The sequence below is a fragment of the Cornus florida genome, unplaced genomic scaffold, assembly GCF_030987335.1.
Source record: "Cornus florida cultivar Cherokee Brave unplaced genomic scaffold, ASM3098733v1 CherokeeBrave_3.0.0_Hap2_Chr01, whole genome shotgun sequence".
Classification (NCBI taxonomy): domain Eukaryota; kingdom Viridiplantae; phylum Streptophyta; class Magnoliopsida; order Cornales; family Cornaceae; genus Cornus; species Cornus florida.
In genome coordinates, this window is record NW_026775571.1 from 78,928,430 (window position 1) to 79,000,518 (window position 72,089).

General features: G+C 34.8%; 2 protein-coding genes across 3 annotated transcripts; one reads left to right on the plus strand and one right to left on the minus strand.

Annotated features, from left to right (window-relative positions):
• Positions 1 to 1,227: 1,227 nt before the first annotated feature.
• Positions 1,228 to 43,789, minus strand: LOC132302352 (BAG-associated GRAM protein 1). Of its 2 annotated transcripts, none has more exons than XM_059799193.1 (18): positions 43,450 to 43,789; positions 41,959 to 42,009; positions 41,663 to 41,760; positions 40,340 to 40,415; positions 38,543 to 38,671; positions 38,385 to 38,431; positions 36,558 to 36,681; positions 36,348 to 36,464; positions 33,113 to 33,142; positions 32,911 to 33,010; positions 21,926 to 22,032; positions 10,999 to 11,142; positions 10,772 to 10,876; positions 7,201 to 7,347; positions 6,991 to 7,044; positions 4,030 to 4,093; positions 1,856 to 1,917; positions 1,228 to 1,695 (listed from the first exon to the last, which is right to left on the minus strand). In XM_059799193.1, exons 1-18 carry the CDS (start codon positions 43,639 to 43,641, stop codon positions 1,567 to 1,569), a joined length of 1,776 nt encoding a protein of 591 aa, XP_059655176.1. In that variant the 5' UTR covers positions 43,642 to 43,789; the 3' UTR covers positions 1,228 to 1,566. The 2 variants fall into 2 exon arrangements, with proteins under 2 accessions (XP_059655176.1, XP_059655183.1); XM_059799200.1 differs by having other exon boundaries at positions 41,959 to 42,028; positions 43,450 to 43,574.
• Positions 43,790 to 62,660: 18,871 nt separating this feature from the next.
• LOC132302369 (uncharacterized) lies at positions 62,661 to 65,303 on the plus strand. Its single transcript, XM_059799208.1, has 2 exons — positions 62,661 to 62,874; positions 64,536 to 65,303. The coding sequence occupies exons 1-2, from the start codon at positions 62,675 to 62,677 to the stop codon at positions 65,092 to 65,094; spliced, it is 759 nt and encodes a 252-aa protein (XP_059655191.1). The 5' UTR covers positions 62,661 to 62,674; the 3' UTR covers positions 65,095 to 65,303.
• The last annotated feature ends 6,786 nt before the right edge of the window (positions 65,304 to 72,089 follow it).

Below are 72,089 nucleotides of genomic sequence, written 5' to 3' on the forward strand. Positions count from 1 at the left end.
TCTTTTTACTTGTTCCAATAATAATAATTTTTTTTACCTAAGCCAGTTTTACGGTAGGGAAGTTCCATTTTTATTTTTATTTTTTTTAGCGAAATTTTTTTTAGAGTGCCAATGATTTTTAAGTTAGAAGTGTAGTTTTTATTTGTAAAACTGTATTGGAATTTGGCAAATTTTGATATGACTCACTAATGGGACTCCAACATTAGATGAGTTAAGCGAGTATAAGTTGACCTTAAGTGAATTTAGATCGTAAACGACACGATTAACTTATTTAATTAATTAATCATATCGTATTTGAATTAAAGGGTGTAACTAATTAATCATATTGTATTTGGATTAAAGGGTGCAACCGTGTAACGTATATTTTTCTAGTTTTTCCTGTTTGATTGGGTAATATTAATAATTTAAATAATATAATATTTTGTTTAAATAGGTCATTAAACTGGTTGTAATCCATTTAATAAACCGGTCGGATTAGTGATAAGGGTGTTAATACGATTATTAAACGGATTGTGTTTAAACGGATTGTGTTTAAATTGAGCTGTTTAATAAAATACTTCTAAGTCGACACGATACTATTACGATCCATAAACACGAATTGCCACCCTACCAATAGGGGTCGCGGTTGTTTATGTAAATTTAAGCTGGATTTTTAAGCTTGATAGTATGAACGACACGGCCTATTAATTTGTAAACATATTTATTTACAAATAAAGTTCAATAACATGTTGATGAATAAGGTCATTGATGTGTTGAAAGAAAGCGAGCGAGCAAAGCTTGTTAAAACCCAATTACATGCACTATTCATACGAGATTAATGTGATAATGATGATTTACTTTATTGCCATTTGGTCAAATTCTTGATCTGATAGAGGTCCATAGTGAACAACACAGCAGAATTATCATCTCTTGATTCAGTCTTATTTTTTAGGGTTTGGGCAACCGCCATACGACACAAACAACTTACGGATAATATCTATCCTTATAAAGCCTCCAGAATTACTACAATAGATGCTTAAATGGTTGGAATATATATATATATATTGGAGTACACAAATTTCTCCAACTAAAATTCTCTTATCAGTGCAATCACATGAAAAAAAATCATTTAGTAGTTATGGAATTAAGGCAAAGATGATGTTGACGATGCTACGAAGAAAAAAAAAAAAAGTAGTAGTAGTAACTGACAATACACATAAGAGCATGCACACACCACACACACAATGGTCAGGTGCAGTAATAAATGAATTCAATAAACAAGTTTCAAATTTTCATATGGTCTCTTCGATGAGCACATTACAAGTTTACAACTAACATACACAAAGCATTATTGCTTTTCCAACGCTAACATTGACATTGCACAAGAGAACAATTACAAGGGCACACCGCTCGTTCTCTTCGGAGGAGACAGGGTGAGAATACATCAACGGCAATTTACTATTACAGTTACAACAGTTGCTTGTGGTATACATGGTATATAAATAAAAAGGACGAAAAAAAAAAGGAAAAGAAAAAGAAGAGATGGTTGGAGCAATAAATAGTCAAAAACCAATATATCAAGATTTCTCAAGGTGCTTGTGTATTCTCTTGAACTGTGGATGAAGTAGAGGCTATGTCGACAATCTCATTACCAGAAGTCCTTGACTTAATATATGAGCGGGCCACCTCTAACATCAACTCCACCTCTTTCTTGTACTGCAGAACATTTAGATGTATATTACTCTAATGTTCTTATTATATGATTAAAAAACTAATCTGAAAAATTCAACTTCGAAGGGAAAATGAGAAAATCAAGAATGTAATCAATCAATCAGAGTAAAAAAATAAATAATAATAAAAATAAAACTATACATACCTCGGCGATAGCACTTGTCTTAATCTTAGATTGCATCACACACCATTTTTTGAAATGTGCACCTGTATAAGCAAAATTTCGGTACTTTATTTGAATGACAAACTTCACTAAATAGGACACATTTACCGGGGAAGTGAGTTAAAATACCATACAGCCATATAGTACTATCTGATTCAAACATGATATTTTGTTGGTCGAGAGAAAAGAAGTGGTAAACACAAAGCAAAAGAAGTAGGTGAAAAAGAATGAAACCAAGAGCATGGATTGATGAAAAAAGAGCATTTTCGCAGGAGAACACGTTGAAGAGAAAAAATAATGAAGACTCGGGCAAAACAGAAATAAATGTGCATTGGCATCTTTGCATTTGCATAACCAACTCTGAATGTAACATTAAGCGGAAAATTGTTCTCTGTGGCCAATCCTTTATTTTACTGATCAGTATCTAGACGAGATTGGCTGACTGGAAAAAGAGCTGGTAATGGGGCTAAGCAAGCAAAGGTGAGACCACAAAAGCACTAGTATAAGCATGACTTGGCCTTAAATGGCGTTAGACCTCATCGCATTCTGATGCTCATGGTTTGGCATCATTCAAGCCGTCACTTCAGAACCTGATTAACCAGATCCACTTGCCTTAAAGTGTATCTGACAATACTTTCAACCCTAATATATTCCCAACTCAGAAGAAACAGTGTCAATCCTAAATACTTGAGCTGTTTCTTCTCCATCAACCCTATTTAAAGCCATATCTTCAATTAAACTCGTGATAATTGTGTCAGCTGCATATCGTGATATTTTCCTAAATCCTTTTTAGTCATGTTTCTTAATTACTCGTCACTCCATATTATGAGGAATACCATAGCAACCCAAAAGAACTTTTGTTCAACTTGGCAAGTACTCTACAATCACACAACTCGAGACACACTTTGCACTTCATTCATGCTATTCTATTTATATGCACATCCATCGCAATTCTCAATCCTTATGATGTTTAATGCAATCAGCTCTGAAAGAAAAGATATAAATCTGAAGGAGGGAAAATAGAGATCAAGATTACGCAATCTCAAAGAAAGGGAGAGATAAAAAGCTGCTAGCAAATATTTAATCCTAACCCTTCAAATAAATGTAATCTAAAGGCTAGTATTCTGTCCAGCAGAATAAAGAGCTAAAAAATAACAAAACAGCCCTTAAATAGTCACATGACTCACTTAAAAGGCACATGACTTGTAAAATAAAACCAAAATGACAATAATACCCTAACTAGAGCTTATGGCAAACATTAATTATAAAATTAAAACAGATTTACGACCCATAAACAATGCAGCCCCTATTAATGCAATTTCAATATAGTCTTCTTAGGATCTTCAACTGTTTGAAGAAAATTCTCTTGCATTTGCGCTGTATCAATGTTACTCATAAAACTAAAGCAAAATGGGTTAAGTGGAGGAGGAGTTCTTGCATACTGTGTGATCGATGTATATATTCAAAACTGAAAGGTATGTTCTATAAAGCAATTAGTGGACTAACCATGCTTAATAGAACCACAAAGAAAAAAAAAAAAAAAACGAAAAAGAAAAAAGAAAAAATGTTATGGCCTTAGAAAGAGCAGAGAAGCAATAGAGCAGCAATTTAGGATTCATGTAATCGACCCCAAATAGTTGGGACACGACTTTGAGAAGTTGTATCCTCCCAATATTTCCATACTAAGTTATGCCCCATCACACGTCCTTCATCAAATTAATACATCTAGTTAACAATTATTTTGGATTTAAAAAAACTCTCCACGTAATCTCCTCAGGGACCCAAGTATGTTCAGTTTTCAAGTCAAAGAATGCCACTAAATTTTTTTTTCCTCATCCTATAATAATTAGATTTTAAACATAAAGGAGCATGGGAGCCGAGAGGGAGGTAAGGGTCAAATATCACCATCCTATTTGTGTTTAGAAGCAGCATAGTTAAAAATGGTTAATGTATTTGATCAATGAATAAAGGTTATTAAAGTAGGAACTTTCGAAAATAAATAGAAAATATAGATTCTCATCCACACAGATGCACACAGAGAGAGATTACTCAGAAAAGGTATGAGCTTTAGCAGAACGGACATGTCAATTGTAGTACGAATGAAACTTTCATGTTGACCATGTAGCATAAAGAAGTTGCGATAACTAAGAACTTACCCACTTTAATATCAATAGTGCAAGAGGAGTCCGAGTTAGTCTCTACAGACCATCTACAGTGAACCTGATGCAACCAGAACCCAAAAAAAAATAAAAATAAATAAATAAACACTAATAGTAGAAAATGAAACACGGGTTTATCCGTGTAAGTGAATAATTGAATAGAGATGTGTCGCCAAAAAATAAAATAAATTATTAACAGGCACTTATTTCATCCTTAGCAGAGAATCATGCCAAATAATTATCTGAACAAGATATAAAAGTAAATCTAATATTCACTTTTCCCTCCTTTTTGGTAAGGTCCGTAATTTGTCCACAAGCAGAAAAGTATTATGGATGGAAAACAGCCAATATTGAAACAGTTGTACACAAACACAGTCTATATCAAATGCTTAGAAATTGGATTGTGACCTAATTTTGTGCCTGCAAACATAGTTGTCAAAGTTGTGCATCAATAATACTGTGAATTCATTTTAAGGCATAATGAGTCATAATCACTTTAATGGCAGATATAGTCTCATTTATTCACTCTTAATGCTAAGAGATAGACAGGATATATTTGAATTCATTCCATATCTTTCCTGATGCAATAAATGGTGCCCTAGAAAGTGTTTTGTTGTACTGTGAAAGTTTATTCTTTGTCCTATAAAGTAGTGTCTATGGTTTTATGTCACCAAATGACCATTATTACAGTATTGGGACTTTAAGAGTGTCATAGGAAAATCAAAGGGCATTATTGATGCTATGTGGATAGCTTAAAAGTCTACTGGAGAAGGCAAGTGTCACTTATAACTGTATAATATATCATAAAAGGGAGGGACCGCTATAACCAACTTTCATAAATATACTCTTATGTTTGTCACAGATTTTCCTTTGTAAATCAAGGTTCTTGAACAAGTAATACCAGTCTTGCTCATAGATTCAGAACTCAAACGACTTGGACAGAGTCGAATTCAAGTCGGGCTAGGATCACAGCCTGAATAAAAATCACTGCTGTCTCGACTGAGTCAAGGCCTGAATCGGTTGAGTCTCGGCCAAGAAGATTGTGATTTGGCTAGAATTGCTCGAGCGGCCTCAGCCGGTATGGCTGAGTCTTGACCTAACTAGGCAAAAATGGCCATAATTTCCGGCCTAGGTCTAAAAATAATATTTTTAGCTTCCTTGTCTCATTTTCTTTTCAAATCTAAAGACCAAAATAGAGAGAAAACCAAACTTCCACCCTATCAAAAAAAAAAATTTACAAATCAATTGTTCCAAAGATTAATCAGTAAATTTTGGGACTTTTTAGTTAGCTATTAATATATGTGTATAATATAAACATATTTCATAGTGTCCATAGATTAATATACATTTGTTTTGCATTAAAAATAAAATTTTAAATAAAATTCCTTAAAATTAATTTTTTTTGAAAAATTATATAAAAATTCAAATAAGCATATAAGTAATCTTTAATTTATATGGTTTTCATTTGCCAACTACACATATATTAATTTCCAACTTCTTAGGGCCTGTTTGGTATGCATTTTTTTTGGCCTTTTTGTTTTTGTAGAGAACTGTAGCAGTGAACACCGTAGCAACGGGTACTGTAGCAATAAATAGTAGCAAAAAAATTGAAAAACTCTGAAATGGCCTTTTTAAACAAGCCATTATATTTTTTAAACTTGCAACACTTTTTTACCAAACATGTTTTTATGTTTTTTCTTCCAAAAATTTTGCAACAAATACACATTACCAAATATGATTTCAATTACTATTCAACACACTATACAACAAAATACTTGTTTTGTTTCGGGTTAAAACAAAAACACAAAAACAAAGCGCGTACCAAATAGGCCCTTAGTTATTAGAGTATATACTTTTGTGAATATCAAATGTTTATTTTATTTTGCATTTGTGGACTTAAATTTAGTGCAAATACAAATTATTACACTGATTTTGCTGATAGCGTCTAATTTAATTTACAGGCGCACCTTTGAATATTCAATAAATTTGTTAAAAATTATTAAAAAACAGGTTTTTATTGAATTTAGATTTAAAACTTGTATATCAATTCGTTTTGATTATGTTTCTTATGCTATGCTTGGTTGGAGGGAAGGATTGAGGAGGGATGGATAAGAGGAGGGTAAAAGAAGTTGTGTACGTTTGGTTGAAGGGAAGGGAAAAGGAGGAGGAAGCATGGAGGGATGCTTCATCCCTCATTTCTTTGTATTTTGCTATTTGAGGGGAAGAGGAGAGAGAAAGCAGGATAATAACCAACAAATTTTTAATTTCCATATTGAACCTTTTCAAAATATGTTTTCTTAAACCCAATTGTGTGAATGAGGGTATATTGGTAAAAAACATAAAAAAACCATCTTTCCCTTCCTTCCAACCAAACACAAAAAAATTGTCATTACATCAATCCTTTCTTTAATCCATTCTATCAAACCAAACAAAAAGTGCGGGAGGAAACTTCCCTTCCCTAGGAATGCCGCGTCCATCCATCCGCTTCTCTCTTCCATCCATTTTTCCATCCCTCCAACCAAAGTACCAAACGGAGCATTATAGTTGAAAAAATATCATGATATCGACAGTCGACAGTCGACTGCCTGTTACGTAACCCAGATTGTGTTTTAAAACCTTAGGTCGTTCTTATAGCAACAGATAAGTTATTAAGATATGGCAGAACCAATAATGAGTCAATGAATAGGAAAACAGACTTGGACAGTCTTGTTCGATCTCCTTCAAGATTTATGCCTTTGGTATTATGCAGACACATTCTTTAGTTGGTTTACTAATATTTAAGGCTGCTGAAATGACTTGTGCTTCCCTTTTGTGCATAAAAATAAATACAGCCTGTATCATATTTAAATATGGAAAAAGATATTATCACACTAATGGCACAATTGAACCTCAAAATAAAATCAGACCAAAAGAAAAAAAAACAAATCCAAAAAGTAAGGAGTCCAAAGCACCGAATACCTCAAAGTAAGTACCAAATGGAACATCATGTGCCTGTTGTACAGTCTCAAACACCTAAAAAAGAAGAATATAGCATTTCAATTCCATCAAAACACACACACACGCGCACGAAGGAAAAAGAAGAAAAATAGAGATAAAAACTGAAGAAATCAATAAGAAGAAAGTTTTCACTGAAAACTAATATAAATAGGATATGAAAAATAGTCACACCAGCAATTTCTTATCGGGTGACAAAACAATGTGTTGCCACTCTGTCATTGCGGTGTCCGGAGGGCACATGGGACTGTTACAGAGAGATCTGAATGTTATTTCCCTGACTTGGCCATCATATTCATCGGCAGGATGCCACTGTCCCATCTGAAATAGCAACAAAAAAACAAAAAAAAAAGTGTATATGAAAAAAAGTTTAGATTACTTGGTAGGTAAATGTACAACATAAATGAGAATCTTTGCTAGTGATAAAGAAATTATGATATATCACATGGATAGTTTAAAAACTGGTTGAACATCACCCTAGCTGTGTGCATGCCTGCTAGGAACATATAACACACTAGCAGGACAGTTTGGAACAACCTAGATTCGCTAATCACACAAAATTCAATGCATATATATCTAGTTGAGTTATGCCTCCTAAGTCCTATAAGCTGATGTTAAAATATTTACCAGCAGCTAATGATTATCACATTTGGTTCATTTTGCAGCACAATAATGGTTTGCTGGATTTATGCTCAGTTCTGTATTCTAAGGTAGATCCTTTTTAATATTTAAAATTTAGGTATAAATGAACATAATCATATCCAACAGCTTAGCATCAATGCATCAGCGGTTTGCCAGCATCATTGTGTAAAAGGCGTGTAAGATGTGGTATCTATGGCACACCTTCTAAATGCAAGTCTTTTAAATGCCATATCCATGGCATGCCTCGAAGCAAGGTGCCCATTAAGCATCAAGGCACCCGAGGAGGAAAAAAAAAAAAAAAACTTTTTAATTGAAAATTCTTTTACGTTTTATCCAAATGTTGATGTTAGCCTCAATTTAATTTAAGATCTTTTTTTCGCATGTTATATATTATTGGATTTGAATTTCAGTTCTAAATTTTCTTTCTTCCTGTTAATTTTCTTTCTACTTCTCTCTATTATTTTGATGATACATTTATTGTGTGCTTGTTATTAAGATGTATTATTTTATAAATTTATACACATAATTATATTTTAGAATGAAATATGTTAATTTATATGCTTTTTTCTCTCTTTAGAATATAAATAGATCATGCTATTAAATTGATCATTCTTGAATTTTTATTTTTATTTTTATCTTTTTGTTGTTCAAGGACACCACCATCAAATATATTTCTGGCTTGTTATATACAGTGAAGCTCCACAGGTATTTATGAACTCAAAAAGACAAATATAGTATTTTTAGGGAGACAAGGGAATGAAAAAGAAAAGAACTAAACAAAACACTGACATGATCTGGATTTATAGAATGGAACAACAATAATTTAAAATATTGAAAAGAATAAGAGGCGTACATCAATCGTCTATGTTCAGTCTCTGTTTTCTACTGAAGCAAGGAGGGAAAATGTTTTTAACTAACATAGATCTTTCAGTTAATAAGACAAGCACTCTGAGAAACTTCATTGTCCGAAGGTTAAAAAGTAAAAACAAAAGAAGAGGAAAATACTCCTTAACAAGCAAAGATTCCCCAAAAAATTCCAAGGGGTTGGTTCAAGTGGGTAAGAACTTGGCCCTAGTGCCTCAAGAAGCATCAGGTCTAAGGTTCGAATCATCTTGGGTGCCAACAATTCCTTGAGAGGGGGAGGGGGGCGCATTACACTACCATAAATCATCAATGTGTTCTTTGCACATAAAATATTTCAAAAATGAGTGAAGCACTCATGTTAGACACTATGTTCTACACAACCAAGTCATGAAGCTCATGGTCTATAAGAATAACATAAGACGCTTCAACAATATAGTTATGACCCAAGTGCAAGTACAATTGTAGAATAGTGATCAACTTAACACTATATTTTATAAGAATAATATTAGGCAAGCTATACTTCATAAACAAAATGATAGGACAGGTTAAAAAAAAAAATTGTATTTTGTACAAAACATAAATTGAGAAAAACATGTTTTTTTCTAACTAATAAGTTTTCATGTTCCTTATAAAAAAAAATGCCACAAATTGATATCGGCTGATGATAAGCACGAATGAAAGTCCTTGAGAAAGAAAATGTGAAATACATGCATTTGCTAGAAGCTAAACTGGAAAGTGGCACCAAATGAGAACAAGGCCGATGAAAAATTAACATACATACTGTGGTAAAAGTACAACAAACACATTGACAAGGAGTGCTAATTCAAGTGAAATGTAATAATTGGACAAGAGGAAGACCAAAACTAAATAAAAAAAGAAGGAAGATTACGAAAATGCGAGAAAAGAGGATGTTTCTTTAACAAAGACAAGATATAGCTATATAGATTTGAATGGCAAAAATATTAGCATGGCAAACCCCACAAGCTGGGATTAGGCTTTCTCAGTTGAATTTACTTGACATGTTTAAGATAGTCTTTGACAAATTTAAAGCAAAAGAGAGAAAAGAAGCCACTAGTTTAAACACTGAACAACTCAAATGGAAATTGAAAATAAAATAAAATCCTCGTCAACAACAAGAAAAACCAATTTCTAGCTATTCTATCAACCATTTCTTCACATATTGAAGGGTTTATTTTGCTGTTTAGACAATTTCTTTTGTAGATAAAAATATAGTTCTATATACTGATTTTGATTTACATCAAACTAAAGACCTTTTTTATTCTCTTAGTTTATTCAACCGAGTCCTTGGGGAACTATGTTACTAAAGTGTCTTAAACATGTCTTTATTATTTATACTATTTTTTCCTTTTACAATTTGAACTCTTATACCATGTTAAAAACCAATTGCCTCAAAAGCTTCAATTGTTAGGGACTGACCAAATAGTGATCATCAAGATCTCGCGTTATATTCTATTGAGTGAAGCTTGAGCGCAACCAGAATTTAATAGAAATCTCATCTCACCTCGATCTGGCTCCTATTTTTACTTAGTTACTCGTATAGCTTCAATTGTTAGGGACTGACCAAATAGTGATCATCAAGATCTCGCGTAATATTCTATTGAGTGAAGCTTGAGCGCAACCAGAATTTAATAGAAATCTTATCTCACCTCGATCTGGCTCCTATTTTTACTTAGTTACTCGTATAGCCCAACAAGCACACAAAAAAGAACTTGCATGTCTAAAAATGACTTCAAGGGTCCTAACACCTGAGCCACAGATCAGTCTTAAAAGACTTTGATTTTTTAGATCTACAGTGTTATATAGAAGGAAACATGTCTATTCTGCCTCAAGCACTTCTACCAGAAGTTACATTGAAGAAAATGCATGACTTCTCAACCTACAAAAGTTTTGAAGAGAAGAACCTTACAGCATCTCCCACTTAAAAGCTGCAGACTATTTCACAATAGCATACATGACGTAGCAATTGCCGAAATTTCATAATAGCCTACATGACATAGCAATTGCATAACCAACGACATATACTGTCTTGAAAAATGAAATGAACATAGACTTCTTCAGTAGTAAGAACTCAAAAATATAATCACAAACTCAAGCTTAAAAAATTAGGGAACTTCCTTTTGAAGGTATCATTAAGTGAAACAATTCAATTGACAACTAAAATGCAATTTGAGAAGACTACAATATTCAAGTAAAATCATTGTAAAGTATTGGTACTTACAGTAAGATTAGCATCCTTTCGTACAGATCGATACTCATTTGTAAAGTTCGAATCATCATTTAACAACAGTTCAAAGAACTGCTCTGCTGTGCTTGGGAAAACGTCCTGAGAATTTTTATGACATAATGTATAACAAATATAAAAAAGACGAACATACTTCCAGGTTGAAGTATATATATATACTAAAATAAACACTCTTAAAGATTGAGTATAACATCAATACGTACATTGTATATACCATTAACAACTTCTTCTTTAATAAAAGGTTGAAACTTCCCAGTCTTGGGTGTAGTTTCTTCAGGAACCTTAACCTGCCTTTTACCCCCTCTGACGGAGCTGCTATGTGCCCGCAATGCCGATTGTTCATTTTCCTAGAGTCACCAAAATGAAAAAAATAATCAAAAGACCTCGTTCACTGTTAGCAGTGGCAGAGATAAAGGCAAACAAAAGGTCAAAAACAGAGGCAATATGGGCACAGAATTAACATTAAACAAGCTCAGGAAAATCAAAATTCGTTATCCTAGAAAGTGTATACTGTTTCATAAAGTTACAATCAATATTATTATTTATCATCTGAGATTATTAGTTAACGAACAAAAAGTAGAATAAAAAATGTATTTCTATATTTATTAAGACTGGAACTATATTTTGTAGTTATTAGAACAGTAACCATCTTAATCATGTTTCTTCCATTAGAACAGGGCTCCTTGTCCTTAATGACCTATGCTTGCATGATTATATTGTTGGTACCGCACCAGGCTATGGCAAGAGTTGTAACAATTAAACCATAAGTGGCAGAGGAGACCTTGCTAGCCATTCAGGAAACGAGTTAAATAACGCTACTGGGCGTGGTAATCACTGTTGCATACTGCTTACCTTACTCTATAGTTTCCTCCCTTTTTTCGCTTCATTTATTCTTATTTCATTGGGAATTTGATCTTAGTCAGTTTGTTATTTCATATTTATTAGGGAAAATACTAAAAACCCCATTTGACCTTCCAACTTTTTGCATATCCCCCTGGCTTTTAAAATATAAAAAACCCTAAACTATCAAATTGATTATGTGAAATTACTAAAATGACAATTTGATTGATGCTCACTGTTTTGTAAAAAATCCACTTTGGAAATTACTAAAATGATGATTTGATTGATGCTCACTGTTTTGTAAAAATTCCTCTTTTTTTTTTTTTTTTTTGATAAGTAAATTGAATTAAAAGCGTTCAAAAAGGGGAACGCGACCCAAACTATACAAAGACAAAACGGAGCCTATGAATTCAAAGAACTCATAAAGTCAACAATCTCCTCAAGAGAGGAGTAGTCTCTCCCCTGACCCCAACAAAACAAATTACAAATGATAGAAAATTTTAACACCCCAATGGAGGATTCCTTTCCTTCAAAAGATCTTCCATTACGCTCTCTCCAAAGGCTCCACCAAATACAAAAAGGGATCACCCTCCAAAAAACTCTGACCTGAGCCCCCACCCATTGGCCCCTCCACATATCTAACAACTCCCAAGACGTCCGAGGCATGACCCAATGAATACCAAACAGGCCAAACATCAAACTCCAACAATCATGAGCCACAGGACAGTGCAACAAAAGATGATCCACCGACTCCCCATTAATCTTGCAAAGACAACACCTATTAACAATGATATGTCTTCTCTTCCTCAAGTTGTCCAACGTCAAAATCTTACTCCAAGCTGCAGTCCACACAAAAAAGGCCACCCTAAGGGGCGCCTTAGACCTCCACACCGTCTTCCATGGGAATGAGGTACCATGAAAACCAGAAAGGCACACAAAAAAGGATCGGACCTGGAACATCCCCTGAGAAGAAGGCACCCAAATCAAAGAATCTGCCCCAGACCCCTCCACCTCCTGTCTGTAAAGAAGAGCCAAAAACCCAGTGACATCATCCAGCTCCCAATCCTGAAAAGCTCGCCGGAAACGCACATCCCAAGACAACCTTCCACTATCAAGGCGATAATAGTCAGCAACCATTGCATGTTTGTCAACAGCAATCCTAAAAAGCCTGGGAAACAAAAGGGCCAAAGGCCTATCATCACACCATGGATCCTCCCAAAACCGGATAGTTCTTCCATCCCGAACTCTGAATCTAATATGTTTGGAAAAGGCATCCCACCCCTTACCAATGGCCCTCCACACCCCCACTCCGCCAACAGACCTGACTGATCCAGCTGACCACCCTCCTCTCTCCTCCCCAAAGCGACATGAGATAACCTTTCTCCATAATCTATGTCTTTTCTTACCAAATCTCCAAAGCCACTTACCAAGAAGAGCACAATTGAAAGTGGCCAATCTCCTAATTCCAAGCCCTCCCAACCGAATAAGCCTGCAAACTTGTTCCCATTTGACAAGATGATACTTGAACTCTTCTCCGCGACCCCCCCAAAGGAAATTACGTTGGAATACGAAAAAGCGAAAGAAAGTACATTGGAAGGCTTGACAAAGTGCTCTTCACTAACGTAACTTTACCGCCCTTTGACAGATATTGTTTTTTCCAACCCGCTAATCTTCTCTCGACCCGCTCAATCACCGGGTTCCAACTTCCCACCCTCCTAGCCGAGTCCCCCAGCGGCAAACCCAAGTACGAGATGGGAAAGCGTTGCGTCCCACATCCTAGAACAGCAGCCAGAGTGTCCACCTCCTGAACTTCCCCCACAGGAACAATCACACTCTTTCCCACGTTAACTTTCAAACCAGAAACAGCCTGGAAGCAAACCAAGACACATCGCAGATACCTCAACTGGGAAATATCAGCCTCACAAAAAACAATAGTGTCATCCGCAAAAAGTAAATGAGAGATCTCCAACTGCTGAACTGATTCAGGGCCAATCTTGAAACCCCTAAGAAAACCCAAATCCACCGCCCTTCTCATCAGCCTGCTAAGGGCCTCCATAACAATAATAAAAAGAAAAGGGGAGAGAGGGTCCCCCTGTCTCAACCCACGAGAACTGCCAAAGAATCCCGAAGGAGAGCCATTCACCAACACCGAAAACCTGACAGTGGAAACACAAGAAACAATCCACTTCCTCCATCTCTCACCAAAACCCATCCTCTTTTGAAAATCATTTAAACAAAAATTCCAATTTAAACAAGAATAAAATAGATTTTGAGCCTTTAAAAGATCATACCTAGGTCATAATTGCTCACTAATCACTATGGCCTCAACTTGCCTTAACCCAGATATGTGATTAAGCCTTGAGAGCTTTTGGGCTGCGCTTCATCTCCATCATCTCTTGAGGTTGTAGACAAACAACTCATAAATTTTTTACACGCACCATAACCCAAGTTTTGACTAGAAAATTGCCAACACATGACTCATATAGTCATATACCTAACATTACTGTTTTGCCACATAGATATATAAACCAGTTTTTTGCCCCTCAAATTCTGCATTTCTCTACTCCAAACAAGTTTCTCAAACCTCCTAGCCCATCAAACAACTTAAATTTACAAATGCAAATGAGATTTTTTTTAAGCAAAAAAATCAGATTTTTTTTTTTTTTTTTTTTTTTTGATAAGTAAAGAAAAAAATCAGATTTAAAAATCTTCAATAAAAGCTGTCTGATATTGCAGATAATTCGTATGATTGCAATTTCTTTTTCCTGCTTTTCACCTAGATCTAACATAAAAATATTGTTCTATGTTAGTTCATAGACCTTAATATATCCATTTTTTTGAATATTTCTTCTTTTTTAAAGTTAGTAAGTGATTTGTATTCATCATCATCATTATCATCCTTGCCTTACTCCCATATGAATGGGGTCGGCCACATGAATTCTCTCTCTCCAACCTTCTATTAAATGCCATTTCACCTACTAAATTTAACATTTTAAATTCATTTTTAATAACCTCATCCCATGTTATTTTTGGTTGCCCTCTCCCTCACTTACCTTTTATTACACTAGTCTTCTTTGTTTGACTAGCGCGTCTCCGATCTCTGATGTATGTGTCCAAACCATCTAAGTCTACTCTCTCTAAGTTTCTCACCAATGGGTGCTACACCTAATTTTTCTCACTTTCATTAGCGACCCTCTCTTTTAGTCACTCCACTCATCTATCTTAAATTTCTCATTTCCGCTACATGAAGACATTGTTCTTGTTTATGTTTTTGGAGCCCAACATTCCGCTCCGTACAACATAGTTGGTCTATCAGCCTATGTGTTCCCACTAGCTTGTCTCCATTTTATCCAACCAGCTCCAATCCTACTAGTTATATCACTATTTATCTCTACATCCTTTTGTATTATCAATCCTAGATAACGAAAATGGTTGTTTTGACCAATTTTTTGGTTTGAAGTGTTGTCATCACAAAATCAATGTTCGAATATTTATTGTCCGAATATGTATTGATTTTACACTCCATATACTCGGTTATAGTTCGTCTAATTCTTAATCCTTTCAATTCTAAAGCATGTCTCCACATTTCTAATTTTATTGGTAAGTTCTCTTCAGAGATATCCAAGATCACGATATCATTGGCAAACATCATGCACCATGGGATCTAGTTTTGGAATTTTTTTTTTTTTTTTTTTTGTTATCTCATAAGATTATTGAAAATAAATATGGGCATAGCACCGATCCTTGGTATTGGTAATCCTACATTTATGGAAATTCACTAGTGTTACCACACATGGTACGAACTTTAATTTGTGTATTTAGAAATTGATGTTAGAGATTCTGTTTTTTTATTTGCATTCTGATTTCTGTTTGGTTTGTAATTTCCTTTTCTAGTTTGTCAATAGTGTTTTGCTTTAGGATTAGGTGGTTTTGGGTTGGAATACAGGTGTTTCTTTTTCCTTTTGTGGTTTCTATATATTTTATGGTACAGGGGTCGCGTCCCTTGGCGATTATAGTGAATTGCTTTTGTTACAATTAACCTCATTCACTTGACCTTAATTATTTGCATGGCTATATGACTCTTGTTTGTCATTCTGCTCTGACGTCACTATGTGCGATTTCACCACACTAGGGGCGATTTGTGAGGCGATTTGTGCTTTGTTTGATTGGGATGAAATCCTTTCTGGAAACTGCAAGACCACCAAGGATCTAGCTTGGTGGGGAAGTGAAGTCGACAGTTCCTCACCAAGGACCGTCGTTGTACATCGACGGGGAGTCCATCGGAGGAAGGAAGTCTGTTCTCTCCTCTTGTTTGGTCGGAAGATTTGATAAGTGGGGAGTTGTGATCGTGTGAAAGAATGGGCAGTGCGGGCTTGGAATACGACCTGTGGAGTGGGGGTATCACCATTGTCCGACTCACTGCTTCTTTTCCGGTTTCCTTCTCAGGCAGAGAGGCCAAACGTGTGCTGAAAGAAGGGCGACGACAGTGGGGTTATGCAACTTTGAGGATCGACGTGTGGTCCTTTCGTGTTGGATGTTGTGGTGTTCTCAGTGATCAAGGTCTCAAGCAGATCCGGTTGTTTAGCCTCCCATTGCATCTCTGGTGTCATGCTTTGTTTGTCAAAGTGGGAGAGCGTTGCGGTGGGTACGTCAGATCTGATGTGGATGAAACTAGGGATGCTGAAAGCGTTCGGATAACAGTGCGATCCGGTAGTGATTGCCTGAAGTTCGTGTTTATTAACGATGACAATTTCTGCTACAAGGTTGCGATTTGGGAAGAAATGTAGCCAGAGCTTGTTCCTTCAACAGAGAGCCTTGAAGGCAGTGATGGATCTCATCTTATGTCGGAAGAGAAATGGAACGAGATTCTTTGTAAAGGAAAAGAAGGGATTCTAGAAATACAGCAGTGGCTGAAGGATCGTGAAATTCAGCAAGCAGTGAAGATTATTGGAGGTAAAAGACGAAGTGAGTTACACGCGCCAGCCAAACGCGTCGTTAATGAGCAGCGCTGGTGTACGCGTGGTGACCGACGGGATGTCCCTTCAGATTCGGCTTTATCCTTATCTTTTGATGATAAGGCAGGGGAGGATTTGTTTCGGGCTGAGAAAGACGAAGTGTTGGTCCATAAGATGTCAAGACAGGCGAGGAGGACTGGGCCTGGTTTCAATCTTGGGCTCATTCAGCCTAAACCCAACAAAGCGAATTTGGGTTCTGGGCCTAATCGACGGGTACAGAAAGGGCCACTTAGATTTGGTCAAAGTGGGCAGCTTCAAGTTGGGCCTATTAGGTCTGGGCCTAATAGAAGGGTACGTAAAGGGCCTAATTCCTTATTTATCTCTTTTCCAAATTATAAACCTGGCCCTAAAGAATCGCAAGCCCATGCTAAGTCTTCAACTCATTTATTGAAACCCGAGAGGAGAACGATGAACATCGGTCGCCATGGATCTCGGTGGACTCGGACTGAAAAACAAAAATGGGTTGCATGATCTCACACTTCTTCTCCAGGTTTGTGTTCTGATCTTTCTCCAAACGCTTTCTCTACCTCTACCTCTACTTCTTCTTCTTCGGGTGGAGAGATAAGTAACAGGAATGCTGTGGAGGATGTATCGAATCAACAGAGAAGTATTATTGGGACTTCAAGTTCATGGCGTGATGGGTCAGAGTTGGATGTCTCAAAGGTCACATCTGGGAGTATGGGATTTTTCAATGGAGACAGTTTGCGTTGGGAAAGATCTGCATTTCAAATTGAATAATGACTCAGCTATGGCTTTGCTTAAAGAGCTTCGACTCTTTGCTGCGGTTGAAATTTTGAGCAGTTTATCATCTGAGCATGAGGAGACTTTGCCAACCCCATCCAAATAAGTTGATGCTTCGGAAACAGAGGGGAATTTGCAGTTAGGAGTGGTTGATGTTCCTTCTCGGCAGCACTGTTCTAATAATTCTTTTTCAGGGACAGACTTTGATCATGCTGAAGTGGATTTAATGGAACCTTTGGCAGTTGTGCGGCCTGATTGTTTGGAGACGACCAATGATCTGGGTATGGAATGGGTTATTGAGAATATTGGAGCAATAAGTGAAGCTTTGAGTGTATCTGCAAAAGGTTATGAGGAACAAACCTTGTCTATTCTTCACGAAATTGTTGTAGGAAATGGTAGTACTGAACCAAATCGTGACACAAAAGAAGTCAAAGCCAGAAATTCACATCAGAAAGGCGAACAGGAAGTGAAAAATCTGATTTCTTGTGTTAACTATGACGGGAAGAATGGGACGACCAAAGAAAGGGGAAGAACCAGAAGTGGTAAATGGATAGGAGGAGAATTGATTGTTTTTGGTTCTTAATGAAGCTACGACTTATAACATGGAATGTTTGTGGTCTTAATGATCCGAAAAGAAAAAGAGTAGCTAAGGTAACTTTGAGGAAGTGGAGTGCTCATGTTGTCTGTTTACAGGAAACTAAGATGACTGATATTAGAAATTGTCAGGAGTCTTTGGGGAGGTAGGTTTGTAGACTGGGAAGTGTTAAATGCAACAGGCACTTCAGGTGGTATTCTACTCATGTGGGATCGAAGATGGTTGTCAAGTCTGAATTGTTGGAAGGGTATTTTCTCTGTGTCTTGTATGTTTCAGATGGAGGAAGACAATTTCAGGTGGGTGTTTTCAGGTGTTTATGGGCCTGTTACTGATAGTGATAAACCAGTCCTGTGGGAAGAGCTTTGTTATGTGAAGGATTTATGGTCATTGCCTTGGTGCTTAGGTGGGGATTTTAATTTTATTAGGTCCCCATTTGAGAGGTCCACAGGGGCAGGTAGTCTTCAGAAATGACCATGTTTTCAAAATTTATTGACAGTAATTTCCTTATTGATATTCCATTGGAAGGAGCGACCTTTACTTAGTCTAATGGTAGGGAACCAGTTACTTTTTCCCGGTTGGATAGATTCCTGATTTCTGGGGCGTGGGAAGAGCATTTTCCGGATGTCTCTCAGGCTGTGTTGGTAGTTTGGTGGGATGTATCTACAAATTAATAGCTAAGGTCCTAGCCTTGAGAATGAGGAGTGTTATGGATGGAATCGTCTCAGAATCTCAGAACGCTTTTGTGGGGGGTTGTCATATCCTTGATTCGGTGCTTATTGCTAATGAGCATGCAGGCGCTAGAATGAGGAGCAGGATTCCTGGGGTTTTGTGTAAGCTTGATATTGAGAAATCTTACAATCACGTGGGCAGGTGTTTCTTACTGTGCATGTTGGAGAGGATAAGGTTCGGGGAGACTTGGAGGAAATGGATTGAGTTCTGCATTTCCATGGTGAGGTTCTCAGTCCTCGTGAATGGCTCTTCAACTGGTTTTTCAGGAGCTTGCGTGGTTTGAGATAGGGAGATCCACTCTCCCCTTTTCTGTTCCTTATTGTGATGGAGGCTCTCAGTGGGTTGATGAGGAGGGAAGTGGATCTGGGATTCATTAGAGGTTTCAGGGTGCGTTGAGACCCTCCTAATCAACTGGAGATATCCCATCTCTTGTTTGCGGATGACACTTTAGTGCTTTGTGATGCGGATGACGTTCAGATCAGATACTTGCATTGCGTTCTGGTTTGTTTCCAGGTTGTCTCAGGCCTGAAATTGAATGTTGGGAAAAGCATGCTGGTTCCAGTGGGAGAGGTTACGGACATTTCTATTTCGGCGGATACTTTGGGATGTGGTGTTGGCCACTTCCCCATATCATAGCTGGGACTGCCCTTGGGGACTTCTTCGAGGATTGTTGGTGCTAGGGACCCTATTGTAGAGAGGGTTAAGAGGAGGCTGACGCGTTGGAAGAAACGGCATCTCTCAAAGGGCAGGAAGATTACCTTTTTGAAAAGTACACTTTCGAGCCTTCCTACATATTTTCTCTCCCTCTTTCAAATTCCTTTCTCTATGGCTATAAGGATTAAGAGGCTTCAGCAGTTCAGCGGAACTTTCTTTGGGGTGGATTGGGGGTGGAGTTCAAATACCATCTCGTCCGTTGGGAGCACGTTTGCAGGCCGCTTCAGTTAGGTGGTTTGGGGATCACGAGATTGGAGCCTTTTAATAAGGCTCTATTGGGGAAGTGGCTTTGGAGGCTTGAAGTTGAGAAGGATAGGCTTTGGAGGAAAGTTATCGCTTAGATATTTGGAGAGGAGGGGCGGGTGCCGCTCCCTCGAGGTGAGGATTCCAGGTGGCGTGGGTGTTTGGAAATTCACAAGGAAAGTGTGGGATGAATCCTATAACCACATCAGGTTCAGGGCTCGAGGAGGCTCTTTTATCCAGTTCTGGGAGGACAAATGGTGTGGCGACCGTGAGTTGGCGTGTGTTTTCCCCAGACCCTTCAGGATTGCCATGGATAGGCATGCTTTGGTTGCCGATTGCTATTGCCTTGATGGTGGGAGGACGACTTGGGATGTGCGTTTTGCGAGGCATTTCAAGGATTGGGAGCTGGCTGATGTTTTTGAGTTTTTAGCGTTGTACCGCCAAGAGGTGATTGTGGGTTACACTGATTCCTTGGTTTGGACCCTTTCTTCTCAGGGGAGGTTCAATATTCGCTTCTTCTATGGGAGGCTTTCTAATGAGCCGAGGGCTGCATTCTTTTGCTGGACGGTGTGGCACACCAAGGCCCCCCTTAAGGTGGCATTCTTTTGCTGGACGGTTGTTTTGGGGAAGATTCCAACTCTTGACAATTTGAGGAGGAGACAGGTTGCGGTCAACTGGTGCGGTATGTGCAAGTCGGACGACGAGACAGTGATCATCTTTTGTTACATTGCCCGGTTGCTAGGGACAGTTGGGGTTTGCTCTTGTCTTTTTTGGGGGGAATGTCGCGCACCTCTTTTGGCTTGATTAAGGCTTGGAGTGGATGTATAGTGGGACCCCAAGCCCGTGACTCTTGGAGGGTGGCACCCTTGTGCCTTTGGTGGTGTCTTTGGAGAGAACGTAATAGGAGATATTTCGATGGCGAGGAGACTCCTATTGGGGGTGTTGAAATTCTCTTTCCTCAGTTCTCTTTTTTGTTGGGTTACTGGGAGGAATTGTAATCTTTGGGGGAGAGAGTTGATTTTTTGGACATCCTGAGAGCTTAGGGACCTTTTTAGGCTCTTCTATTTTTTGGGCTGCGTTCCCCTTTTGAAGGCTTCTAATACAATCTTACTTACAAAAAAGAGTTAAATCCTCTATGGGAACTAATGAAGCTGAAAGGGTGGATCAGCCAGTGGCATTTATTGGTTAGATAAACATCGAAAATGGGACTGTTGATCAAAATGGACAGACACGCCGTTAAGAACAAAGCAGAAAGACGAGCCCATTTCTATCAATATCAGAAATTTGAAAACTAGAGCACGCCGCCTGAAACAGCCGCAACGAGAACAGCCAATACTTCAGCTCTTTTTTCACTAATTAATGGAGAGAGATTCGGCTCAGACACGAATTGGTGAGCTATCTTTCTATTAACTGATTCAGGAGCCAGGCCAAAAGGAAAGGGGGAACCAGTATTGGGAGTTCCATTCCCATCTGACAGAAAAGGAAAGCTCTCCTAACTTGATCCTTAGAAAGATGATAGGATCCCACGAACAGTTAGGGGGATTGCACCCATTGTCTACTATTTTGTACTGCCTCTGGTGTAAGCTCTTGAAAGCATTGATCGCATGCTCTCTTTTTAAGCAGCTTTCTACTCTCCAATACTGTTATCCAAGTAAGCAATGGAGCTAGACCAGTGAGCTATAACCTTCAACCATGGAATTGAAAGTTGAGGGCTCAAATGGACTAAATCGACACGGGAGCATTAGGAAAGAAAGTTAGTAGATGTCACTTGGTACAAATATTGGAATTTTTTTTATTCCGATGGTGGGGGTACTTTCGTAGCCCCTTGACAGTTATCCCAAGGCAAGGGGCTAAGGAGGGCCACCGGTGGCGTTGATACTTTCCTTTTGCCTTCACAATTTCTCACCAAAATAAAAGGCAGCAACCAGTGCCTGAAAGTAATAATATTCTCTCACCTTTACAGTTTTACTTAGGCAACCAATTCAAATATCAAACCATTCAGTCCCGTTGGATATGTACTGGTCCATTGCATTTTCATATTTCCTAGGTTTGTGCTAAATACAACCAAGATCAACATCAATGTCCTTGTTCAAACTTAAACAAGAAAATGTTGAAAGTGCAAACCACTGGCATCGTACCACACAAAGATGAAAAGTTTACATAAGAAAGTTTTCATGATTAATAAATAATTAAGCTATGAAGGTATATATATAACAACATTTAAGGAGATGTAAGTAAAGCACAAGAATAAACCTTCTTCTCAGCATCTAACATTTCACGGAAGTTCTTTGCTGAACGCTGTAAACCTCTTAGTGCATGATTTCTGTTCCAAAATGAAGCAAATTTGTATCTGACTCTACCTGAAAGCGGAGAAAAGGAAAATGTAAGCCAAGTACAGGCACTCCAGCTCAATATTAAAATTTAAATGGTTCTGCAGAAATCTAGACAAAATCCAATATTCTTCTACTGATCTCTATTCCAATATATTACTTATTCATGTGATAGAAAAACAAAAGATAAATAGAAGTACATGTAAAACAAAATCAGAAGAAATATAAAAAGAAGAAAAAGGAGAGAAATGTGTAAAGGCTTGAATGAGATAAATCACTCATTCACAGCTCTAGTATTTATAGATAAAAAGAGCACTATGCTCTTATTACAAAAAAGGAAAATAAATCAAATCAAAGCATATTCTATAGCATAATCAAATCTCTACTAATACGGTAAGTCATTCCATAAATCGTGGCTATCATATCTGCTAACAAAATCCAATATAGATTCATTTATTCATAACATTCTAGTATAGCAGTGGCTATGATCATTCAGATATCAATATAGACGTGTAAGTTACAAAAACTTCTCCATATGTAAAATTAAGTACATGTATTTGCCTAATAAGTGGCCAGATACCTTTGCCTAATAACTCGCAAAGGATACCTTGTCGGGGACGGATCAGAGAACAATTCAATTTCCTGAAAGACAATCATCCTACTCCTCATCCACAGTTCTGACTATTCCCTAAATTCCCTGCGAACTTGGGACCTACATACTGTTTGATCCATCATTCAGAAGAAGAAGATAAAAGAAAACAGGAAGGAGAAAAGAAGAGAAAGGAAGAAAAAGCCTGTAAAATTACAATCATTTAAAGAAGTAGAGCAAAAAAGAGAAGTAATGGGGCTCACTTGCACCCCTTCTTTTCCTTTGTGCTTAAATCATTTACTTCTCTAGACCACCCCAAACCTCATTTCTGAGGAATATCAAGAAAAGCTTTTTTTTTTTTTTTTTTTTTCAATCGCTCCATTTCCTTTATTTTTCTCTCATTACTAAGTGAACCAAACTGCATAAAGGATATATTTTTAAAAAACAAATCCCTCCTCTCTTTTCCCTAACCAAAAGGCCTATACTTCTGAAATTAGAAGTCAGAAATTAATGGACTTCCTAGATATCTATAAACCGTCTCCAAGGAGAACATACAGAAGAGACAAAGGGAACCAAAGGACATAACAAGCCACAATTACACAAGAGACGATTCATTTTATCCAACTTAACCAGATTGTGATGTTGTGGCCCGAATTTTGTTTCACACCGGGTTGCATTGCGAACAAAAGGAGAGAAAGAGGGGGGGAAGGGATTGCTCCCAGGATTTATTTTATTTATTATGACCCATTTTTCTCTTGCGGGTCGTGGACCCTATTTATTTAGCATAGTATATAAGGGTGTTTAGGGTTTGGGGGGCTGAAACTTGTAATCTCTTGTTTTTCACATGGTGAAATCCTTCGCTGGATCTTCACCATGGACGAAGGTTTAGATATAAGCCAAACTACGTAAATCTTTGTGCGTGGCGCGTTTTACTTTCTGTAGTGATTCTTGTTTTGTTTTTGGTTCGTTGCGTTTGTCGTAACAAACTTGTATCAGAAATTTTGGTATGAAGTTGGGATGGCGAAAATGTTTCTGGAAATCAAGAAGTTTAACAACAGAAACAATTTCAACTTGTGGCAGGTTAGGATGCAGGCTCTGTTGATTAGGGCTATAAATGAACCGAGCCGAGCTGAGCCGAGCTTTGGCTTGCTCGGGCTCGGCTCATCAACTTCAAAGAGGTGCTCCGGCTCGGCTCGGGCGAGCTTCGCCTAGCCAAGCTCGAGCTCGGGCTCGGCAGAAATTCAACAAGCTTGGGCTCGGCTCGTTTACATATATCGTTACTACCGATTCAAGAAATTAGTATGATTTCTTCCATGAAATCCGATCGTCGTCGACAAGAAAGAAATTTATCGAAGCTCCATCTCCAATTAGAAAGAAAAAGAAAAAATACTTAACATATTTTCAAGATAAAATCAAAGCTTACAATGTTTTATCATCTCTTTACGCAAACTCAACTCGAGCTACACTACACATATGTTGTACTGCTGAACCTTAAGATCTGTTTGGGAGGGAGAGTTCTGTATCGCATTAGGAGGGCTGCTGCAGGCGATATCTTGCGACATAGCTGTCTGAAGAAGGAGTCCTGCCGCCGGAGACATCTAGTTTTAGGTTTATTTTATCTCTTAATAGAACCAACAGTAGAGATGTATTGAAGTCCAATGGCTAAGATTAAATCTGATTTAGATGTTGGGCTGATGAATTATATAATTTTTGGGCCTTATTAATGAATTGATGGGAGTTGGGCGAAACTTATATTGATTTGGGTTACACTTTTTTAGTATAAAATGATAAATACAATTGGGCCTTAACGAGCTTGTTCATGAGCCTAACGAGCCGAGCTCAATGATGTTCAAGCTCGGCTCGTTTACAAACGAGCCTAGAAATTGAGCTCGAGCTCGGCTCGTTTACTAAATGAACGAGCCCGAGCGAAGCTTTTAACGAGCCGAGCTGTTCATGAGCGGCTCGGTTCATTTGTAGCCTTACTGTTGATTCAACATAGGTTATCCAAAGCACTGAAGGGGAAGGATGCACTGCCAAAAAAGATTAAGGACAAAGATGGGTTATGGAGAAAGCACACCCGATTATGTTGTTGCTTGAGTAACAAAGTTTTGCGAGAAGTTTTTGGAGAGAATACACAAGATGGGCTGTGGAACAAGTTGGAGGCTCGGTATATGACAAAATCTCTTGCGAACTGCTTGTATCTAAAGAAGCAGTTCACTCTTCAGATGCACGAAGGTTTATCACTAAGACCATCTTGATGAGATAAACAATATAATCATGCACTAAAATAATATTGATGATAAAATATTGGATGAGGATCATGCTATTATTCTGTTGTGTTCTCTACCACCCTTGTATGAGAACTTTGTCGATATGATGATGTACAGCAGAACTGTGTTGTTTATGGAAAATGTGAAGGCAACTTTGAATTCTAAGGAGTTGTAGATAATGGCGTTAGAGGGCAATATAGAAAGTTCGGGAGAAAGGTTGGTTGTTAGAAGGAGAACAAATTAGAAGGGAAGGTCTGACAACAAAAGTCGTTCCAAGTCTAAGAATAAAATGTAGGTGCTGAAATGCCACGTGTCACAAGAAAGGGCACTTCAGGAAAGATTGTCTTGAACATAAGATAGGAAAGGGGAAATCCTCTAAAGCCAGTGAGGTGGCTATTGTAAAGGGTAATGATTCAGATGGTGATAACATTCTCACAATTTCTATCAAAAGCTTTGGCGATGAATGGATTCTTGTTCGGGTTTCTTGTATCACATTTGTCCAAACAGGGGCATGTTTACCTCCTATTGGTCCATGGATGGAGGCAAAGTTGTAGGTATCGGTACAAATCAAATCAAGAGGTATGACAGCATAGTGAGGACATTGACTGACGTCAGACATGTATCAAAGCTAAAGAAGAATTTGATTTCTCAGGGTACATTAGATTCCTTCGAGTGTAGTTACAAGGCTGCAGGTGAAGTCATTTGGGTTTCTAGGGCTCTTGTGGTGATGAAGGGACTAAAGAAGCATGGTTTATATGGGCTGCAGGGTAGCACGATCACAAATTCAGTTGCAGTATCGTCCATGGATCCAGATACTCTAAATTGTGGCATATGTGGCTTGGGCATATAAGTGAGAGGGATAAATCTTTTGAGTAAGCAGGGTTTGCTTGGAGGTCAGAAAATCGGGGAGCTAGATTTCTATAAGCATCATGTCTTCATGACACAATGCAGAGTGAGTTTAGAACAAGAATCCATTGGACCAAGGGTACATTAGATTATATCCATTCTAATCTTTGGGTGTCTCTCGGGTTGCTACACATGGTAGTGGTAGATACATCATGATACTGATTGATGATTTTCTAGTTTGGGTTTATACTTTAAAGCACAAAAACAAGGCTTTTGTCATGTTCAAGCAGTGAAAAACTTCAGTTGTGAAGCAGACTGGAAAGCAGAACAGACAACGCCTTGGAATTATGTGACAGTAAATTTAATGAGTTTTGCTAGGATCACGGGATTGTGAGACACCGCACAGTGAGAAAAACTCTGCAGTAGAATCGAATTACAAGACGGATGAACAAAACACTATTAGAAAGAGCACGGTGTGTGTCTCTCGGGTTGCTTCACATGGTGGTCGTAGATACATGATACTGATTGATGACTTTCTAGTTTGGGTTTATACTTTAAAGCACAAAAACAAGGCTTTCGTCATGTTCAAGCAGTGAAAGACTTCAGTTGAGAAGTAAACTGGAAAGCTGAATAGACAACGCCTTGGAATTATATGACAGTAAATTTAATATGTTTTGCTAGGATCATGGGATTGTGAGACACCGCACAGTGAGAAAAACTCCGCAGGAGAATCGAATTACAAGACTGATGAACAAAACACTATTAGAAAGAGCACGGTGTGTGTTGTCTAATGTTGGGTTAGGCAAAGTGTTATGGGCTGAAACTGTTAGCACAACATGTTACTTGGTGAACCGGTTTTCACCGACTGCAATCGAATGTAACATTCTTGAGGAGGTAATGAGGTATGGTCTGGTTCTCCTGCTAGTTAGAGAATATTTTGGTGTCCTGCATATGCTCATGTTAGTGAGGGAAATCTTGAACCGAGGGCAAAGAAATACATATTTCTTGGTTATGAGCCCGGGGTCAAGGGATACTGATTGTGGTGCCAGGATGCTGTGGGAAAGAAGTTGTTAGCATGGATGTGCCAGGATGTTTTCACCGACTGCTATCGAATGTAAGATGCTTACACCACAGAATGAGGTAGTTGATTCAGTGAGGTCTCAGGGAGTCGGTGAGTAGGTGGAGCATGCAGAGATTCAGTTGATCGGTCGAATAATGAGCAAGTGTAGTTTCGGACTAAGAAAGAAGATGCATAGTTGAAGTAGTACAGTGTGGCTAGAGATAGGCCGAGGAAGGAGTCTAGGCCAACTTAGAAGTATGGCAGAGAGTATTGATAAGCAGGTACCACGTACTTATCATGAGGCCATCACGGGTGGAGAATCGACATAGTGGTCTGTTGCTATGAGTGAGGAGATTTAGTCTCTTCATAAGAATCAAAATTGGGAACTAGTTGAGAAGCCTAAGGGCTAGAAGATTATGGGTTGTAAATGGGTCTTCAAGAAGAAGGAAGGAATCGCAAGAGTGGAAGATGCAAGGTAAGGCAAGGTTGGTGGCGAAGGCTATATAGAGAGGGAAGGGGTGCACTTCAATGAAGTTTTTCTCCTGTGGTGAAACATAGCTCTATCAAAGGTGTTACTAGTTGATGGTTGCTCTGTATGTCTTGGAGATTGAACAACTTGATGTGAAGAATGCATTCTTGCATGGTGAGTTGGAAAAGCAGATTTATATACATCAAACTGAGGGGTTTGAGATTCTAGGAAAGGAAGACCATGTTTGCCTACTGAAGAAGTCCCTGTATGGGCTTAAGCAGTCTCCAAGACAGTGGTACAAGTGATTCGACACCTTTATGATTAGGAGTGGCTTCAGTGAGAGTGAGTTTGACAGTTGTGTGTATCACAAAAGGCTCTCAGATGGTTCATATTTGTATTTTTTGTTGTATGTTGATGACATGTTGATAACTTGCATAAACACGTCGGAAATCAACATGTTGAAGACACAGCTTGGTGGTAAATTTGAGATTAAGGATCTTGGTGCCGCGAACAAGATTTTGGGTATAGAAATTCACAAGGACCGAGGATCGAGCAAATTATATTTGTTACAGAGGAAATTCATTGAGAGGGTGTTGAAACTCTTCGGTAAGCAAGGATCAAAGCATCTGAATACGCCATTGCCAGGATTGTCACCACAGACCGAGAAATAGGTGGAGCACATGTCTAGTATTCCTTTTGCTAGCGCAGTTGATAGCATCATGTATGCTATGGTGTGCGCTAGGCTAGACATTTCACATGCAGTTAGTGTAGTGAGCAAATACACGGATAGACTTGGGAAGGTCCATTGGTAGGATGTGAAATGGATATTGCAGTACCTACGAGGCACTGCAGATGTTGGTTTAGTCTATGACAGAGGCAGCGACTCGTGTGGAAGAGTTGTTGGGTTTTTTTATTCAGACTCTGCTGGACATCTTGATAAGAGGAAGTCCTTGACAGGGTATGTCTTCACTCTTTGTGGGAGTGTGATAAGTTAGAAGATGACTATGCAGTTGCATTGTCTACTACTAAGGCTGTGTACACGAAAGCCACAAAAGCAGTGAAGGAAGCTATATGGCTAAGAGGTTTGGTTGGTAATTTGGGCATGCAGCAGGATGATTTAATTGCGTTTTGCGATAGCCATTGTGCCAAACATCTGAATAAAAATCAGATGTTCCATGAGCGGAACAACCACATTGATGTCAGGTTGCACTTTATTAGACATGTGATTGCACAAGTGTTAATATTGGGACAACATAGAATTCGGAGGGTATGATGACTAAGGTCTAATCTGGATTTGATTGGTGTTAAGCCCTTAGGGGCATGTGGAGGAGGCGAAAGGAGTAGCCGTGGAGGGTGGAACTTGGCATAATTCGAATCAAGGTGGAGATTTGTGATCTTGTGACCCGAATTTTGATTTAGACAGGTTCGCATTGCAACTTGGTTCGCATTTGGAAAATATTTATGACCCGTTTTTCTCTTGTGGGTCGAGGATCCTGTTTAGAAGTCTCTTGTAGCCTTATATATCAGGGCGTTTACAGTTTAGAGTGCATAATGAGAGAGCACTAAAAATCGCAGGAAATAGAGAGAGTGAGAGCTAGAATTTAGGTGGCTAAAACTTGTAATCTCATGCTTTTCGCATAACGAAATTTTTCGTCAGATCTTCAACGTGGACGTAGGCTAAAACTTAAGCCGAACCATGTAAATCTTTGTGTTTTTTTTGTGTGGCGTGTTTACTTTTCTGTCGTAATTATTGTTTTGTTCTTGGTTTGCTGCATTTATCGTAAAACACATATGATAGTTTCTTAACACTTCAAAACAAAGCTCCAAAAATCACTATAGAATTTAGCTGAAGTACTCTGTATATGTAGGGGATAAAATGGAGTGGATCTTGAGAGCATGTGAATCCAAGTCCAAATCCATAATTTAAAGTCAGAATCCAATTTAGATCCGGATCCGAGTCAAATCATATAAACATTCCAAAAAGAATCCTAATAAAATAAAATATGCTTGATATGGGTCGGATCTCGAGTTAAACTCGATTCCTTTCATGACTACTCATATCTAGATCCAGCCTGAACCCGTAACGAATCTTCCAAGGAAGATCCATATCTGACCAATTTCAAGATCAGGATCTACAAATTATGGACACAGATAGATGATAAGGTTATGTCAACAAGACGAATTCTTAAAAAGTAGGATACAGGTACTGCAAAGACATGACAATATGCACACACACACACACACACACACACACATATATATATTATATTAACATAGATAAAATATATGTAATTTAATGTATATATAGTATTACTAATGTTTCTTTATAAAAATTATAACAAAAGCCAAGAGTTACACGTGTTGGACTACATTAGCCATCATACATTCTCATTATATCTCAATACTACTTTTTTTTTTAAAGAAAAAATAATAATAATTCTAAGCTTTTTCCGACAATTATAATATGATATTATAGTTGAAAAAGTTGCATTTTAATGTTCAAGGCTTGTTAAAAATAGTTATAAGGAAAAAGGCTTGTTACACACGCGTCACAAAAAGTATAAGAAATTATTTGAAAAATATTGGATACGCGTTCATAATAATAATAATAATAAAAGACCATTTTTACGTTATGCACAATTAAAAGGTATTCACGTGAATCTGAAGAATATCAATATCTAACACTGACACGATACAAATATGTCTCCCTTGTACAAGTATTTGTCTTTCATACATTTAGATTCAAAATATAGTATCCAAATCCATTAAAATGGACATGGGTCAAACCTGCTCAATTTCAAGCCCTATCTGTATAAAAGGCTGGATGAACTTCACTCGGCCACTATTTCTTTTGATAAAATATTTTACAATAACATACTTCTTCCAAACAAAAATTTGGCTCGTAAAACAAAAGGTTTCCTTCAAATTTTTTTTTTTTTTGATAAGTAAATGTAGATTGAAATGAAAAGAGCGTTCAAAATGGGAACGCATCCCTAATACAAAAACAAAACCGAAACCTACGGACCCAGTAAGTCCAAGAAGTCTATGAACTCCTCATTAGAAGAACAATAACTACCCTTCACCCAACTAAAGGTGGACGAAGAATAAAGAGTTTTAGAGTCGCCGTGGATGACTCCTTGCCTTTAAAAAGTCTGTTATTCCGCTCTTTCCAAATGCACCACCAAACACAATGCGGGACTATCCTCCAAGAATCACGAGCAAAACCCCTTACATAGCAACCCCTCCATGCATTAATCAAGCCCCTTGTAGGCCGAGGCATTACCCAAGAAATACCGAATAACCCAAAAATCAGGTTCCAACAGTCAAACACCGCACACCACAGGGCAGTGCATAAGGAGATGATCAACAAACTCACCATCCTTTTTGCATAAGCAACACCAATTAACCATAATATTGCCTCTCCTCCTCAAGTTGTCCAACGTCAAAATCTTGCCCCAGACGGTTGTCCATACAAAGAATGCCACTCTAAGGGGAGCCTTAGAGCGCCATACTGTCTTCCACGGGAAACCAGAACTAGCGAACACAAGAATATGGACCAGACATCGAAAATACCATGGGAAGAGGGAACCCACAGGAGAGCATCACCGCCTCTACCAACTGCGTCCTGTTGGTACAACAAGTCCAAAAGGCTGCAAACCTCCTCCATCTCCCAATCCTGAAAAGAGCGCCTAAAGCGCACATCCCACATAATCCCATTGCTATGAAGCTTATAGCAATCAGCAACATAGGCATGTCTATCGGCAGCCATTCCATAAAGTCTAGGAAAGGTACACATTCATATAAAGGTGTGCATGTGCAAATATACATTGGGGTATGCTATACAGTATCAATGTACATATGTAGGTGCAATGTATGTATAAAAGGGGCTAGCCCAGTGCACAAGTCTGCAGAGCAGCGTATTGGGAGGGTAAAATGTACAACCTTATCTCTGCATTCAAAGAGGCTATTTCCTGTTTTGCACCTATGACCTCTAGGTCACAATTGAGCAACCTTACCACCACGAAAAGCCCCATCCTCACAGGTGCAATTTATATATACATCCAAAAAGGTACATAAAATGAAAGGCTAGCACATGTATATAGGTGTACATACACATTCATGTCCACTAGATCCAAGTTTATACAAGGAAACATAACTTCCTGAAAATGTAAGTGTACTTATATATATGTTAGTTCAGGTTCTATTATTTCTTTTTCTACTATTATATTTTACAAGCAACGAGATGCCCAATACCAACCAGTGCTTCAAAAATGTTTTGTACAACACATGCATAATCAAACCCCCTAAGTTAACTAATTTGGTTTGTGTAGTGTGTGGCATGTAAGTCAACACACAATGGGCCTTCGTTAACACAATTTTCAAGCATGTGTATACCTTAAAACTCAAGCATTCTCTTAGTCCATTGACAAAATTTAGATGACCTAGTACACCAAACTTTTTTTTTTCCCTAAATGGTTTTGTGTATTAAGATAAAACGATGATATTAAAAACCATCTACTCCAAAAGTTTAAGCTATTAGAGAAGATGTAACTTAAATATATAAATCCTTGAACAAGCCCCCTCACGTGTGGCCTTCATTTGGTCCAACACGTGTTTTTAAAATTTTTTTAATTAGGGTGACGGTGAGGTTTGAGCTCGAGACCTTTGGCTCTGATACCATGTTAACAACCATCTACTCCAAAAGTTTAAGCTGTTATAGAGGGTGTAACTTAAATATATAAATCCTTCAATAGATTAAGTACAGGATTAAAGTGGAGGCATACCCCCACTGTACGTAACATTGAAAATGAAGTATGTCCATCTCCAATAAGAAGAGAAAATCAGAGACAACAACCTAGCCATTATGATCTATACAAAGCACACCAAACTTGCAAACTTGATTTAAGGTGGAGACTCCGAAACTGTATCACCAAGGCCCTGATTAAGCTATTATAAAACTGTACGCCATCCTTAATCCCATTAGATCCTCTTTTTCAACTCACCTTAGTAGGCACATAATTACTAGCCTTTTTCGATAAGCGCAAGTAAACACCTTTCTTACCCGCGTCAACCCCTAAGGGGATAAAAAAACTGGGCCCGACAGTAAGTAACACTGTCACATCATCTCATCTAGGTAAAAAATGAATTAAAAGTAACTTCTTAGAACCCACTTAGCTAAACAGATCAGTACACAAGAGATGCCATGTATAGTTCTGGTAACAAATCCCAGATAGCATGCTTCACTAATAATTCCCGGTAAAAAAAAATTAGTTACACTTCATTCAGCAAATTGCTGGACATTCAGGAAAACAAGAGTAAGCAAGACAATGCAGTAAAAGGTAAATTAATTACAAAGGGTATCCCAATTAAGCTATCAATAAATCCATTTGCAGAAATCCTAAAATTAAAGGTGATATCACAATCACAGATTTCTGCTTCTAGTGGCTCATCATGTTATGTACAATGTTTCAGTTAGATTAATGCACAACTCTAGCATTGAACTCTGAAATAAAAAAGATGCTAAAATATATTTGAATCCTCTACGTTATTACAACTTATTAAGATATGATCCAGGGATTCTTGTAGTCCAAGACATATTTCTATTGACAAAAATGCAATATATCAGATTAAGAACTGTTATAGGACACCTAAACTCATTAAGTTAATTACTAACCATCAGGACTCCCCAAAGGAGGTACACCATGCCCACCAGCACCCATGCGCAGAATTATAGTAATAGCAGGATTAATAAATGCATGTTGGCTCCTTCGTATCTATGTAAAAAAAATAAGGATCCTTAGAATATTGCTAAAAAAGCCATTCAGTTAAAACTTGAGAGGAAAAGATCACAAAGAAACATGGGATAAGCTTAATACCTCATCAATGTCTCCAAATGGTATAATTACCTGTCAAATGGAAACATAATCATGGAACACATAATGAACACATAAAAAATAAATAAAAAATCCCAATCATTAGTATACTGAACCAAAAGTAAGGCACCACATGAGCATTTTACAAAATCCTCATACAAAAGCACTATTTAATCCTAACCTACAGATTTAGGAAAATCTAAAAGTTCCTGATATAACAAATAAATGGCATGAATTTTCAACATACAAGATGAAGGTATCTAGAGTAAGTATATTCAGATGGATCAGTGGCAAGAGTAGATAAGGAAATAACTAGAAATGAATGGCTTCATAAGAATTTAGAGATAGGACCCCAATAGCATCCAACTAAGATGTTCTACTCATGTGCAATGGCATCCAACTAAGATGTTCTACTCATGTGCAATGTAATGAAGAAAATACAAGTATTCAAGAATAAGTCCACGACACAAGAGGACATGAATCAACATTTTGCAAACAGTTTGTGATACAAAAGAGGTTATAGCCATATGTAGAAATAAATGACAGAAAGGATATCGTTTGGGAACTCCAAGAGGTCAGTATTGGAGTTAATGTTATAATATTGGGAAATTTCAAAAAGAAAATTTAACGTGTTTTTCATTCAGATGCAGTTGCGTTGTATTACAACCATTATTTGGATTAGAGTTATTGTTGTATACCTCTAACTTAGAGAACTTCATAAAACAACTATAGGACCAGCTATGCTTTATGGCACCAACAAACCAGGATATTAAAACAAAAAAAAAAAAAAAAAGAAATCTAGGGATAACTGAAATTGAGGCGGATGAGTAGTAACTGGTAATGAAAGAATTGATTTCCCAAAAAACTAAAACTAAAAAATATAAAAAGGGCTGAAAATGGAAGAGCTGGATATATCAACAATACATACAGAAGACTGTCAAAAAGCTGTCTTGAAACATAAAGATTGCACCAGAAAAGGAACCAGGAAAGGGAAAAATAGCTGATGAATTAAAAAGGATACGCCTCTTGATAGGTGCAGACAATTGATGCAGGAAGATTGCTCATCCCCTTATATAATTTCTGTGATTTCGGTAGGATTTATTTCCAAGGTTAAGAATGCTAATATGATCAAGGATATTGGTCTGGTAAAGATCACATTTCGATGTCCAGCCTTAAGTTTGCTTTGCGAATGACATTATATTCTCGTGCAATGAAGAGTCTAAAACCTATAATATTTCTTTAAGCCCTTGGGTTTTTAGTAAGTTTTGCAGGATTGAAAACCAAAATACACAAAAAAATTCTCATTCCAACAGATGTTGAGGAGCATAGTGGCAAAAGTTAAAACAAATCTTTAGTTTGTTTTGCAAGCAAGTAGCCAATGAAAAACCTAGGCCTTCTATTTAGGAGAAAAATCAGAATCATTAATTTATTTTATTTTTCAATTCCCTTTGAAATGAGAGTTTCCTAGAACATTTGTTGAGGTCTAAAAGTGCTTAGATGGGCGGGGAAAAAGTTTTTGTTTCCTTAGAATAGGATCACATGAACTAACTATTATCTAGCAAATACTCCTACACATAATCGTTCTTTGTTCAAAATCCCCCCTATATAAATGGCGAACAAGTTGGAGAAAATCCAAAGAGATCTTTCCATAGTTTTGATATTGCTTAAAAAGTTAAAAATATTTTAAAAATAAGGCCAAAATGCAACCCCTCAACTATCTAAAACCTGTAAATACCCCCCTATTAAAGCAATCAACCATTCAACCCCCTAAACTATCAAAGAGTTGCAGTAAAGGACAGTCCAACATGTTAAGTACAATCTAAAACTTAAGCTATTAGAGAGGGTGTATATTTAATATTTAAATCCTTCAACATGCCCCCTCATGTGTGGTCTTCTTTTTGGTTCAACGCGTGTTTTTCATCTATAATTAGGGTGACAGTAAGGTTTGAACTCAAGACATTTGGTTCTGATACCTTGTTAACTACCATCTACTCTAAAAGCTTAAGCTATTAGAGCGGGTGTAACTTTAATATTTAATCATTCAACATAGCACATTATTAATGGCCATAGAAAATGACATTTATACCCCTGTAGGATTTAAAAATAAAAAAGAAATTATGAGACCACCTCCACTTCAGAGAATTCAAAGAACTCCTTGTAGAATGACAAGCAGGTTTGTAATGACTGATTCTATATCTGTTTACGATGAGTTGTTATACAGATCCAAAAAAATGTTCCAAAGGTATTTTGTCAACATAAATGGGTAAATTAATGATTTCACAAAAGAAACTGCTTTTCAGTTCTTATTTTTAAGGTTATCTAATGGTAGGGGGGTGATTTGCAGGGTTGTGGTAAAGATGAAGTGGGTTTGCTGCTTAAATGACATTTCAGGGGAGTTCTCTATGAATAAATATAATAGTTGAGGTCCTTCAAGAGGATTTTCTGCAATATGCCCGAAAAATACAGAGTTTGAGATTAGTATATCAACCTAAAGCAGAGGCTGGCTTGGTCTTAGGCAATGTGATTCTTAGAACTAAAACCCTCATTGGCAAGTGACAATGGAGACTTCCAAGAGAGCAAAACTCAATGTGGAATTTAAGTATGACCTTCAACTTAATAGTTGGGATGCCACCTCGGTTATGATAGGGACTCATCACCGTCCTTGATACCATTTCTGAGGGTTATTTTGGATTCATCTCTAGTACTAAATTCATTGATTGCTATCAATCTAAAATAAAAGTAGATTCTGGGAGGGCCTCTGGCATGATTTCCCATGTCCTTTCAGATTATTTAAGCTCTCTGCTCTCAGGACCTCCTACAGCAAATCTGTGTCAATAAACTAGCCTCTCTTACAACTTTTAACTTTTTTCGCAAAAATAAACAGTCAGCATACCAATGAGCTTGCTTCTTTTCTATCTTTTCCTTTATCACATTACATTAAGCGACTTCCTAAAATCTTCTGTATTTTGTATTGCATATAAATAATCTCTGAAGGTATATTTTCTTGGAAACCTTTTAGAGAACCTATAAGTTTTTTTGGTTCTTTTCTTTTCTTTTTTGCTTTTTTCCTGTAAAGAAGTGTTATTCATGAAAAAAAGAATGCCATCCATACCTCCATAGCATTTATCTGTCTAGCATTTATGCTGCTTTAGTGTTATGATTTCATCTTCCATAAAAAAGGATAAAAATCTAAATAAAAAATTAATTTAACTTTTGCACTAAATAATGACAAACGAACCTTCATCTGCTTTGAAAATACATTAGAGTGGAAGCATATGTGCCATGCGGAGACATACATACGACCATGATACAAAAATGACCTCTCAAGTGCACAGGAATAGCTATGTTCAACGACCTGATAGATACACACTATATTAGGTGAGCCGGATATTGCAACACAAAATCTATGAACAGACATATCCAGAAAATAATAGTTTAAGAATCTTGCCTCATCTGGAAGAAGATTAAATATTGTTTGTAGAGGTCCAGGTTTTTGATGAACAACTGTGGGTACTTGTTTATCCATAGAAACCCTTCTTCGAGCATTTGCTCCAGCATAACCATTCAAAGCCCTAACATAAATTAGTTTTATAATAATTCAGCTATGTGAAAAACACTACAATCAACAAGAAACTCAAAAATTAAATAATCTAGGTGACCATAAGCATGTCAAATCTCAACCAAAATGAACGGCTCCAGTTTAATGCAGTAAAACAAACGCACGAAGAACCATCAATACCAAAATCCCAGAGCAAACACAAACAGAATTAGAAGTAAAAACATTTATCTAATTCCAATAATGATCAAAAAGACACTCGGATATTGACAGGCATATATTTGCTGTAAAATATATGACTTAAAGAAGTTAAAATGGAGGTTCAGTTTATGAGAGAAGTTTGGATTAAAAAAAAAAAGTAACAAAAAAAGAAATGGTGAAACTAACTGTATTCAAACAAATTATGTGCTTATATGAGATAAGGGACATGTATAGACGTACAAAACACATAGGACCTATCAATTGAAACTTATTAAAGTTTCCATTATTTTCTTCACCAACTAGAGAGTAGAGAGTAATAAATGGGGCAACTGAAATTCTTCCTGACCCATTGATTGAAAATTTTACACTTCATTTAGTCTTCTTCTCCATAAAAACAATCTTATTAATAGATAAAAGAAGAGGATTGAGGTATCACTCTCTTAATCAGTAAAAAGCAAAAAGATAATGAGGAAAACAAAATAAAAATGGCTATATATTTTAATATCCCAGTTTTTCTACAAAATCATTATCTAAATCTCTTAAAATTTTGGAAAGCAAAGACCCGTTCAAAATTCACAAAAATAGAAATAAAAGGAATGAAGGATGACAAATCTTTCAGAACCAAAAAAATAAAAAATAAAAAAACCACCCCCAACGATAGAATACATTGCAACAACTCAAAGCCCTTACGAAAAATCTGGGATCTAGAGACCCAACTCTCCTAATCTGTCTGTATTGATTAGTCCAAAGCAAGATGCCATTCATCATGGTTATCTGAAGCAAAAGTTTGGAATTGCATGAAACCCGTCACAGCATCAGGACCACCCTAAGTAGTTGATAATTCAGTGGTACAGACAATAAAAATGCATCTCAATGGCCATTCAAGAGAGCTAGGCCCTCTGCTTTTAGATAAATTACTTTTTCAAAAAGACAAGCAAACATTGTTATTACATCATATCACCTTAACATTATCCCCTAATCCGATCGCTGGAAACACCTAATCATTCAAACCTTTTTGGAAGCTTCTCCATGGCACTTTCTGATGTACAAAACAGACAAACAAGAAATGATCTGATGCACTTTCCAAAGTGCTAAGATTCATTATAAAAACATTTAAATACAGCTCAAACCAATTGTTGACATGCATACATTATACCACAGAAACTTCTGCCAAAGTGAGGGGAGGGGGATAAACACTACTATACTAATAATTGGCATCCCATACATTGTTGACACATAAGAATTACGCAATCCTTCAACCTTTAGTATCTTTCAATCAGTCTAATACAAACATACGTATATTAAGAATGCTAGCTGCACCTAGCAAAGGATAAAAATACTACTCATGACTTTCAGCCTGAATGGCTAGTGGTGAAACATAGGAGTACCAAACATGTTTATGCTATTCAATATGTAGAGGACAGATAAATAAATAGACATATAAATGCATATATGTGTGTGATCAACAGTATAGAAAAGGAGCAGAAATAAGAGAAAAGGAAACAAAACCAAGGCTACCTGGAAGAATCTACAGGCAGTTTTATTGTTTTAATATGCAGACAGACCTGACAAACAAATCAGATACATTTCGATCTCTATAAGAAATAATATAAAGAAAAAGAAGAGCAACAAATATATAATAAAATACCAATATAAAGAAAAATGCAAATACTCACTTGTCCTGATGTGCTATCCAAAGTATACCATACAGCACCAGTTTGACCTTCATTTTCAACAGGAACAGCCACTGAACCAAGAACTGTACTTTTCCATATTATATCCCAATCATATATTGTCACGTTAATCTGCCCAAACAATTCAAAAAAGAAATTAGTTCAAAAGACCTGAACTATATGAAACAAACACGCAAGCATAATAACTTAGGCATTGGCACACATAAATAAGCATATAAGATACCCCGAGGGGTTGGCTAAAGTGGGTAAGTCACTTGGCCTTGGTGCTTCATGAAGCATCAAGTGCAAACAATTCCTTGGAGGGGTGTGTGTGAGTATCAACTAGGGAAAAAAGGCATATAAGATATAGGAGCGATGTTATTTACTCCCTCCGTCCCAAAAATCTTGGGCTTCTTTGGGAATCCAACTTTTTATGGTAGTGATTTTTATTACTTTTTTAATTATAATGATGATGAGTGAATTTTCAAATTTATCCTTGTTAAAAGATACTCCGTAATTAGTGCACTTGTTAAATCAAATAAATGTGAAAAGGGTAGCTTGGGAATATTATTAAAATAGTACATCTATTTTTGAAGTGGGACATGTATTTTGGGACATCCCAAAATAGAAAGATGGCCAAGAATTTTGAGATGGAAGGAGTACTTTTCTTGCTTTCATAGTCGTAAAAAGCACATGTCCTGTAGGCTTTCATACATAAGTGAAGGTTCAATCCAGTAACTAAAAATCTAGAAAATTTTTGACTCTTCCTATTTGACTATAATGTATAAACTACAAACCTACTAATGTTGCATACTGTCACAAAAAAAGAAGTTAATGAGTTCATATCTAAACCTTCTCAAGTTCATTTAAAATATAGATTTTCCCATCAGAAATACGACCATATAAAATTTAAATAAATAAAAAAAAAGTCATTACCCAGTGTGGCTCCTGGCTCCTACTGACAGAGTGAGTATAGACCAAACCTTCAGCATTATTCGCACGACTTTAGACTCAAACCCACATTCACTTACTTGACAGCCTTAACATTTACCACTAAACCACCAATAGCCCCAAAGGTGTTTATTAAACAACTATAAGACTAAACAACCAGTGTTTAAATCATGTTACAGAAATACTTTCTCCAGCCAAATAAGTTAATCAAAAAACTAGAAAATTACCTGTATTAAAACTAAGTATTAAGTTATAAATTAATAGCTAATTCCTTTTCACATATAGTACATTAACATTTAAATCTCAAAGGTAATATATGATTTCTACCCGGCTACAACTTTTGCTAAGCATTAAGCAAAAGAAGGCGAATTCGATTCTGAGAGCATTCACACACTCTAACCCTCCCAACTTCATTGATAATCGGAACCAAACTGTACAGTGGCATTTAACAACTTATCTTCAACACAAATAATATACCCTCATGCCAAATTGATTGTTTTTTTCCTAGTTCATGCCAAATTGATTTCAACTAAACTTGTCCAATGATAAGTGAAAGTCAAGATCCTCTAGCTGAATATTCTGATCTTTTAAAAAATATTATCTTTTAGGTGGTGACTAATTGTGCATTGATTTCTACCCAGTTATAATTATCATATATCAGCACTTGATAGAGTTGTTAAACTACTCCTAAGGCATGGATAAATAATCTAAAGCATTTCCAAAAAAAAAAAAAAACTGCAAACTATCAGTTCCCACCATCATCACATACTCATAGGCTTGCAAATGACGATTTATATAAATAAAATAAAATAAAAGGAAATAAAAGGAAAAAAACATCAAACTTATTACCTCTACAGGAAGCTCATCAACTGAAAAATTGAACTCCTCTCCCCACATGGGATTTCTTGAACCAGGAACCATTGAACTGTGGCAGCAAAGCGAGTAAAATAACAGACAAAAATTGTGCATAGATAATACAATTTTGATGCCCTGCTCAATCATGGAAATTTTATTATACGTATCAAACTTTTAAGCAATATCACTAAAATATGCTCATACAGGTAGATAGCACGAAGCGAAACATAATACAATTTTTTCATAATACCAAATTCAACAATCAAGATTTTTTCTCCTTTTCAGCAAGTGACTTCAAGCAATTTTAATCTAGCTATTTCATTTTTTCCTCTTTGCAACGGAAAGATCAATAAAAATAATAATAAAAAAATTACTGAATGCGGAACTTAGTGCAACAAGAAACAAAAAGGGGCTATCATATTAAGGAGATAAACCATAAAGGAAATAAGTACTATTATGCTCCTACAAAGTTTAATTACCATCAAACACGTTTGAAGTGAACTGAAAAGGTTAAAACAAATTTAAACATAGCAATTACAATCTACTTTTAGTTTGAATGTAAATATGATCTTACGTTTGAAACTAAATAGTGATCCCAACCCTACGAAACCTCTAGAACCATACCCCCCCAACCTAAATTCAGAAAATGAAAGGGTATCAATTGCCCATTCCTTTTCCAGGTACCATAGAGATTGACACTGGACTACTGGTATACAAAACAGAAAAATACAAAAAAAAAAAAAATAAATAATATATTTTTTCTTTTTTAAAAAAAAAAGAATCAGTTCTTTGCTCAAGTTAAGTCAATTAGTAACCAGGTGCAGTTGTTCCAGGAAAATTAAGTTTACAGTTCTGGTCACAAGGCAGTTGGGTAATCTGAATAGTGGAGCCTGGGTTGAGCAATTATATAATTTTCAATTATTTGGTAGGTATGTTCGATTCAGGAAAATTTCAGAAAATCCCCAAATTAATTGTGTAAGAAATTTCAAGGGGCTGATTAATTTTGTTTCCAACAACATCAAACTCCAAGCAACAGACTGCGAGGAAATATATTACTGTCTTATCTGTAGTACAGGGATAGGTTCGTCTTGAAGAATTATCTTTTAATCACAACCTCCAACCCCTCTTATACTCTTATCATACCAAAATAAAAAAATGATGAAAATTGGTTTCATCAAGGATCTACAATCTGCATCCTACAAATTCTACCAGAGAATTCAGTTTGCCAAGCAAGTTAACAAAAGATTTCCACTAAATATCTGTTCTAAACCATTAACACTTTAGAACAATATATAAGTTAAAATCAAGCCCAATCACCTGAATCGCTTTTCTTTACCACAAGTGATGATTGCATAAGGATCTGACGTGCCATTTAGGTTAGCACCAATAAGATTCTTAGCTGCCAACAATTCCAACTGAAACCAAAGTAGACACATTTACTTGTCAACCAAATGAATCACCAAAGATGGTACTTTGATGCAACATGGCCCCATTAAGTACCTTTAACAAACCTTTCGTGCAGAATAAAAATTTCAGTGCAAAAATCAAAAGGGCAGCAGACTATAATGCCAAACTCAAAATAGAAATAATTAAAAGTTCAAAATTCAGAATACCTTGATTATATATGCAGAATTCGATTGAGGGTATCCTTTCATCTGGCCTATCTACAAAATAAGTGCAGAACTGCACGTCAAACAAGTGGAAAATTATTCCATGAAACACATAATACACAAAATGATACTATAATACAAATGTAATTCCAATATTCTAAAAATAAAACTGAGTTTCAAAATGCAATTGTACGTTACCAGGTGAGTCGTATAATCTCATGGAAGAGAACGAAGTACCACAAATGGTAAATCAAATACTAACAGTTGTGAAAGCTAACTTTTGTAATGTTATATCAATAAGCGATTCTTATCCATAAAAGTGCCACAACATATATAAAATTCAATAAAGATCTTAATACAGCTTGCCATTAATGTCAACTTGGAACATATACACATCCTTTAAAGTTTTGAACCCTGAAAAACTCATGAATCACTTCCTGTAATTTAGGCCTTTAAAGATACAACTCATATAAGAAAGTAAAATTTTAGTGTGTTTCCGGATGTCCACATTGACTCAAATGCTTCCAGTTCATTTGAAGTGAAAATGTACATAACTCAAATGCTTTGCCATAAAGCAAAGCAGGGGACTCGCCTTATATAACACTTGATCATTTTAAGGTTTCTTTATATGACAAATTTCAAAACTTTTAATATAAGACGGATGCCATTTTCTTTAATGATTCCAGATCAAGACAATAAATTCCTATAATTGAAATGCTGTATAATATGCCACAAGGGATTCAAATTTAAGATAACATCCAGAAACACCTTCAATGAATATTCATGTTGAATCTTTATTGCATAATATATCGGAAAATCGGAAAAGATAACAAAAGGCATTCCCTCACAATAGACTGATTCAAATATATGGGGGGAGAAAATTTTCATTCAAGTAATTATGGTGATGGAGAAACTGACGGCAGTCACGCGTGTAGAACACACAACAGTTTTCTCCCAACAAGCTGAAAATTGTTGGGATATAAATGATTTTTTGCACATGATGCATGTAGTAAACATGATTAACAATATTGTCCACAGTGTTGGTGTCAAGGTTCTGATAAGTGGTAGGTGTGGTCTAAATGGTAATAGTAGTAATGCATCTGAAATGGTGATGATACAAGAAGAAAAGGGAAAATAATTTTTGCTTCCAGAATCAAAGTACATGCTTCCAAAAACAACGACCTCTGAGGGGGAAAAAAAAAAAAAAAAAACTAAAAAAGAAAGAAAAAAACTTCCTTTCTTTGAACTTTGAAACTCACCACCAAACACAAACTTTTGCCTTTTCTCAACATCGCTTTCACAGAACTTAAAGATGCTTTCTTATAACGCTCACTAAACAGTACCTCAGCAATCATAAGCCAAATTTAAAGCCTAATTAAGACCTTTAATAACTCCAGTTACCAACAATTCAAACACAAATCACAAATCATCATACAATAATCATATAATTAAAAGAATTAATTAACACCACAATTCCAAAATGATTAAAATGACCTTCTCTTTATCGTCATTGACATCCCCAGAACCCGCCGGATTGTCAATCAGACACCGATCATAGGCATTGCTCTCTCCGCCACCACAGTACGCGAAGAACCAGTACGCCACGATCACGAAGAACGCCGCCGCGACGGCGACCTCGACCTCCCACCACGACGGCACCAGAAAATCGAAGGCCGTGTCAATCATATCGAATTGCGAATTGTATGGAAGAAATCACCAATCGGAGAATTCTAGGGCTTTGGCGTGGTCCGAAGAAGCGTATGAGAGTTGTAATGAGAGAAAAAGAGAGTAAGCGAGCATTTTAGAGAGAGAAATAGACAGAGTCAAACGAGGATGGCCGGAGGGAGAAGACGAGAGAGTGACCGCGTTGAATGCGACATTAAACAGGGGAGACAGATAATTTGGGGTCGTAATTACCACTTTGCCCATAAGTTTGTTTAGTTATGACGGTTTTGTTTTGTTTAGGAGAGTGAAATAACTGTGAACGATGGGTGGTTTTGTGGAAGTGTATTGAAAGGAACATGTTTTTCTTGTAACGTCTGGAATTTTTTACCAAAGCGCATTCAACTATAGGATGATTGGAATTTAAAAGATATTTTCAACTCCGTCCTTGTAATTTCAAGTATTTCTATTTTCGTTTATTTATTCATTGAACCTTGTTCATTTCCATTTTTCTTTTTTCTTGTGGTTTCGTTTGGTTAGATGAAAATTATTAGTGAAAAATAAAAATAAAAGAAAGTGTAGTGATTGAAAAGAAAATAAATTTTTTATAGTATGTTTGTTTGTATGAATATTTAAAAAAAAAATATATATATATATATATATATATATATTACAGTGTTATGATTTGAATAGCGTGAAAGTTATACCAAAAAACGAAAGAACATTGTTGTAAGTCAAGGAAACATTTTCAAGAAATCAAAATTATGGAAAAGTTAGGTGGTTATGAAAATTCATTTTTCGTCAAATTTTCCTTTTCTTCATAATCAAACTTCTATCATTTTTTAGCTATTACTTTTAATATCATGCAAAATAATAAAATGGCAAATTACAATAACTTCTGTTATTGTTAGCCTGGGAAATAACGGAATTTGCTTAATGTTTTAGCAAATAGAAATTGGGAGCTGTTGTTCGCGGTTCAAAATAGTCTTAAAGCACTTTTATCTTTAAAATCTCTAAACAATCATTTTAACATAGAAACAAAAATTATCTCTTTTTCCTCTCCTCTCTCTCATCTCTAACCGTGTTTTTCTTCGGTAAATATCTCTATTTGTGTTTTGGTCTAGGAGCATGAGGGTTCGTTCCTCTTCATCGTTTTAGATTGTAGCGAATAGGTGGCATACCAGGTTCATCTTCAGCCTTTACTCTTCATCTATATATATTAGCACACATAATAATTGCATATTCTCACTTCTTTCATAGATCTTTGTTGAATAAAATAAAATGAATTGTAATATTATTAATTATTTATCTTTCGGAAATGAATTGTAATTCCTTTTATCAAAATAAACATCTTATCAAAACTAATATTCCTAAAGCAATTAACCAAACTGCAAATTTATGTGACAAGAAATAAGTAGAAAAACAATTCCTCTTATTGCAAAAACTATCGCACATTTTCTGCCCAATTTGTCTCCTTCACAACATTTTCGATTGTTAAAGGAGACGATCGAATTATAACGCAACTTATGAAATTCATGAGAGTTTCTTAGAAATAACCCTCGAACATCAATTTTGCTCGAGAGTTGAGTTGACTTGTCAACAAAAACGAATTTAATTTAGGGGTGGAAGTAAAATTAAAAAAAAAATAATATGTTTCGTGAACACCATCCACCAATAAGTGTAAGAGAGACCAAAACCATTTTCAAAACACAAGAGGATTGATTAGTGCAATTATGAGAAACCTCAAGGGGGTTAGTAAAATTTGCCAAATATGACAAGAACTTTTGTTTATTAAAAGCTGATAAACAACACCAATAAATTACAATAAATTGAACAACCAAAATCACCTCAAAGCAATTAAAAGTCAATTCATTGGTCTACATTATTCATGTCGTGTTCTTCTTATTTCAGCTTGATACACTTTTGGACCACCCGAGTTCAAATATGATGATAGTGAAGATTGAATGTCTTACAAAGTCTTGATAGTTACAATTGATACGGGAACATATGTTAAAGTGTATATCTTGTGAATCATATTTACCCTAAAAGCATAAATTTTTCATATTTTCTAACAATACCCATTTCAACTTAGAATCAATACAACAACTATACATACTACTATTTTGTTATAAGAATACAATTCAAATGTCGTTGAGTAACAAGATTTTTCGTGTTCAACAAAGTGAAGAGCCCTAACTATATCCGATGGAAGACAAGCCCCCTCTAACTGTTAAAATTTTTGAATCCGTGAGCAAATCTCAAAACTAAAAATCATAAACAGAAATTAAGATAAACTATAAAAATCTCCTTAAATTATGTTTGAATTCGTAAATAACCTTATTGAACTATTACATTTTCTCAATGTCTAAATTATATTTCATTAAATGACTATAATGTCTATTCTTATTGAATTATACTTAATCTATTTTTCTTATTAAAATATATTTTTTTTTAAAAATTATAACATGTTGGTGGCATCTGTTAATATTTTTGAATTTATATTTAAGCTTTTTTTTTTTTTTTTTTTTTTTTTTTTTTTTGCTTCATCCTCCAAGCTGTTTTGGTGAAGTCGAACTGGTTGATATTGCGTTGTTAAAACTTGGACTTCTAAAAGTTAAAAACTATTGTGCCACCCCCATTTATTATAAAGAGTTGCAAATTTTGACTTAATTTTGATCCCTCCAGTTTCGTACTTTAAACCTTTTTTTTTTTTTTTTAAATAGTGATTTGGTACTTTATACGTGAAAAAAAAAAAAAAAAAAAAAACCAACAACGACGATGGTGAATTCGTGCAATTATTTGTGCTTTTTCATAACTACGGACTGGTTATGAGGACTTGCAACTAAAACTATAAATTTCTTTTTTATTTGTAAAATTAAATATATTTATGAATAGTATTCTTCTCATAAATAATGAATTATTTTTATAAAAAAAAAAAATTAAACGTGATCTAACTAATTGCAACAGGTCGGGTGCTTCTATTCGGATCTGATGTGGTATCAAATCTCTTTAACATTCTCTTTCATTCGAATGAGGGCTTCGTTGCGATCGGATCACCCTACCTACAAATCCGTCTAACTCTGGATCAATCGCTTAGTATAACACCGAATTAAGGATTAAATTTGATTTTGATACTAATTATAATAATAAAAGAGTTTGGCAGTCCAACTTAATATTAATATCCAACTCATATGTGCTCTATTACTTTTTCATCCAAATTCAATATGAGATAAAACTCTTTTTAATACTGTTCATAGTCGATCTAGATTGTCTTGTATCAAATTATAAGGATAAATTAAAGTGAACAATTTGAAAATTTCAACTTACCAAAACCCAAAAAAGTAGTGTATAATTCAATCTTCTAGAAGAAAATTTTAAGAAGTTTATCCGTGATGTAAAACACTGGTGCACTGATATTGTTTGGGAGCTGATTGTTAGCAATTAGTGGTCCAAAACATGTCACAATTATTACATCTGGCTATTTACTTAATCACATATGAGTAGGGATGGCAAGTTGTCCTGTGGGGATGGCTACCCGCTTCACCCCATCCTGTTTATAGTGATTTTGAGGGATCATTTAATTTATTTTGGCAAAAATATTTTTTATTAATGAAAACCCACGCGGGTTCGGGGCAGGGGCGGGGGAGGTCATCCCGCCATGCCACGTCCCATTTAGGTTAGTAAATTGCTAAATTATTGTTATTTTATTAGTGTATATAGTTAACTCTACAAACCCTAGGTCATCATTTATTCACTTTCTCACTCGTTCTAGAGAATGGCTGAGCCCTACGAACCAAGAACGCTCATACCTTTGAATTTTGTATTAAATTATTGATTACCCATTTTCTATGAGATTTTTCAATAGTTATGTAATTGTATTTGAGGAAAAAAAAAAATTTTAAAAAGAAAGAGAAATTCTAGAAGTAAACGGGGGCAAAGGGTGCCCACGGGAGTGAAAAAGTTAAATGAGGTAGGGGATGTGGTGGAAAGACTCCAGTTTAGATGGTTTTGGACGAGGACGAGGACGAGGCGAGGTTTTTAAACGAATGTGAGGGCGGGAGAGGGTACAATCGGCCAAAACCACTCTCGTTGCTATCCCTACAAATAAGTATCAATCAAACGAATATATATATATATGTGTGTGTGTGTGTGGTTTCAAGAGTATGGATGTCTTTCTTTCTTTTTGTGGCTCTTGCCACTAGATATGTTTGATTTTGTGAGCGGGTGTGTCAGAGCATGTGTAGGTGGCAGATTATCGCACCGGACGATTTACAAGTGCATAATTTCACATCCCCATGTAGATTCAAGTATGACACAACGCATTTTAAAGCTCTAATGATTGTGAACCCACCACAATTACAGAGTTTAACTTACTTAACCTAAAGTAATTATCAGATGGGTGACCCCTGAGGAGTCTATGGTCCGAAAGAAAAAAAAAAAGAAAAAAAGAAAAAAGGGACAATATTTAAAGTGAAAACAAGTATTTGTGAAAATTTGTTACGGGTAGCGCATGACATCTTATATCACAAATCTTTTGAAAAAAACAAAACAAAGCAAAACAAAACGTTCATATCTCAAATTCTAACTCAAGTATACTCTTTATATCTCTGTACTTCAGGTTTTCAGTATTCTCAATAAATGATACAAACCCTAAAACTCTTTATATATATATATATATATATATATATATATATATATATACATGTTCCAATCGAGACTAGAAATCAGATTGAAACCTGAAAGTGAAAAGAAAAAATGATCCAAACTGCACTAATAATTCAGGCCACAACTCAACATTAACTTTGTTTTAAATCATATTTTCTTTTTGTTTTTTTAAATGTTTATATGAAGACAATCTAAACATGCCTTGTCTCAACTCTCAAAGAAGTTCTTCATCATGTTTCAAATTTTAGATAAAGCCTGGAGGTGTCTAGTCCTGCCTCAGTACGTACAATGTACCTGATCCAGCATCTAAAATCATTATGTTCTTTGCAACGAGTTTATGGGCTATCTTTAATCGTGATGTCATCCATTGGCATTTGGCAAATAATTTACTGTACATAAAAAAATAAAAATAAAAAACTTTCAAATATATATATATTCCTTCCGTGACTTTTGGGGAACCGTGACTTTCACAAATTGAACTGTCACGATTCCCCAAAAGCGATACCTGTTTTTAGGACAGAAGTAGTATATGATGATATTATTTTCTTGTCTTTATAATTATTTTAGTTACATTTATGTTCATAATTTTTTTTTTTTTTTTTTTTGGGAACAGTTAAGTTACTAAATATATAAAATAAGTTATTTATAATAAGTTAGTATTGAATAATATTTATTTAAAAATCATCCTTCTTACCTTTTGAAATGCAAAATTACTAATTAGATTATTATATATAAGTATGGTGATCGTAAATATGATTTTATCAATTTTAATTTTGAAAAACTCTTTTCTGCATTAAAAGTTACATAAGCATTGTCAATAATATTCTGTAAGCAATGCATGCATTTGGAAAAGAGTCTAGTCTTTAAATATAATTTAATACTTAAATTGGAGTGTTTGTTTCTATGGTAAAATTTCTTTTAAAACTCTTAATTTTGAAAATAAATCTAAATCATCAATATCAGATGACTTATTATGTTTTAGAAATAATTCTAAATTAAGACAATATTTTTTCAAACTATCATCATCCAATGATTTTTGCTTTTCGAAATTAAACAAAAAATAAAAAATATCTTCATATATTTTAAATTGTTCAAACCTATTATGAATTGAAGAAATAGCTTGATCGACTATATATAAAAAATTATCGGATCATAAAAGACAATATTGAGTTGGCTTATCATCTACATTCTCATCAAATTATTTTTCTTTACGAATTATACGTTTTTCATGAAAAACAGGTTCTATTTCCATTTCATTAATAATTTCTTTAGCTGAAATAATAGCTAATGTAAATCCATTTTCTCGATATTTTGTGAAAAAAGAAACAAGACATTTTAATTGATCTATAGTAACATCAATATGCATGTATTGATATTTTGTCAAAAAAGAAACAAGACATGTCATACCAAATATTCATACCAAAAAAAAAAAACTTAAAATTTTCAAATTCATACGTTGCTAAACATTTAGCTTCACTTCTAGTATTTGGATTTTAACTTACTTTATGTAATTAAAGTAAAGCATCTCTTATTTGTGGAACTTGGAATCTTATTGTTTTAACACTTTCAATTCGACTTTCCCAATAGGTTTGTGACAATGACTTAACATTTAAACCAGATATATTATCATGTAAAAAAAATTACCGTTTTGTGGAAGAAGAATTAGAATAATGAATATATACGTTGTACCACTTTAAAAATATATATAGCTTTAAGATTATGACAACCACATAGTGTATAGAATGATCTAGGGTTTATGTCTAGCATTTTTTTATACACCTTGATTTTTTCCTTTCATGTTAGATCCATTATCATATCATTGTCCTCTTAATTATATTATAAATATCAAGCTCAAATTTTTTTTATTGCATTTATAAGTTCATCAAAAAGGCCTTTTCCAGATGTGTCAAAACTATTAGAAATTCAAAAAAAATATTCTTGTACTTTTATTGAATTGTCGAAATATTTACACAACATAATATAAGAGACATTTGCTCTTGATGACTTGCATTTGGAGTGCAATCAATTATAATTGAAAACCATTTTGCTTCTTTTATTTTTTTATTTCAAATGCTAACATATGTATTAATTCATTTTGTATGTTATGTTCAAGATAGTGATTATGAGTCTCACTGTATTGAATACGTTGTAGATGTTCTTGTATTATTAGATCAAACTCTATAATCATTTCAATAAGACTTAAAAATTTCTCATTATTTTCTTAATATATTTTCTCATTTTTTCCATGAATTGCCAAATTATTTTTGGCAAGATTTTTCACAACAACAATAATTCTTTGTAAAAAAATTCCATAAATTTTGCTCTTTATTAATTTGATCTTGTATGCTTTTATCAATTATCTTATTTTTTAACGACCTCGCTTCTAAATCTACCCAAGTGTTCATGTTAGTAATATGGTCATTCGTTATTTCGTGATTTTTAAGCTTAACATTAAGTTTTTTCCAATCTCTAGCTCCATCATTAATTAGCTAATTGACTTGTGTTATACTTCGAATTAAACAACTTACAACAAAAACAAAATACTCTATCTAAATCTTTTGAATAGACGAGTCATTTCCTATCGTGTTTCTCTCCATTTGGTAATTTTCGAACATAATATGAAGCGAAAAAATGCCTAAAGTCTTCATCTTTTGGAAAATTAAAATTATAAAATCTAATTGAACCATTTTTTACTAATAAATCTCTTAACTTTGTATCAATATTTTTCCATTGTCCAAGATCATATATATTTGTGGGAATAGAATATTATTTTTGATTACTTGTTTCACTTTCTTCTGATTGTTTTTGTTGTTCTTGATGACAGTGGTATTTTTTTTCTTTCACTATTGTAAAATCTTCTTTTGGATGATTTGATTGTTCATTTGCTGAACTTTCATCTAAATTTTTTTTGTTAGGTTTTGATTATTAGTTATAACAAATTTATCAATAGCTCTTTTTTGAGATTGAATTAGTTTATCTATTTTATTTTTATTTTTTTAGTGTTACATATCTGGATTCATAATTTCTAGTAGACATATTCAACAATATGAGTAAAAATAGTCACAACTCACAAAAAAATATACAAATATATGAGAAATATGAATTTATACAAATTTATAATAACAAAGAAAGTAAAACTAAAAAATAATTAAAGAAAAAGAACAATAAAACCTGATTTAGAATACCCAATTCAATGCTGCTACAAATTCTTCAATACAAAAAAAGTGCGTTCAAATTGATTAACTGAGAGTAATAAATATTGAGTGGAGAATAAGGAAAATTTTAAAACTTGTAATAAGAGGAGGGAGATAACTTTTAACTTGTTGAGTTTGCTGAGTTTGGAGAGAAAGAATGTGAAGAATAAGAAAATAAAATAAAAGTTAGAAAAATAAAATATGGAAAGTTTCTTCACTTCCCTAAGCTAACATCTTTAATATTTACCGCAAGTAAATTACCGGAAAAAAAAAAAAAAATAGTGCTAGTGTAAAAAAAAAAAGACAGAGAAAGAAAGGAAAAAAGAAGGTTATTATTTAAGAATATAAATATTAAACAACGTGAATGAGGATGTAAAAAAAAAAAAAAAAAAAAAAAAAAGAATTATTTTAGGAGATAAATAAGTTTCTCTATTGGTTAGAGTTTAATTTAAAAAAACAAAAGTGAATGAGTAGAAGAGAGAAAATAAAAAGAAGAAGAAGTTATTTTAAGAGATAATTTTTTGGAATTAGTGTTTAATAATATTAGAAAACAATTATAATATAACTTATATAAGGGAACTATAAAATTTTGGGCCTTCCTAGGTTGGGGCCTTAGGTAGCCGTTGAAGTCGCCTAAGGCTCCAACTGCCCTTAAAAATTAGAAAGCTTAACAAGCATGGTTTTAGAAAGGCTATAGACAATCAGCCAATATACAGATTAATCCAACAAATGAGCCTAAAATATATTAGCCTAATAAAAGGAGAATTAGACTATAGAATAGCAATTGATAACAATTGTGAGTTAACTGTTGTTAACGGTTGTTCAGAATGACTCTATGTGATACCCCTCGGATCCGAGACACGGGTTGATCAGGCCCAGGCCCAAACCCGAGGGATATCAAACAATTAATATGTAATACGAACACAGATAACAAAATAAATTTAATAAATAAAGTTTAAGCTGGAAGAAACTAAAAATAAAATAATTTATAATTAAATACTTAGAATCTGATAATCCAAAACTCCATAAGTTTAACAACTCGGGAATCCATCTCTAGTGGACCCCTAATAAAAATCCCAAAGTGAATGAAAGTATAAACTGAAGATAAAATCCAAATCTAATATCTGGAAAGAAGTCCTACGTCGTCGGTAGAATGGAAGATCGTCTCTGCTCAGCATGAACAAGCTCTAGACTGGAAATGTCCGATACCTGAAAAATGATGAGTGGGTCAGGCCCACATGCAAGTTCTATACTACTACTACCCAAACAGAGATACGATACGCATGTACATCCTAACCAATCCAACAATAACTAATAGTCCGTAGATGAATATATATATAATCACACTACAGGACTCTCACTGGACTACAGGCCCGTCTCAACCTGACTAGTAGGCACCATGCGAAAACGCACCCAAAGGTGGGCATGACTACCTAGTCTTAGCAGGGTACACATCCAACCATCATAGTCAGCTATGCATCCCAATGCATATACGCTCCCTAACCAACGACTCTGAGACTCAGGCTCATATTGTGGCACCATAAAAATATATTTAAATTCCATTCCAAACCAAAGTGTCACTCAATTATTTATTGATCTGACACAAAAGACAGGTAGGACTTAACTTTTGTAGTTAATCCATCCCTTATTCCAGAGTAGGTAGGACTTAGTATTTTTAAGCTAATCCCCTAGTATGTCACCGTCCCATACCGGTGCATACCAAACATCCATCCAGAATTGATAATATATATATGACAGCATAACATATCAATATCAACATATCCAATCATAAGCATAACGAGAATGTTTAACTAGCATGCTTATTCAATACATCCAGTACCTGATTCTCCAACAAATTTTAAATGCAAAGAATAAATATAACCATCCTGTAACTCACAATAAGCATAATAATAACATTAATAGAATTTACATGCTTACTTGTAATTACTTCACAACATCCCACAAGTTGACATAAACAATTTTTGGTAATCATCAACTAGTTCCTTATTAAGTATTAACTGAATTTATATTAGTTAATAGGCTTAATCCCATACCCCTGTTATATGATTTACATATCAAACTCCTAATTCAATTGCTAAATTAAAATTAAACAACTTGAATCATTTGCATAAAGCAACCATGTAAACTTTCTTAAAAGTTTCATAATGTCCCTTCTACTAACCTTCTATGGTATAATATGTATTATCGTGCCTTCTGAAATTTTAGTAGGAATTTAAACATCACTGAGAACCTCTAATTAAACTCTCAGTTGCCCCTGGAAACCCATTAATCCAAGCACAGTAGCTAGCAGTCTCGCAGAAAACCAAAAAAAATGAAAACCCTCGAAGGAGCCGGCTCCACCCAAAGTGGAGCCGCCTCCATCACCAAGTAGAGCCGGCTGTACTACAAAGTAAAGCCTGCTCCATCTTTTAATTGAGCCTGCTTTACTTGAAATAGAGCAGGCTCCTTCCCCTGTGCGTCGTTTTTCCAATTCCGGCTACGTTGATCCTCCAAACCAAATTTCTTACTGATTAAAACTAAGTCCTTGGGTGTTCAAAAGTTAATTAACTTCCTTGATTAATAATCACATTCAGTGGGAACAAGAATTAAACAAAATAGTTTAAAAACGATTAACATGCACCTAAAAGAAAACATGCTGTTCAACTTCTTCTCCAACTCCGGCAACTTTGTTCCTCCAACCCAAGTTTCTTGTTGATTTAAAACTAAGTCCTAGGGTATTCCGGAGTAATTTAAATTCATCATTCATTAATTGAATTCAATTGGAACAAGAGTTACACAAAACAGAATAAAACATGCAAAATACTTAAATGGAAACACAACCTGTTTTGAACAAATTCCATGCAACCAAGCAGTTTAATTTAGTTTTTACCCATCCTGAGATTGTGTTAGAGATGCAAAGAACACAGGCCAAAGAGATAGAGCTAGTATAAAACTTGCCTGTACAGTTTTATAAACAAAACCTTGTCGCCGTTGTTCTAAGCTTTCCGGCAACCACTGTAATATTGTCCAACCTCCTAATACTTCTGCCCTTTCTTTCTCCTAGGTTTGGCCTTGAAACCTCAGTCGAGAACTCACAAACTTGCTCTGTTCTCTCAAAACCTCACTCTATATGTTTCTTGTTTTTAGTATGCCGTGAGTAGGGGTTTTTTTTTTTTTTTTGATCTCTAAACCCTAAGTAATCGTCTAATGCTATATTTATTGGCTTAAGTAAAACCTAAACCCTAATTCTAATTGAAAGAGAATTATACAACCGACAATATAATTAATCCTATACTAAGTCTGCTACAACAATGACGCTAAAACAAAACCTAAACCCTAATTCTAATTGAAAGAGAAAAATACAACCGACAATATAATTAATCGTATACTAAGTTGGCTATAACAATGACGCTAAAACAAAACCCTAATTAATCCTACTAATGCAAAAACACATTTATAAAAAAAAAAAATCAATTTATACTTAATTAAACCATTTAACAATTAATTCAATTTCAAGAAAACAATTAATTCTATTTAAAGAAAACAATTACATCAAATAATTAAAACCCAATTAAATAAACAATTAAATAAAACAATTAAAATAAAACAACCAAACAAAACAGTCATTTAAAAAAAATTCACAATTAAATCAACAAATTCACAACTAAATAAAATAAAACACAATTTAAATAATTAAATAAATTCCAGAATTATCCTTGTTTAATTAGGGGTATTACACTCTAGTGATAGACCAACAGCGATGATGGGGAGTAAGGATACAACACTTCGAACCCCAACTCAGTCTGGAGGCATTAGTGGAGAGCGTGTAACTACAGGAGAAATATACCATTAATCAGTTAATGCATAAAAAAGACGATCTTCTTCAAGCTTTGAGAGTCCCAGCAATAGAAGATTCAATTAACTTCAATACATTCGTCTGTAATGATGGTGAGTTCCTAAGAATTCTATTATTTCTCTCCTAGAATTTTCCTAATGTTCATTGGGATTGGACAGTCCGGAAAACCCTTTTTTTATCAAACGGTGAAATTAACCCACCGCAAGTGAAATTTTGAGCCCTTTTGCATAAAATGACCTAAATTTCATAATAGAACCAGAAATTTTATGATTTAATGATGTTCACATAAAGATTTGAAAGCTTGGGAATCTATACCCACGATCAGACGATTCTGATGACTCAAATTTGATCCAAAAGTGAAAACAACCCAATCGAGAGGAAAACTCGAGGGAATTTAGATAAAATAAGTTAAACTTAATACTTGGAGGATCAATTTGACTACTTGATGATGTATGGAGATTTGAAAAATTAAAAGTGGGCAATGTGGGCCCAAAACCCCTATTTTTGCAATTTCATGAAATTGGCTCAAATGAGGTGGCAAATATGGAAGAAACTGGTGCAATTAGATGGATCATGATCCTCTTTAATTTTTTGAACCAATTTATTGACATTTATCAGGATTAGCACCCTCTAATGTTGGCAAAAATCAAAATTATAGTACTAAAACCTTAATTTAAATTTCAGTTGGATTCGATTGAACAATCCAACAGTGGAAATGATTTAAAATGTTAAGAGATGATAAATTTTCACATTTGGGATGGATGTGGAGCCTTTGGAATCTCTTTATTGTACCCATTTATGGACTTTGTGAAGCCCAAATAATAAAAAATAGCCGAAACAGGGGGTGGGGCAAAATAATGTGTCTACACTTTAATTTTGAGGATTTGTAATGACAAGTTGGAATAGATGTCTTTGCAGGATTCCTGTAGAGGTTTTTTTGGGTCCCTTTAGCTTCTGCACAACTTGGAACATAGTTGTTCTTCTAATAAAGATTTTCATTCCCTGTCAACAATGGGAAAAAATAGGATATGTGAGCATTAAGCATTGGAGATCTTGAAGGGATAAAAGAGTTGATTTTAGCTAAGATGGGGTTGTGATATAAGGGTCTTTGTGGGAAGAAGGAATATTCTGTTTAAGGAAAAATAGTGTGTCATTTGTAGTTGAGTGCTCTATCAATTTTCCTTAGGCTCTTGTTGTTCCTGTATAAAGAATGTCATTGTACTTAAGATCATCCTATTCAAACTATTCCTATATACCATTCCAAAAAATGAAGTATGTTGATACTGATTTAAAAAAATTAAATATTAAAAATGGTCCAGAAATGGTAGCGAAACTTATAAGTGGTTTGTGCCAATTTCGTAGAAATAAGTTCCGATGAGAAACCTATTTTGATGAAAAGATAGATCACCCATATGCATTTATTAAAAACTGAGAAGTATGCCTTAAGGCTTCAAAGAACAACATACATAATTCTTATAATCACAACATATGACGTCCCGATTTTTTTTTGTCATTTTTCAGACATTTTCTTTTATTTATTTTTTTATTATTTTGAGTATGGGGATATGTTGTTATGTAGGTTTTCGGATTCGTTTAGAGTACTTCTTTGAGTTAGAACCCTTAGAAAGGTATTTTAGGACATTTTATCCATTTTAAATTTTAGGTCCGAGAGGTCCCGTCTGGGCCGACTTGGGATTTTGGATTTGGGATTTTTTTTATATGATTCAGTTACTCCATTTTATTTTTAGAATTTAGTTTTTAAAAATAGTCTAGAAATGGTAGCGAAATTTATAAGTGTTTATGAATCAGGAGGCCATATATAATATCAAGCCAAAAATACGATATATTACATCTAAGAATTCTAGTAGGATTTAGTATTATACATACCAACAAGAAAATGCATGAAACACTAAGACAAATTTTACTGTAACAAAATAATTTCTTGAATTATTTGTGTATGCACAATAATTTGATCACCATGTGTGTAGGTTATGCATATTTATACGTTGAAAGTTAGATCACCAACATGCAAACAATTTCGTAGAAAGTAGTTTCGATATGAAACCTATTTTGGAGAAAAGATAGATCATGCAATCAATTTCGTAAAAAGAAGTTCAAATGGAAAACCTAATTTGGAGAAAAGATAGATCACGCATATGCATTTATTGAAAAATGAGGAATAAGTACGGATGGCAATGGGCAGGGCGGGGATCTCATTCCCCATCCCCATCCTTGTTGAATTTTTTCACCCTCATCTCTACCACCATACTCACATAAATTTTCACCTCCACCCCCATCCCGCTCCCGCCCTCGCCCCCGCCCCCATAACCAACTAACCTTCTTATTGTCATCGCAATTGCTTAGTCAGTTGAAATAGGTTTTGAATTCAATAAATAAATAATTGTTTGATTTTGTTTCGGAAAGGAAAAGGTTGAAGAAAAAAATATATCCTTTTTAAGAGAAAGAAAAAAGTAAAGAAATATATAAAAAAAAAGTAAAGGGAAAGAGATTCCTCGGTTAATGAGAGAAAGAATTAAAAATAAAAGGTTGTCTGCTAAGTTTTAAATTGTTCCCACATGTTATATATAAAAATATATATATACTTACATTAACATATATATATATATAAGGGTATTTTTGTAAACGTACACCATAAACAGGGTGGGGTGGGACGGGTTTACCCTATCCTCGCCCCCATCTTTGCCGGGGTTTAGAAAAACTACCCCCATCCCCATTTACATAAAAGTAGGGCTGCAACTCGGGCGGGCCAAACCAGAAATAAATCGAGCCCAACCTGAAATTTTGTGGGCTTGGTTGATGCTTTTCTAATTTTGGTTTGGGCTTGGGTCAACTAGATCATATAACCTGTAGCCAAACTTATCCAGGCCATTGCCTAGAAAGATGCATTGTCGGGTCTTTATATCAAGCTTAGACCTCTCATCTTTGGGAATATGCATGAAACCCTTACACCCAAAGACACGTAAATGATCATAAGAAACATCCTTGCTAATCGAAACTCTGTCAAGTACATCGAACTGAAGAGAAGTACATGGTATGATATTAACAACATGTACAGCTGTACTCAAAGCTTCACCCCAAAAGGATCTTGGCAATTATGCCGTGAAAGCAAACATCTCACTCTTTCAACTAGTGTCACGTTCATCCTCTCAGATAAACCATTCAACTGAGGAGTCTTGGGAGGTGTCTTTTGATGTCAAATACTCTGTTGTCTGCAATAGTCATCAAAAAAACCTATGTACTCTCCCCCATTATCTGTTCTGATGCACTTCAGTTTATTTCCAGTCTGTCTCTTAACTAAAGCCTAAAACTGTTTAAACACATCCAACACTTGATCTTTTCTTCTCAAGATATACACTCATGATTTCCTTGAATGATCATGTATGAAAGTCACAAAATAACGGAAGCCACCGAGTGACCTTGTTTTCATAGGGCCACAGACATCTGAATGTATCAAGTTAAGTAAACATGGCTTTCTTAAAGGAAGGGAACTTTTGAAGGAAACTCTATTCTGCTTCCCTGCCAAACAATGAGTACATTTTTTCAAAGATGCACTCTTAATTCCTGACTAAAGATTCTTTTTAGCCAACATTGTCAAGCCTTTCTCACTCATGTGAGCAAGTCTTTTATGCCACAACTCAATTGAGTGCTTATCTTCCATTGTATTAATATTGCCTTTGGAGATTCTTGCCTGCAACACATATAAACTAGAAAACTTCTTGCCCCGAGCAACTATTATAGCACCCCTGGTGAACTTCCATTGGCCATCACTAAAGGAGCTATAATAACCATCATCATCAAGTTTGCCTGCAGAAATCAAATTCAAGCGGATGTCAGGAATATGCCTTACATCTTTAAGGACCAATCTCGTGCCATTATTCATTTCCAAGCACATATCTCCAATACCAATGATTTTGGCCAAGTCATCATTTCCCATATTTACTGTCCCAAAGTCATCTATTGTATAGGATGTAAAGGCATCATCTTGAGATGTAGCTCGAATAGAGGCGCCACTATCAATAACCTAGCTAGTTTCATGGTATGCAATATTAATAGCATCATCATCATAAACAATGAGGAAGTCTTTGAAAGTAGTGGTGGCAACTCGATCATCATCCTTGCCATCATTATTCTTTTTCTCATTCCCTTTCCCCTTATTCTCTCTCTTCAACTTTCTGCAATGTTTCTTGATGTGCCCTTTCATGCCACAATGATAGCACTCAACATTAGCAAACTTGTTGGACTTGCTTCTGCCTTTATCTTTATTCTTCTGACCTCTGCTCTTACTTCTCCCCCTATTTTCTATAACCAAAACCTCTGACTGTGAACTGGATCCCTGTGATTTTCTTCTCATTTCTTCATTCAAAACACTACTCTTAGTCAGATCCATATTGATTAAGCCATCCGGAGCTAAATTAAACAATGACATTCTGAAGGTCTCCCATGAGTCCGGCAATGTACCAAGTAAACACAACCCCTGTAGCTCAATATCAAACTTAATACCCATTTTAGCCAGATGATTAATTATTCCTTGGAAAGTGTTCAAGAGATCTATTATTGGAGTCCCATATTGGTATCTCAAAGTCATCAAGTGTTTTATCAAAAACATGTTGTTATTTCCAGTCTTCCGGGCATACAACTGTTCAAGCTTATTCCAAAGTGTGCGTGCATGTGTTTCTTCAATAATATGGTTCCAAACATTATCATCAACCCACTGTCTAATATATCCACACACTTGCCAATGTTGTAATGCCCATTCTTCGTCAGATTTATTATTAGGCTTTCCATTAGCAAACACCGGTAAATGAAATTGCTTCACATAGAGAAGGTCTCTATTTTTCCTTTCCAAGTGTGGTAATTTGAACCATTCAAAGTGACCATTCTACTTAAGTTTGCTTCCATCATTTAACATAAGAAATTCAGCAATAATAATAATCAGACTCTGATACCACTTGTTGAGAGAATTCAAAGGACTAATTCTAGCAACCTGAATCTCTCACAATTAAATCAGCAAAAATATATTCTCCCTTTATGTGTAAATATGTTAGGAAGTAATTAAATAGAGCACAATAATCTGAAAATATAATCAACATCACACACACATATGACACAATCAATTTTAGCGTGGAAAAAACTCCCTGATGTGGGAAGCAAAAAACCACGAGACCGTAGTCACTAAATCTCCACTATCAACAAAATAATGGGTGTACAAGAGTTCTCTCTAGTTAGAACTAGAGGTAAACAATCTTAAGAAAAATCTTTCTTGGCAACAAATACCTTTTAATCAAAGATTAAGAAGATATCTCAATAAAAACAAAGGTACTGTTCACGGACCCAAAAATTGTTCCAGAATGCTCGAAATCTAATCTTTACCGTTCAGAATGTAGAGCCTTGTATTGTGAACCCACCTGCCAAATTTCAGCTCGATTGGACCACAAACACCTGCTAATCTGAGCTCTTGATGAAATCTGGTCACACTTGAAAAAACTGATTTTAGGAAATTATTTCTCTCTATTTTTCAGCAGCAACGGCCCTCATCATCTTTCCTCAATACACAAATTACATATATATATATATATATATATATATATATATATTTGTGTATATATGTGGGCTTCAAACCCACATGGGCTTCACTTAGGCCATCCTCACATTAGGAGGGAAACCCAGCCTAACGGTATTGGCCGTGAATTTCATGCCAGTGGAGAAAGGGTCAGAGAGAGGAGAGAAGATGTAGTTGTGGTGGTGGCTGCCAATGAAATGGGTAATGTTGAAATTTTCATAAAAATTTTTGGTCAAAATAGATTATTAGGGTCAACTTGCACCAAGACAAATAGCAGGGGGTTTTGTGCACCCAAAAATCTAATCAGGGATTTTTTGCACCATTTGAATTTAAGAGGGGTGTTTTTTGCGCTAAAACCTTAATATATAATATAAGTATCTAGTCAACACTCAGCACCAGATCGACTGGCTAGGCTGGCTACTTTAATAGCTAAGCACGTCAACCTCTATATATTTATAAAAGTGAAAAGATCCAAAACTGATGCTCTAAGAATATTATTCCATTGAATTTAGATATTCTCTACCTTAACTTATTCAAAGCATATTTGTTACATGTAAAAAGTATATCCAATGGACGACAATATTATTCATTTGAATTTAGATATGATCTACATTAACTTATTCTAAATGTGAAAAGTATATCCTGAGAATGACAATATTCAGTATGTATGATTCTCTCACCAAATTCGGAGAGAGAATATTTTCTTACGCAGTATGGTCTGCTCAGTGTTAGCAGCTGTGTGTTCTGTACAAGTAATTGACTATTGTTTATGCAGGATTTCCATTGCCGCTTTGAAATTTCAAAACCCAAACATGGACCAATCCCCAACTTACATTACCAGCTAAACTAGAGTTACTGCTATAAACTTTCTTTGAGCCTTGACGAGTCTAATCTTGGAAGTTATTGGTATGGAGAAGACCTAAATACAACTATTTTGTAGAAAAACATTTAAAAGAGCGAGCTTTAAATTAAAAAATTATGAGTTTGAAGAACGAGTTTTAATACAAGACAACTTTATTGCAACGAGTTTAAAATAGGAAAACAATATGTACAGCTAGGTACATCCAACTTTCACAGAATACAATCGGGGTAGCTTTATGCTCCAAGTTTGCCAATTAACTAGCTAACACAAATTCTTTTTTCATCTTTATTTATTTTTTTTATAAAAAATATTTACCATTTATGACATCCTAAAACTTTTGTGAAAAGAAAAACTTGTTTATACTTGAACATCTAGTAAATGAAAAAGAAGTTACTCAGATAAAAGAAGTTCAAGCAATGATTATAGATCTTGGCCTAATGCATTTAGATGCATCCCAAATCGAATTTATAAATATAAAAAAGGAACTTAGTTATTAATTTGAAAAGGAGACACTATGATGAATTCCAACTTGCAAATTAATCATGTCTATATTAATAAAAATTGAAAGGCTGAGACACAAACTAAAAGAGGCACAAATTGATCCTACATAAATTTATTTTTAAGTCACAGGCAGGCCAGGCTTTTTGGTACACAAATAAATGGACCAACTTCTCTTGCAGACTTGCATGCTCACAAACATATATAATAGGGAACTAAACATGATTACAAGGGTGTAGGTACTTTACATACCCTCATTATATGATGGTGCCTTTTTAAAGTGATTAGGGTTACTTTTGTAACTTCACAAATAAAGCAAAATTTACTTTGCCTTTGAAATTTGACTCTCTCTCTCTCTCTCTCTCTCTCTAAATCAGTAGGAATCATGCCTGCCAAAGCAAATGGAAGAGTATGCAATAAAGAAAGGAGAAAAAGGAGAGAAAAGAATCCCATTGCCAACCCATCTCTCTTTCAGTCACAAACTGAAGCAAAAGGTTTCATCATTCTCCTACTCAGATGAACTCCCCTGCTCTCTTTATCCACCTCCCTCATACTCACACTTCGCTTTGTTCATGCAAGATCCAAAGAACTCACAAACAAGGTATGTCAACACATCACTCTCTCTCTCTCGCTCTCTCTCTCTCTCTCTCTCTCTCTCTCTCACACACACACACACACACACACACACACACACACACACATTGGAGATAGCAGATATATATTGTTCATCTAGTGCAAGATGCAATAGAATTTTACAGTTTGATCATTCATTTTTCACTTACGTAACATTGATCGCACTCTTTGATTGCTTTTCTCTTCTTCTACTACAAAAATATGTGCTGATTTTTTTTTACTGTATGGCTAATTAGCATCTAGCAGTTGAGGCAGAGTTTGTTAACACATAGTTTATATATCTTCTCATGGTAAAAATTGGGCAGTTTCCATTTGAAATAGTTGGCAATTTTAGGTCGTAGGACTCGTATGGTATTTTGATTTTGTCTTTTATAAAAATAAGGGTAAAATTGGTATTAGAAACGTTTCATTGAATTTGCAACTCTTGCCATCCATTTCCTCTCAATTTGTTATTGGGAGACAGATCAAGCAAACAGGCAAACAATACTCGAGCTAGAACATTTAATCTCTCATTTAATTAAAAAAGAGATCATATCGTTTAAACTAGTGTCCATTAATAATTTTAGGACATTATAGCATTACATATATATATGTATGTATATATATATATATATATATATATAGAGGATAGATTATATCAGCATAATGCCGTGTTATGAATTCTATTATTGGGTTTTTGGACCGAGTTATCCTGCCTAGCCCATGCCTGGTGAACATTTAGGTTCCAATGCCTACTTGGTTGTAATCAAACATGAGAACTCTTAACTGGTAAAAGGCCTAGAATCTAAGCAATAATAGATGGGCTTGTACTGCAGTTTAAGAGCTTTGTTTGGGCTTAAATTACTATCCTTATCTTTAGTTTTTTTTTGGGCTTGGATCAATACGTTGAACAAAATTAGCCCACCTTCATTCCTGATTAAGGGGTTGACATTCCCATCCCAATTTGCACCATGAACAAAAAACTTGATGTTTGGAAAAATATATAAAAAATAAATAAATAAAAACTTGATGTGTTAAGGTCAGCATATTCCATAACATTTTTTTAATAAAAAAATAAAAATCTAATCCTAAACAAATTCAACATAATATAATAAAAAAATCTTTTTACTTTATATTTGCAATTAAAATCTAAAAAAATCATGAAATATAATTAAAATGGAAAGCTCAATATTTAATTATTTACAGTACAATTTTATAACTAATTGAGATTGCTTTTAGATGAACAACTTTTTGACTCTTCTCCTAAACAAGAGTAGGATGGGATATGCTGACCTTAAAAATACATCAAAATCTGTCCTAACAAGAGTAGGATGGGACACACCCATCACAAGGTGAGTAAAATTACTAATACTTAATTGATTAATGGTTGATTGATCTTAAATATCTCTTTGTGTGACACGATAATATGATCTTTAGCATTTTAAATATAAAATGGAATAACTTTTTCGCTTTAGGTACTCTAAATTTTAAGATGACACGTGTCAGTCTATCACTGTGCTACACTAGCGGTTTTGAGGAGATTCATCCTTGTTATCGCGAATGCATGTATTGTGGATTAAAGCATGTACACACATACAAGCACACAATTTCAAACAAATGTATGCATGACATGCATGTCTTATGGTGTAGGAGACCTTGGTATTATAGAGCAATGGAAATGGCCACTCCATGGAAAGCCTTTTCCAAGTCATCTGAATTACTCCCCACCCCAAACACCACCTTGTGGAAAACCATTTCCAAATCCACAGACCTTCCAACCACAACAACCACCACCACCACCACCACCACCAGGTCACAGAAGCTCCGAAAATGCACCTCTCTAAGGGTTGCCACCACATTCACTAGAGTTTGTCTGTGCGCACCAATCTCCTCCTACACCGAAGTCTTCCAAGCCGAAATCCCACCTAGAAGAAGCAACACGTACCCGAGATCAAAGCCATTTTCCAACCCACAAGAAAATATTAGAATTCCAAGCGCGCGAATCAGCACGGAGAGTACTAGGAGGATTTTCCGCGGGAAGTCTCTGACAGATGATGTTCTAATGAGGAGATTTGTTGTGGAAGAAGAGGCAATGATGCAGGTGAGGAGGAGGAACCAGATGGAAGTTATTAGGAGGAGGAGTGCTTTGAGAAGGAAGAAACTTGGGCCTAGCCCTCTTAGTAGAATGGTCATGGCTGAGGAAGAATGAAGCTGTGACAAGTTGTTTTTTAGTTTATATATAAACCTGTGTCCAATCAGTAAATTGATTTTTATTTACTCTTTATTTATTTTTGTCAAATTAGTAGTAATTTGCTTATGGTTTGTATTGCTTTGGTGGGGTATCTATATTTCTGTTATTTAATTTCCTCCTAAATTAAATGTATCAAAATTAAGTTGTAATGCAAGGTATATTCAATATATTTGGTTCGACAGGCGATATATATAGACTAATGTGAACAAATGTTGTTGATTTTTAATTGATGCTTTAATTTGAAATATTATACATCATTGTTCAGTATATACAAAGATTGCAACCTCTCGGAATGTTTGGAACATTTGAACTTGGTACACTAAAAAAAATCAAATTATGGAGAGAGAATTTGAGCGACGTGACATCTCTGTTTTCTTTTCGTTAACATTTGTCTGAACTTCCAAACAGCCCTTAAAGAATTATTGAGATGGCCGGGTAACAAAATCCTTTTTGGGACACTAGACTGCACTTCAAATTTTATAATCATTTGGCTTATACTCCAATTATATATATATATATATATATATATATATTTATTTATCTAATATTTGCTGGTTACTTAAAGACATCCGCTATTTACTTTGGAGTCCCAATATCCAAGAGTTCATCTAGCTATTATAGCTACGAGTACAAAAGGTAATCAGTACGGCTTCTTGTTACCCAGAAAAAGAACACTAATTAATATAATGAAAACAAAACAAAAAAGGAAAAGGCAAAGAAAGTGAAAGTGTTCATAAGTTGTGAGGAGAATGGACCTTTTGGGATATTTTTATTTTATTTTTCTTTTTTTGACTTATACCCCCAATGAATTTGAACCTTGACTTTATCTTAAATAGACAAGATATCACTAGATTACAATATTTTATAATATTTTTGTTTTTGGCTACTTTATAGGGAAAAAAATAGCAATTTTTTGTTTTTTTTTTCTAAAAAAAAAAGAAATTCAAACGGTCACTAACCATTATTAATTCAAAACTATCATTATTATTATTATTATTATTTTGCTTTTCAAAATCAAGCAGTTTTTGGGCTGCATAAAGCTATGATTGGGTACCAACAATGGTCCCCATTTGAGGTCACAGTTCGGGCTTGGCCTTGAAAAGAGAGACCATAAGAATTTGAACTCAACTACCGCAACAAAATACCAAGTGCATGGTTTGTAGGGGCTATCAATTTTTCCTTTATTCCAGCTATAAAAAAAATTAAACTGACTAAATAATGCGATAAGAAAGCGATCATATATGTTGATCTTGTAATTCTCTATCAGTCAAAGTGAACGGTGAGGGTTTGAGTTTTGAAAGGGGCAAAGTAAAATGTGTGAGTGGAGTGTGTTTTTTTGGCTAATGACAAAAAAAAATACATAAATAAATAAATAAATAAATAATGAATCAATAGTCCATTAACCCAATAGTATAACTTTTCCGGTCTCACAGGAGAGGTGAGGTCAGGTGGTGAGTTGTTCAAATCACGGGCATAATCATCATTGTCGATCTACTAGGCCTAATCTTCTTCCTTGCATTTATATTTCGGTTCAGAACAACTGAGACGAGTTGATCATTAAATTCATATCACTCTATAAACGTACCCGAACTTCATTTGTCATCTCCCACTATACCTCAACCTAACTTGCTCTAACATTGCATCCTTTCTTTCGAATCTATTCCTAGGTGAGCACAGACCATGGGAGACAAAGAGACCTATATAACTCTCAACCTTTTATTTTAAAAGATAAGGAAGTGTCACTAAGTTACAACCTTCCGTAAATGATTATTAGGCTTAATATTTCCTTGGGACAAAAATGATCCTTTCCTTATTGCATAGTTTGACTTTAAATTCCAAACAGCCCTTAAACAAATGTTACAAATAGGAAAACGTACATTCGGCCACCAACCATTTCCAATAAGTCACTAGGTTAACGACCCTGACTGGACTGCACTTCTATTTTTAGATTCATTGTTTTGCTTATACGCTACTCTAATCCATATACATACATACATATATATATATATGAAATAAAATAAATCTAGAACATAGTTAGTGGTTGACTTGTCTTATTCCATCGTACATCAAAAGATTAGGTTATTGTTGTAACTACTAGGCATTCCAATATTTCATTTTTTTTTTTTTTTTTTTTTTTTTTATGTCAACCACCGAATCCGAATCTGTGTGCTTCATCATCGTCTTAATTTTCTCCTTTTACTACTCATTGCTCTTGCCTTGTGTTTAATTATGTTCCACAAACACTCACTTACTCCCTAGTTTCCGTGTCAGAGAATCTCATTAATTTGAACAAATATTTGCCAAATATGGGTTATTGGCAAGTGTAGGGCCTGTTTGGCGCAATATAAAAAACCAATTAATTTCCTATACTTGTTAACGGGAAAAAAACCATAAATTTTTTTGATTGGTTATTTGTGAAAATTATTTTTAGAAAATTGTTATCAAAATGGCTTACAGTGTTGTATTTTTATAAGAACAGTTATAATTAAGTTGGCCAAAAAGGTTGGAGGAAGGGCTCCCCATCCACACATTTGTTTGTGTGGGTCTCAAATAAGGTCCCACCCCAAGAAATGTGTCAATGGAGAGCCCTTCGGCTCCTCAACTTTTTCAGCCACCTAATTATTTATTTTCTTATAATTTACTCTTTTAAAGAACTATTCCAAAATAAGTGGATTCTTACACGCGTGAATTTTGCTTGCTTAGATTTTTTATTTTTATTTTTTTTGGTATTGGGGAAGGGTTTCAATAACATCGCGGGCTTGACAGTGATCAAAAGATTCAAAACTATTACTCCCTCTCTCTAAAAAAAAATATTCATTTTGGGGTATAGAAATTTTTAAGAAGACGTGTGGGTCATGTATTATCCCTCTGAAAAATTATTAACTTGCCCTTTAAATTTTGAATATTCAAATTTGAAATTTTAAACTCCAATGACATATATAAAAAGATATAAAATATATTATTTGAAAAAGAAAATTGGACATTTATTTTGGGACAGCCCAAAAAAAATAAATTTAAATTGATTATTAATACTCTCTCTATCTCAAAAAAAAAAAAAAAAAAAAAAAATTATTATTATTATTATTTTTTTAAAATAGAGGGAGTATTAATAATCAATTTCAATGTTGATGTATCATTTTTTCAAGGTGGGTTGCCAAAACAATGTGCATACTACATTTTTATAGGGACTAAAATCTATTTATACTATATATTATTTAAGATGAAACCACTTATATTATATTACCATTTATAAAGTAGACACAATGTATGTAATGTCATAAAGGGAACAAAAAAAGGTTAGACAGATAATGGGCATAATCAAATTAGTAGGACAAACTAATTAATTAAATAGAAAGGGCTCCACATTCATACATTGCCTTTTGCCAACCCTTGCCCAACCCCACAACAACCTCAACAACAATTCACTGTCCCAAACCCTCACCCTCTCAAAGATTCTTGTCAATATTAAAAAAAAAATAGGTGTTCATCTCGATTGTCACATCAAGCAATAATAATAATGGACGGTTTTGGGTTTTTTTGAATAACTCAATGAATTTAGTAAATCTTTTAAGAAACACTAATGTCCATAAATGAAACTTATTCTATTTTTACAGTGCAATAGTCGGTTGTTCACAGATTAGCTCTACCTATTGTTTCATCCAACGTTAAATCTAATTTGAATTATAGAGTTATGACACAATCTACTAATAGTTAAAATTATTATTATTTTTAAAATATAAGAAAAACATTTATTTGGTTGATTCTTTAGTCTATTTGTATAATGGGTAGGGTTTTTTTTCCTTTGATGTAATAGATATGACTCACAATTGAGTTTCTCCACTACATCAAAATGATAAAAACAGTATTAATTACAGAGTACTGATACTCAGGTGAATTTATCTAGACTCATGTAAGTCGGAAAATAAATGATGATTCAAATGGTGATAAAAAATTTTATCGAAGACAATGAAAGAGATAAATTGACTGATCATCTTTTGTTGCATCTGTTCTCACTTGTATCCTTGAAGCTGGGTAAGTCACAAAATTACGGGGGATTGGGACGATTATCCCTCGCCAAGCTCGTCGATATCGTAAGACTTTTATCCATCTTATGTGATGAATATATAAACTCAAATGTGGGTCATATCCAATACAATAAGAATCCTTAAGTTAGACAAATCCACTGAGAAACATTTTCCTTAATTACATTATTCCACAAACAAAAAGACCTAAAAAACATTACTCAATATAAATAGAAAAAGAAAAAAAAAAAAAAAATCACTGTTATTGACTGGCACAAAGTTTTGAAGCTAATAAATGAAGCAAAAAATTATGTATGTGTAGGTATGGCTTTTACTCCATAACTGTTCAAATTTAATGCATTTGGTCTCCTTCTCTCACTGTCAGAAAATCATTAATTTTGCTACAGAAAAGCTCTCTCCAGTCTGTAAGACGCTGGAAGGATTGTCCTTTCTTTTTTTTTTTTTTTTTTTTTTTTTTTTTTTTTTCAAATAAGTGAAAGGAATTAACTTGCTATAAATTGTCTAATTAATAACCTTTTCATTGCAGTTTAATGCCTTCAAATGTATTTTTCTTTCGAAATATATTCGAATACGAATTTAAACACACACACCCACACATAAATATATAATGTTTTAATTAATATATTATTTTAATATGTCACATGAAATTTATTTGCACATTACTCTACTATATATATATATATATGGAGGTGTCAAATTGAAGTGGGAAGAGAGAATTGAAGCTGTGAGCTCGTGTTTTAAAGAAAAGGGTTATGGTCTCCATAACATATATAGGTGATGAGATTTTAAAAGCTTTAACTCAGCCTTTACAATTTGGAAAAACAAACATGCATGTGAACATTTAACGAAGACAATCTCTACACATTAATTTAGATAATTAAAGTTCTATATAAAATAAACTTTACTTTACATATATATGTAACTTTCTAAAGACAACTTGTAATGAGAAACATGCATACATGATGAAAATAAAAAAAAAATATAATTGCTCTATATTTTATTAAAAAAATATTAACAACCAATGAAGGGTTTAAAGTAACAATCTCTTTGTATAACAATAATGTTGTTGTGTAGTGTTTCTGTCTGGTTTAATCATCATAAAATAAAGATCATACGTGGTGGGGATAACAATTAATTATAATGTAATATTATATATATTTCCATATATGGTATAATTAAATTCTACTACTCGCCACTTTTTCATTTTATAAGCATAGCTAAATCTAAAAAAATCTCCAAACTAGTGTTGATGCAGACCTTTTCACTCAATAGCTAGGCTGTTTAATCAAAACTCCCATTCCTAATATTGCAACTTTGGATGACGACATGACACTCAATCAAAAACCAATATGACATGAACGTTTCTAGGTACTTTGTGTTAAAACATCACACCGAGACATGATTTACCCGTGTTGGAGCTCCTCGTCCTTCCTTTGGCAAGGAAAAGAAAAGAAAATGTTGGAAATGACGCACATGAAATATGTCTATTATAGAATATATTTTGTTTAAATTAAATTATTTAATTAACTTAATTCAAGTATTCCTACCAAAAAAAAAAAAAAAACACACTATTAGGGCTCGTTTGACAAGCGTTTTGTTTTTGGTTATGGTTAAAACAGAAACAATGTTTTTTGCTATAGAAGTGTTTTGTAAAAAAATCGGAAGTACGTTTGGGAACGATATTTTGCTGTGGAAATGTCGGAACAGTTGCGCTATTATTATGGTTTTGAGCCATGAATAGTTGTCAAAATAAAAAAAAATAACTTTTTGACGTTTTGATTTTGGGCCACTGTTCACGAAGTGTTTTAGCATTGTGTAAAATAGAACAAAGCCACACCAAACATGCTTTTGTTATCAAAATTGACATTACAGCAGCATAAAAACAAAAACAATAAAAACAAAAAGTATGTCAAACAGGGCCTAAACATTAAATCACTAATACTTAAAATGAATATTTGTTTCAACATATTGAAAGTATGTCTTAAATATGTAATGGTTTGTAATATTGGTCACGATCGCAATTTTGGTTGCGATTACAGTATAACGGACTCGGACAAAATTATTATAAATTAATCGATACAAATTACATATTAAATTTTAAAAAAAATCGTTTCATATCATTCGATGAATCATTAATACTTAATACTTATAATATCAAAATAGACCAGGCCACATGACTTTTTGAAATCTTAAGGGGGTCACCTAACCAGTTGACCTTAATTTACTGCAAGTAGATTGGTCGGCTTGACTTATTGTTGTACGAGACCTATACTTCTATAAATGTAATTTATTGGCTTGTCTGAGCCAGGTTGTGTTTTCATTTACATTATATATTCAAAAATTATTCTTAAGTAATAATTTCTAAATCTAGAAGCACAAATAAGAACTAAAAGATACCAAAAGGAACAATTTTTTTTGCTACTTAAACTCAACTTAGGATGGATTGATAGGAGGAATGTGTATTCCCAGAAAGTATGAAATACCCAAAGGTATGGTATTTGGGGGTCATTCTAACTCTTGAATGTAATGGAATCATCATCATATATATGATTCAACAGTTGTCATTATATTGGGTTATCGTACTCTTGTAGTATTTAATACTTTCTCGTGTATTCCTCTAAACTGAATTGAAAGAAAATTTCTATAAAACAATAATTAGGGCAAAAACAAAATTAAAACAATAAAGAAAGGAATTATAAATTTAATTTATTTAGTGAGATGTTGAAGGAACTCCCATTGGAAAAGAAAAAAAAACATAAAAATACGATTTAAATGGGTTGGACATGTGCAGTAAAGAATTCTAATCAGTTAAAAAGAGTGATATGACTTAGGGTTATATAAGAAGAAATGAGAGAACGAAATTAAAACGACAGAGTTAGCAAGAAATAGAAAATGATTTGTGGTTTAATT

What these genes read in the sequence shown, in the direction of transcription:
- LOC132302369 (XM_059799208.1), top strand. Translation starts at nt 62,675, where the DNA reads ATGGAAGAGTATGCAATAAAGAAAGGAGAAAAAGGAGAGAAAAGAATC. An exon ending in CCAAAGAACTCACAAACAAG is followed by an intron (nt 62,875 to 64,535) that starts GTATGTCAACAC and finishes CTTATGGTGTAG; the next exon opens with GAGACCTTGGTATTATAGAG.
- LOC132302352 (XM_059799193.1), bottom strand. Translation starts at nt 43,641, where the DNA reads ATGATTGACACGGCCTTCGATTTTCTGGTGCCGTCGTGGTGGGAGGTC. An exon ending in TCAATGACGATAAAGAGAAG is followed by an intron (nt 42,010 to 43,449) that starts GTCATTTTAATC and finishes CTTATTTTGTAG; the next exon opens with ATAGGCCAGATGAAAGGATA. An exon ending in TTAATCTTCTTCCAGATGAG is followed by an intron (nt 36,465 to 36,557) that starts GCAAGATTCTTA and finishes TGTATCTATCAG; the next exon opens with GTCGTTGAACATAGCTATTC.